Raw genomic sequence first — 72,089 nt, 5'->3', positions numbered from 1 at the left:
AAGCTCTAGTGTATCGATGTTGAAGCCGATTATTTATCATCAAAACTTTAGCAATACTAGCCGCGTTTACTGTACTCTTTCGCATTTACGCTATTTTGATAGCGCACAGCAAGTTCCACTGAAACTATAAATAGCGTATCTACATCCCACACACTAATCACTTCGCCAAAATGCGCCCTCTTTTCCATTGCTCCATACGGCATTCACACGTGTATGTAAATCCAGAGAAATGTTCATTGTATATTGTAGCTTGATGAAAGTTATGTGTTATTACTATGTCAACATGGAAGAGTTAGTTATTTTATCTTTTCGGTGGGGATGATTGAATGTGAATGTAGAGTTGTATTAGGCAGAATAAACGTCTGTAAAATGAATGCTCCTCTCTCTTCGCTTCCCGGTACTGACGCCATATTGAATGCATGGTTCTTTGTGGAAGGGCATCGCGTGTGTGTGTGCTATGCTGGCTGCATGCTGGAACTGGCATAGGTTCTATACGTTGTACAGTGTCGGTGGTCTGGCGGCCATCCGCATCCTATGTAACATGCAGGCAATCAAAACGACGGTAGTCGTATGTAAATCGAAGCGTGCCACGGTAGAGGTCTGCTAGGAATTACGTGAGAGACCGAGTAAATTTCTACTGTCTTTGAATAGGATTTCAGTAACAATCTTGACTTGTTTGAATAGAACTTACTGTTAGACTGTTAGTTTTACTGTTAGTGTTACTCTGCTAAAGACAAGTGTTAGCAGTTAGAATCTATTTGTATGGAAATCCAGGAGAGGGGTAAGGCAATGATGGCCAACCCAATGTGGTTATGGTGGTAATGAGATATCTAACATTTGTCCAAATTACCATTGTCATTGACCACCCTTCTTCAACAGTTTGACCTTTGTTCTGTATATTGCATCTGGTTAGTCAGACCTGTAACAGGGGGAGGCTCTGCAGTGGAAAAAAAAAAACAAAAAAACTCAAAGATATAAAGAGAAAAAAAAAAAAGAATTGCCCCCCCCCCCCCCCCCCCCAATTTTCTAGCAGCATCCCACTCATTCCCAGTTTAGTTTGGAAAGAGCTGCTTCAGGGATTACCTCGTCAAGAAAAGAAAAAAAAAATTATAAAAGGGCGCCACCCTTAATTTTTGTTCAAGAAACCAAGAAACCATCTGTGTGAGGTGATTGTAGTGGTAATCACAGTGAAAATTTTTTTTTTTTTTTTTTTGCTTGTCAGCCAATGAATCCTGGAAGTAGCAAGCCTTTTGGAACATAAACTTAAACTAAGAGGTTCACTTTTTCTAATTCTGAACCCACCCATAAAGATTCTGAGTTATGGGCCTGGTAGTGGAAGTGGTGAGATATAAATAAAAAAGAAAAAGGACTTCTTTTTTTTTTCATGTGTAAACACTTTATCAAATTGAAAGATTGATGTTTTCACCACAAAATTTCAATGCTCTCTCCTGCTAAAACCCCTGAAGAGGAGATATGGTGTTATCTGTTTTCAGGAGATGACGTTGTGTATTCCCCCCCCCCAAAAAAAAAAAAAAAAAAACCAACAAACAACAAACAAACAAACAAACAAACAAACAAGCAAACAAACAAACCACTCACAGACAGTTTTCATCATCTTGTATATTCTTCACAAATGTTGTCATATCACAGCTATCTATTTATGGTTTGTGGAATTTTTAGGTTGATCACCATCGCTTCCTAGATCAGCAGCAACATGTCCGGAGGTTTGGATGTTCTCGCCTTGAAGGAGGAAGATGTGACCAAGTTGCTGGCCAGTAGCACCCACATTGGCTCAAGCAATTTGGACTACCAGATGACCCAGTATGTCTTCAAGCGCAAACCAGATGGTAAGTTGGAGAATAATGAAAGGAAGTTTCTTTTTCCTTTTTTTTTTTTTTTTTTTTTTTTTTGTTTCTTGTGCATGATCTTAGATTAGCTGATAGTTCTGAAAGAAAGCACAGACAACTATCAGAAGATTTTGTCATTTGTTCATAATTGAGATAAGGAAGATTCACAGTCAGGGTGAGTCCTGATGTGTTGTTGGACGTTTTTAGCTTTGTCATTCAGCTAAATTACGTAAGAACTCAATATTTCTGTAATGTGGTTTTGTTCTCATCTTACAATGTAGCTGTATTCTTTATGATTGTGTAGACTTAAACTATTGCCAACAATTCAAGGGGTCAAGTGTAGATATTCCTGAAAATGTCTTTGTTGAGAGAGCAGGATTCTGGAGTTAAATTTTCTGTTAAGCGATCACACATTTTATGGATAATCAAGTGTTCAGAACTAATGTTGGCTCTGCAGATACTTGGTGTGCATTGCCAAATGCTTCTGAGGAAATTTTGATAATGTGTGAAGTAAACTTGACAATCGTAACTAAAAGCTCTGTGTACATCTGAATAAGCCAGTTCGGAGTTCTACTCTGCGCATGAGCAGAAAAAAGGTCATTCGGACCAACAGGCACGTTTGTTTTTAAAGTCACTGGGATAAGCGTCTGTGATGTATTATTATGTATAATGATTATTCATGTAATCCTTATAAATGCTGCTTGCCAGCACATCCACCTGACAGCAAAAGTGGTATTTGGCAATACCGATAGAAAGAGGTGGTTCTTACATTCAATGTAAGATAATGAAATGGATGCTTTCCCAAGTGTTAATTGACGGATCATTCTGGCCATCTGGTCTATGCGAGTTCATTCTTTGTTTAAGCAGGATTGATGAATACCATAAATCGTTGCGTAAAGCTTATGCATTATGTCGCTCTGAAAACGAGTGAAGAGCCCCTTAACCGACTGAGAAAAAAGAAAGGTCATTCGGACCAATGTGCCCATGAGCTAACTCCGAACTGGCTTATAGCATGATGTCATGTCTGTGGAGTGTGATGGGGTTTATCTCACACTCGTGTGATTCCATGTATCTCCCGTTTTCCAGGGAGTTACATCATCAATCTGAGAAAGACTTGGGAGAAGCTGCTGCTTGCAGCTCGCATCATCGTTGCCGTGGAGAATCCAGCCGATGTTTGCGTCATCTCCTCAAGGCCCTACGGCCAGGTTAGAAAAATTATTTTGTCATGTCTTTCTGAGGTGCTTTGTCTGTGGAAGTGATTATTCTGTCCTGGAAATTAATTCATGAAATTCATCAGTAAGACCTCCAAAGATGTACTCTATGAGCCAATGTGGATTATATAAAGGGGGAAATAAAAGTTGTGATTGAAAGAAATTATGTTTTCCATCAGTTATCATATTTGTATGATATTTTTGCTTACGTGCATTTTATTACTTTATGTTTTCTTTGCTTGATAAATTCAGTGTACACAAATTATTCATGTGTGAGCCATGTTGTAGGTTTGTACACTGTTGCATGGTTCATTTGCTCTTACTTTTTTTTCAATATTTGTGTGTGCATACTGTCAGCATGCTGTAATTTCTAGTTGACACAGTCATTTGGGGGAAATTTCACTGTTACAAATATAGCAGCATATAGTAATACTTGCTATGTTACCCTACAATGACGTTTAGCAATTCCTGTGCAGTATATTGGAAGATAAAAGTTTGCTGGAAGTTTTCATTATTATTGTCATATCCTTCTGCCAGTTTAAGCAATCTATGACACACCAAGCATTTAGACAAAAACTCTTGCTCCTAATTCTGCACTTTGCCTTCATGCTTTCACTGAAAGCTCTCCACAAAGCTGGGGTTTTATACAGTATCAATTGTGCAGACGGATGACCCAGTTTTTTACTTTCTTCCTCCCCCAGCGTGCCGTCCTGAAGTTTGCCAGCCACACAGGTGCCACAGCCATCGCCGGCCGCTTCACCCCCGGTACTTTCACCAACCAGATCCAGGCTGCCTTCCGTGAGCCCCGCATTCTGATTGTGACTGACCCCCGCACTGACCACCAGCCAGTGACCGAGGCCTCGTATGTCAACATCCCGGTCATTGCCCTCTGCAACACAGACTCCCCTCTCCGCCACGTCGATGTCGCCATCCCATGCAACAACAAGGTTTGTGAAATATTGATGCAGTTCAAAAGCCAAGGCCATGTCGTGATATTTTACCAATTTTTGCTTCAACTCCAGAAATATTTGACAATATTTTTATGCCTCCGCCACGAAGTGGTGCCGGAGGCATTATGTTTTCGGGTTGTCCGTCCGTCCGTACGTCTGTACGTCCGTACGTACGTCCGTCCGCTTTCGTTTACGCGATAACTTGAGTAATATTTACTGGAATTTTACCAAACTTGGTCCAAGTATGAAGTATGATGGGGCAATGATTTGATAAGATTTTGGGTGAAATCGGCTAAAGGTCAAAGGTCAAGGTCAAATCATGAAATTGTATCCGTTTACGCGATAACTCAAGACTGGATGGAGCAAATTTCACCAAACTTTGTTGGAGGATAATGTATGATGGGACAATTACTTGATTAGTTTTTCAGTGAAATTGGACAGAGATCAAAGGTCAAAGATCAAGGTCAAATCCTAAAATTTATCTGTTTACGTGATAACTCAAAACTGGATGAAGCAGCTTTCACCAAACTTGGTCCAAGGATGATGTATGATGGGACAATTAGTTGAGTAGATTTTAGTGATATTGGCAAGAAGTCAAAGGTCAAAAGGTCAAGGTCAAATGCTAAAAATGTTGCTATTTCCCCATATATCTATGCAATGCCCGCAGTTATTTTCTTGAAACTTAGTGTAGACATGTACTACTGCGTAAAGATTCTCCAGAGAGAGTTTCATGTCATATGGTCAATGGTCAAAAGGTCAAAGGTTAGGTGAAAAATGTTGCAATATCACTTTTCTCGCAAATGGTTCAATGTATCTTCATGGAACTTGGTACATATGCATGTACTGACTGGCAGGGATTATCTAGGGAATTTAGGGGTCATTGGTCAATAGTCAGGGGGTCAAAGGTCAAGGTCAACTCCTCAAAATGTTACTATTTCCCTCATATACTAGTATATGCAATGATTGCATTATTAGTTTTAGAATTTAATGTATGTACATGTATTACTTAATGGAGATTCTCGTGGAAATTTCCAGCCAGAAGGTCAAAGGTCAAAGGTTAAGGGTCAAAGGTCAGGTTTAAATGAAAAAAAAAGATATATTTTGTACTGTAATTACACTCTTTCTTCATACCTTGAAAATTATACTCAATGCATAAACTTATAATAAGGTCGGTCAGAAGTCAAGTAAAAATTTTCAATTCCCCAAATATGTGTACCTGCACTCTTTAATAGACAATTATAGCAAACCCAGTTTGTGGAAAGTGAACATTCAAGATATTTCTGACAAACCTGTTATTTCGATATTTTGCCAGTTATGTGAAACTGTCATCACACATTGTGAAGACATTGTGCTATACACCTATTGGGAGAATCATGCATTATGGCGGAGGCATCAGTCGCCATAGCGACATTTCTAGTTTTATTTTTTTTTAAAGGGTAGCTCGAGGCAGCCCCAAGAATAATTTGTATGAAAAGTTTCCATAAGACATGATGGGTGTGTGTTATATACAGTTATATGTGTGCCTGGTGATCCTTTATGGAAAGTTTCATGAAGTATTTCTCTTATACAGCCCTTGTGGTCTCCAGTATCTGCCTGAATCCAACATATCTAAATGTATGTGACAATGAAAGATATTATGATATACTGCCAACAGCAATTTTAACAATGATATAGTGATAACAGTAACAAACAGAAAATGGTTAGTCAGTGTTTGCTATCTCTATGTAATTGTGTTTGGAGGCCCAATATTCACCCTAGGTGCTGTTTTTGGAGATCTAAAACATCAAAACTTCGTACATAGAATGATATATAGAATGGTGCTAGGTCTACATTGTTTTCCTCATGGTGTAGCAGTTGCTTTGATTAATTATCTAAGTCTTTTTCCTCTCCATGTAGAGTATCCACTCTATCGGTCTGATGTGGTGGATGCTTGCCCGGGAAGTTCTGCGTCTGCGTGGAGCCATCAGCCGTGACGTCTCGTGGGAAATAATGTGTGATCTCTACTTCTACAGGGATCCAGAGGAGGTATTTATATTTGTTGCCTCATAGAAATGCAAACCGCCATGATTTGACAATGCCATAATTACAGAAGAGTGAAGGTTCCTGCTGCAAGGGACCCAGTGTTTTTAGGACCAGGCACAAATGAACACTTTGGTATATTGTAGAAGTGCAGATGTAGATTGAAGTATAATGTTGCTGAAACTAACACACATTTATGATTAAACCCCCCCCCCCCCCAAAAAAAAAAAAAAAAAAAAGAAAAAGAAAAAAAAAAGGTGCCTATGGCATACAGAGTGTTTTGTAGAATCATGAAGTACACGCTTTTTCCAAAAGCCCTACCACCAAATGTGTAGAACTAGAAACTAGAACTAGAAAATTATAGAGGAACAGTGTATATTCTGACTTCTCATCAATTCGAGAAAGTTGCTTGTGACTTTCATATCATGTTCCACTTTGCATTCCCTCCTCCCCCCACCTATCTAGGCTGAGAAGGAAGAGCAGGAGGCCCGCGACCGGGCTGCTGTGGTGAAGGAGGAGCAGGCCCAGCCGTACGTGGACCAGTGGGGTTCCGAACCCGTAGCCCCAGCACAAGGTGTCGTGCCTGACGTCATGGACGTAAGTCTTGAAGCGATATGTGTTTTCATTCATGTATCCTTCTGGATGGCTACTCATTTCCTCTTCACCTCCTCTTGGGTACCATGCTCTGCCATATCTGTATACTGCCACAGTGCTGCCATTTGGGTCTACTCAAATTGTGTTGCCTTCTTGAGAGTTTCTTCTTTCTTTGTTTTTATGCAAGTTGATCCACCGAACTAGTAGTTTTACCACTACCAGCCCCTTTTGCAGTCACTTTCTGTGGCTCTATGTTAAGTTTGGTCTGGGTGATGCAATACAGCACATTGGTACAAAAGTTGCTTTGTAGGTCCTGGTGGCATCCTAAAATCACGTTGATTAATACCACGGTACTTTGAAAATATTCAGCACTATCACTATTATTTGATAGAATGTCCTGGGAATGTGCAGGGAATAATTTTCCTTCTCGAAATTGAATAGCAACTTTTGTCAAGGGACATACATTTTCAACAAAATGGTATACAAGTCTATGTAATGAAACTGCAATGCAAATTACATTTTGTATAGCAGTCATACCAAAATGCATAGCAAATTGCTATGCGATACCAGGAAAATTATTCCCTGTAGTGCCCCAAAAGGAAAGGATCTCAAAGCAGAAAGTATTGGGAATATCCACCAAAGTTCATTATTAGTAAACCACCAAATAGTGACACTACATGTGAGATGTATTTAATGTATTACCAAGATTAAAGGGGAATTCCAGACGATTTTCATAATATCACATCCTGTGGTACATTAATCGACCGCTCAATGTATAGATTTGTGGGATTTATTGTGGTCCCAGATCAGAGAAACCAATACTCTGAAAAACCCAAAATAAATTACACTGAACAAGGATGATGGATGATATAGAGGCTCGTGTATTTCAGAAATGTGCCAATGTAATTCCATTACAATACAGTTTGCTGAACAAGTTCACCTGTGTAGAATTCATGTATGCTTTCTTCTTTTGTTCTGCTTCTTTGAGCCCCATGCATGCATGCCTATGGTGAGGCTACGGTGTCATCCTTTTTCAATGTGATTTGTTATAAATTTTGAAAACATTCTTATTCCTCATCACAATCACTATAAGTTCTGAAGCTCTGTACCCAGTATAACCAATTTATAGTTATTGAAATGTAAAAGTCTGAAAAACATTTGGAGGTTTCCTTTAACTGTATTTGAATGAATTCAGCATGTCTACAATTTCCACACGTGGAAAGATATAAACGAATGTGTCATCACCGTGTTGTTTAATTTCTTCCGTACAGTGGGGAGCAGATGCCACCAAGGTTCCCACCCCTGCTGCCCCAGGGATGGCCATGCCAGCGGCCACCACCGCTGGTTTCGGCACTCCATCAGAGGACTGGGCCCCAGAGGCCGCAGCCCCTGCACCAGGAGGCGCCCCTCCGGCACCTCAGGCACCTGCCCAGGACTGGTCCACCGACGACTGGGGCGGTGCCACGGCCACCAACGACTGGGCCGTCTCCTCATAAAGGAACATATCCCAGTGTTGCCCCCTAGAGTGTTAACTCTCCATCCATCACAGTGGATGCCCAGGGAGGCATAACATAGATGGGTGTACAAGAACTGGAAATGGAATATATTACTTTATCACCAACGCAAACTCCAAATGAACATGTTCTCTGTTCTTAGAACAATGAAAGCATTCAAAAGCTTCTCCAGAAAGCCATGGCTTTGAAAGATAAAGAGACTACTAACTTTTATTCACATGATACACATTCCTTCATCACACAAGAGAGAGAGAGAACAAAAGGTGATAATTATGTTCTATTTCCCATGTTTCATCTGGTGTCCCAATCTGCTTGAAACTTGTACACATCTTCATAAATTGTTGGAGAGATCCAAATTGCAAGGTGACATGACAGCAAAATAAAAGCAAGCTTTGGTCTTGGCCAATGAAACTTCAGTGCTGACTACTGTTTTTTCCTTCTTTCTTTTTCTTTTTGTACATCAGTAGAATGGTTGTATGCTGTTGGTGAGGTATAACCTTAAAATGAGTGGCTGGAAAGGCTGTTTCTGCTTGCTATACTGATACACGGGGCATGATGGCTTTGATTGATATACATCTGTGTGTCTCATACCTGCCAAATGTTCAATTTTAATCTGAATATTCAGATTTGTCACTGAAAGAAAACATTAATTTTAGTGTGTTCTGATTTTTGTTAAAATATCTATTAGTAGTAAAGTATATGAAATTTATGAAAGTTCAGATTTTTAAATATTTTTTCTTTGTTTGTTCAGATTTATTAAGTCTCAGGGCTGGCAGGTATGGTGTCTGTGTGTGTGTGGGTGTGTATAGTAATATCACATTACCAAGGTAACATTTGTGTGCTATATTGCATTGAGATTGCTTTCTGAAATTCTGTATTACTACAGTTTGTATGTAAAACCATCGTTGTCAATGTCAAAATACACAATTTCATTAACATCAAAGGGTCAAGACCCCACAATCACCTTTTTCCTTACGCTGACATTGATAACTATAATTGAATGATTCTAGTCAAATGTGGTACATATAAAAAGAAATATAAAAAGAAATATATATATAGATTTCATCTGTTCAGTATATGACAGACCTAAAAGTACATCACTACGACCGACTGGACTGTAACCAAAGCAGTATGTCATTGATGAGGCAATGGTCGGAGAGAAATTGTTGAAAAAGATTGTCGCTTCACCAAGGTACTTTTTTGCAGGATTGACTTGCATTATAGCTCAAATGTGATGCTTGTGTGTGTGTGTGTGTGTGTGTGTGTGTGTGTGTGTGTGCTTGCGATCACATAGTTGTTTGTACAATGTCATTAATAATGATAATAATAATAATAGACTCTTATAAAGTGCTCATTTCCATCTAAAAAAGATACTCAAGGCGCTATTGAACAGAATACATATTGTGTCACGTTACAACAGTATCACAGAAAATAAGACAATAAACTAACAAACAATAGGCCTATATAATTATACGTACACATACTATACGTACAGGTATACAATATTGTCAATTTAAATTGAAAATATAGGTCTTGAGATTCTTTTTGAAACTATCGATGGAAGATGATTCTCTAAGAGATTTTGCCATTCCATAGTTTTGGGCCCATATATGAAAAAGCCCGATCCCTCCAATTATGCTTGATTCGAGGTACCTGTAATTTTAACGAGTTTGATGAACGGAGATTACGTGGTGGTAGGTGAAGATGAAGAGTATTTTGAAAGTAGACAGGGGCAAATTTGTGCAATGTACGGTTAACAAGAAGAAGAATCTTGAAGTTAATACGTTTTTCTACAGGAAGCCAGTGTAGGGACCGAAGTATTGGGGTAGTATGCAGGGGCGGATCCAGGAATTTCGTAAAGAGGGGGCGTGTTTACAAAAATAAAGGGGGGGGGGGGCGCACGCACCCCTCCCCCTTTTTTTCTTTTTATTTCTTTTGTTTCAACAAAAAATAAAGGGGGGGGGGCGTGCGCCGGTTGTGGTCCTCCCTGGATCCGCCCCTGGTATGTACAGTTTTCTTCGTGAAAGTAAGTAATCTAGCGGCACAATTCTGAAGACGTTGCAGTTTACTGAGTTCTTTTTGTGGAAGGCTGCAAAACAGAGAAACATTAAACATTTCTATGCTGAAAAAAATAGAAATGCTTACACCATTTTTTTTTTTTCACATAAACACTGACTGCTCTGTAAGAACAGGGAGGTGCCCTCCCTGGTAAGAATAAATAGTACAGTGTAAAGAGCTGCTGGGCCCACTCTCAAAACACGCACAGGACTTCAAACATGTGAGAGAGTAGCCAGTCTTGTGTTAAAAAAAAAAATGTTTCAAACACCTTGAGCTTGTTTACCATACTATAGGTCCTACTAGTACATTGTATATCACAAGCTGTAACTCTCGATACAGGTGTGGATGAAGAAAACAAATGGCACATTACTTCTATTTCCAGATATATAAGTGATTCTTGCATCGAGATATTTCTGTTGAAGCTAGTTGACAAATTACCCTTCGACTTCAGTAATATAAGTCATGAGTATACATGCTCGGGTGTGAAGTATTTTATGGTTATGTACAGTTGTGCTTTATTTGTTTGTTTGTTTGTTTGTTTGTTTTGGGGGGATGTCTTTTTTTTATCATGAAGATTACTCACTGAAAAGCCAGGCGACATTCGTTTACATCGATGAAGGGCAATTTGTAGTCTATTTGTCAATCAGTTGAAAAAAAACCAAAACAAATATTAATTTTCAATGTAGGTCTTTAAAAACAATGCAGCGCTATCAAGTTCCCGTCAACTAAAATTTGGTATTAGATCAGTGCAGTTCCCTTACCTTACGAAGAAATTTATTGGAAAACAAAAAGAATTGCCGTACATACAACTGTCCACACACAACACATATACGCACCCTATTACACGCATGCACACATATACAGACACATGCACATGCAACGACAGAATAAATTGAAAGATGCTTTATTTTTCACTCTTTCCCTTAATTTCTCCCCATCCTATTTATCGTTCTCTCATTCTCTCTCCCCTCTGTCTGTCTCCCACCCCCTCCCGCTTCACTTGCTATTGCATAGTAACAACCTCCTCCCATTTCCCAGCGATAACAAAGGTCTCTGACCGGCTGTGCAAGGCGGTAAGACGACAACGACGAATCACTAGTCTTCATTACCGCCGAAGTCAGAATTTACTGGTTCGTTTTAAAGCAACAAGCGATGATTACAGGTTGCTTTACTTTGGGCTGATCATGACATTTTACTTGTAAAACAACCCCCCGAAATTATGCACATTGAAATGATAATGTTGCTGTTAATCAGAGCCTAATGATGCCCCTGATGGTGATTATTGACACTGAGAGGTCAAAAACGACTGCTCAATTGTGTCGTCACCAGTATACAATGCCCGTGGAGTATGCAGCCGCGTACGTGCTACTCCGCAACATCGTAGACCTTGAAGAAAACTTAAAGTGATACCGATTATATCCCGGACTGATATAGAATTATCAACCCAATCGACTCCATTTGTTGTACTGATTGACATTTGGTATCTGTTTACATGTGACACGCCATCATATCTATGTGAAATGATTAAACATCAGTCACGGAGATGAAAAAAAAAAAAACTGCGATAGGGTACATGCAGTATCAAGTTGATATATATGTAACGTGAAAAATTTAATTCATCATACGAAGAACTGAGAAGAATTAATGTGGATCAGTGACTTCATTAAGGAAAAAAAATATGAGAATCTATAGATCATAATTCAGATTTTATACTGCACTAAAAGTTTTTGTTCATCATTTTTCTTTTTTTTTTTTCAGGAAAAATAGTTTGTCCTTAGAAAACACCGCCAGCCCGCATTTGTTGGGCTATAAATTCATGAGGTGCCTTTAAGATGGCGGACACTCAATACCAACTGACATTGATACAGCCATTCATTACTAGGCTTGTCTATCAATCTGGGACTAGACATAGTTTGCAAGTCATATCACCATCTATTTCATAAACATTGGGCGGTGCGATGCTTACTAACACACCGGGCGTGCTTGTGTAGTCTATTGGCTTCGTGCAAACCGCTAAGACATCAATGACATCATCCCTCTCAATACCGCTGTAGTTTTTATTCTCTTTTTCTTTTTCATTTTTCATCTGTTTTTTTCCGTCACTTCTCATCTTCCAGTTTCATCTTTATTCTTTTTTCTTCTTCGGTGCGTCTTTATCCCGTTCGTGTTTTCGTAATTTCATTCTTTTTCATCTTCTTTTTTCTTTCCTCTCTTCTTCCGCTCCCCTCCTCTTCCTCTTCCTCCTCCTGCCTTCTAGTCTCCGTTTGGTCCAGATGCAAGAGCTTCAGAAGAAGACAGTTTTATATACAAAAATCCCGCCACAGTAGAGGAAAAGATCAGACAGATCGTGGCAGATGGACCGGACAAATTGCAGGTTAGACAGGTTTAAACTCTTTTTTTCGAGATATAACGGATAAAATTATAATGCTCTTGTTGTAACTTCGTTGTTGCTATATTACTCGATTCTATGGTTTGAATGCTAGAGTTGTGAAAGAGAGATGATTATGATCAGTGACATTATGACGCTCAGTAAAAAATGAAATTCTGTGTCGCACGTGGGACTGTTTGTATTCATATTGGCAAGGACTCTATACATTCTATACATATATTTTCTTCATGTTTTTCTTGTTTTTAAAAAGACTACATCCAATCGATGTACCACCTTTAAAGGGATATTACAGTTTCGGTTGAGAAGAAGCTTCAGGTTTCCAACTTAAAGAAATTAAAAGTTTAATTGATGAAAATTGGTTTTTGAAATGGTTAAGATATCAAAAAACAAAGCCGCCGTCCTAATAAAACGGTGGGACCCACCTTTTTATTAGGATTGCTTTGTTTTTGATTTGTTTTTTGGATATCTCAGCCATTTTCAAAAACCAACTTTTTATCAAATAAACTTTTAATTCCTCTTATAACTGTATGCTCTGTAGCATGTCATTGAGTGGTTTTCTAAGTATTTCACAAAACGTTAAAAAGCTGAATTTTTTCACCTCAACCAATACCATACCATCTCTTTAATGTATGTCACATCTCCACCATGTTTCCATGTCAGGATCAAGAATTACCTCATTTTCATTATGTTTAAATCTTCACATTCTCACTTCTTCGCATTGCCATATTGTATAGCCTGGACATAACATAAGATTGGGTGTTGTATATATTATCATTATCATCAAATATCATTGATTAGTTTTGACCGCAGGACACTCTTATCACTCTCCTTTTTCTGGCTCTTTTCACAGGTTATAGCTGACTTCGACAGGACATTAACACGTTTTTGAGTGCAACGGCAGAACGATTCTGACCAGCCATGGTAAACAGTGTAGAATATCCACTTAGCTTGTTAGGATAGGCAGTGGGGCGTAAGTTCGAGACCTATAGGTCTCATTCTGTTAAATGTCAGAGATCATCATTTTTAAATGTCAAGCCAGAAGTTATCCAGCAGCTTTCATAGTCTTAATGTGTTAACCAAGGAGGAAATCGACTAGACGTGTCGCAAAATCTAATATGTTTACAATAATGAGACGCATTTGAGTGCACGTGAGTCATTATCATGTCAACACCCTGACATTTATAATGACCAAAAAAAAGTGTGGTGTATCTGTTGTTGCTATCTCAGGATCTAAATGCCAGTGGTTATATCCCCGATGATCATGTGTATTATGCTCACACAAACCATCTTGACTGTCCTATTGTAAAGGAGACACACTTTAGCAGGACCTTGTATTACCAACACATCCAAAAACCTACTTGTACTTTCAAACCATAAGTTTCGCCATGAAGTAATGGGCAATATACAGTATTAATGAATGATTATTGTCGTAACAATGATGATGTCAATGACTATACTGATAATAAAATTTAGTGAGGGGAATGCTATCATAGATATGGACTGCTTTTCGGGACACTGTTGACATTATTGCCCTGGCCGACGGATCTCCTGCACTCCTTATATTATTGGCTATGTCCCGCCTGGAGCTTGCTCCGAACGTCATTTAACGTGAAGTTTGAGATCGCAAGGGTCAATAATTATATAATATTGACTGGCCTTGAGGGAGGTACCAGAAAATATTGCCCAAACTGAAAGCATATTGCCCGAGTCGAAGACGAGGGCAATATGTTTTCAATATGTAGTTGTAACAATATGTAGTTGTAACAGGCAAACTTCAAGCATTTGAACGCTCTTACACTTTATTTTTACTTCTCTGTTTAAAGTTGGAGAGTTGTAAAACTAATGGTCACTGTGCAATTACTGAGCACAAATGGACTAGTCATTGTTTGACGCCTAGTGCTGCTGTAAGTGGTCGACCTTGTATGAGTTGATTTATCAGCGTTCTTCTGCGGTGCGTGTAACTGACACCCTGGACGTCCTGGAATGTTTTCTTTTTGTGGTCGATCGGAATGTTTAAGCAGGGAGGTGGGGAGAGAGATTCCACTCTTTCTCTTCCCACCTCCCTGTTTTACAGTGCACTCCTATTATAACGACCACGGTTATAACAAAATTCTGGTTATAACGAAGTAAAAATTTGAGCTGCAATGTCATCAACTATATGTATTTCTATTATTTATTTGTTCAGTTATAACATTCCGATCTAACGAAAGAAAACTACCGGTCCCGAGGATTTCGTTATAACAGGAGTCCACTGTATATGTAAAACCCCCGGATGCTCGTGATATGCTCTAATGTCGCCTGCTGAACTCCCGACCCTGCAAAATACCAACTGTAATTGCCTCGCAAAACTACCTCGTATAGGTCATAATCATCAATATCTCGTTATAGCAGTAGACTTACTAAAGAGGGCAGTAATATCGGGTGGTTTAGCACTATGGGGCAGATTAGTACTAGGAGGCTGAATCTATGCCCCCGATATCAATTAATCAATTAGAATAGAAGATTCATCAAATGAAGTATAACAAACGTTATCATAACATCGCCGAAAAAGACTAATATTGATAAGGCAATGATTTAGACCCTATATAACGTTTACAATGATGGTAACGATAACAGTTATGATATTTTCATGATAGTTTAGTGTTGTAATGGCCCGCCAACATCATAGCTATGACTTTGAGTGTCTGTGCGTGTCCTTACGTCATGCCTGTCTCGCTGGGTTCTTATGCGTTTTTAACGTTTTGTTTGTTTGTTTGTTTATTTGTTTTTTGGTGTTTTCACATCCAAAGAGTTAGGTTTTAGAAGATAATGGCATTATCATCACTACTTGGGGGCGGGATTAAATGATTAAAATGTGCATGTTCATTATACATATATGAAAGCACATGTGAGAAACCAACATCGTGCAATTTGTTTTAATCCATCATCTAAGACTTTGTTACCAAAACCATCTCAACCCAGGTATCCTTTGCCACAGCACGTTACTTCCGGCGTCTTTCCGAGAGGCCGCCCGCAAACTGAAGGACAGGTACTTCCCTCTCGAAACTTCGAATGATATCAGCGCAGAGGAGAGATACAAGTATATGGTAGAATGGTGAGCCAAAATAATACATTGTATATCAAATTAAGTTATGATTCCAAGGAGAAATGGCAGAAGTGGAACGTCTCAAAGAAATACTAAAAGTATCGTTGACACTGTGTTGTTGAAACGATATGGTTTGCTATAGTGCCTCACACAGTGGCAGCTTGTTGATTCTGTAAAAGGAAGTGTTATTCCGAAATAAACCCTTACAGGATCATACTGCACGCACTTTAATCATAACAGACGGGCTATACTTACGTGCGAGTCAGTTTATAAAAGAAAAAAGAAAAAGAAAAAAGAAATACAACGGCTCGATCATATTAATATGGAAATCGTCTCTTAAAACAGAGGTGCACTTATCGGAGTTGTTCCCACCTCCACCAGTATGTATATCTATATCTATCTATCTATCTATCTATATAATATGATGATATATATATATATATATATATATATATATATATATATATATATATAATGATAATAATAATAATAATAACGATAATAATAATAATAATAATAATAACAATAACAATAATCATCATCTTCATGCACGCTCAATATTATCTTCTGTTTCGTGCATGTGATTACAGGTGGAGCGGTACGAACAGCCTCCTCGTTGACTGCCGTGTCTACCGAGGAGACATCAAGCGAATGGTAGCAGACTCGGGGGTGATGTTGCGAGAGGGAGTCTCGCAAACTTTCCGTCGTTGCCATGACGCTGGAGTACCTTTCCTCATCTTTTCAGGAGGTATGGGTGACATTCTCACCGAGGTCATCCACCAGTTCGCACAACTTCTTCCCAACATGCACGTCGTATCCAACTTTATGGTCTTCGACAAGGAGGTATATATTCGACTTCAGCTTTTCCCGTTCTTAGGTTCCGTCTTCTATCACTTATGTACTTCTCTTCTGTATTATGTTTTGTTGTTGTCTGCTTGCGGTTGGGTTTTCCGATGACTCATTAATGATATTGATGCGGGATGACATCATTAAATTCTGAACCAATTTGCGTTTCAAATGTGTTTTATAATTTGCTTCTTGGAGCTATCACTTGCCGTACATATAAATTTAAAGGTGGCTATCCAATGCAATGACCTTCTATTACGCACAAAACGGCCCCCTGCTCTCGTTATTAAAACAACAACTTGGTCATGATTAGAAAGTATTTCCAAGGAATTTTACTGTGTATTCTATCAAATAGACCTGTAAAAAGCATATTCCATGTTTGACTAAATGTTAATTGTATTCATCTTCACTGTCTGGTAGGAGAAACTAATCGGGTTCAAAGGCGATATTATCCACACGTGCAACAAGCACGAGGTAGCGCGACACCACCCGGACTACTTCGCTAACAACAAGTCCAGGACCAATGTTATCCTACTCGGGGACATGCTGGGAGATCTCAGGATGGCGGAAGGATTTCCCGGGGCAAAGAACATCCTCACTGTCGGATATCTGAACGATAACGTAAGATTTTGCTTCTCATCGGAATATAACGTCACTGGCTTTCTGCGATATTATTGATGCTTGTTATTCTTCTTCTTCTTGGTATTATGATGATGATGATGATGATCGATGATGATGATGGTGGTGTTGTTGATGATGATGATGATGATGATTATTATTATTATCATTATTATTATTATCATCATCATCATTATTATCATTATCACTTTGATAATTTATCATCACATGAGAGCTTGAACACACCACAGGATGGAGTTTTTCGCCGATAACTCGACGAGTATTTCGCGTGTCATGCCAACTAACCTTAAACTATCAAATCATAAATCATAAAAACTATTGAGGGACAAAGTAAATTGGGCTCGCATCGCTATGAACATTTAAAGTATAATGATAACGTGGAGAGCTCGTGCGATTTCAGAACATCAGCTGATAAAAGAGTCGATAAGATCACTGCAGATCCGTGTACTGTATAAAAGTGTCATCATGATGTCGATGACTATATTCTTGTTTGTGAAACTACAACTGTAATATCAATGTTACGTTTGATTTCCGTTCAGAAAAATAGAGTTGTGCCTTCCTTCATGAACAACGTGGAGATGTGTCTCGGTTACGCGAGCCGAGTGTGACAGCAATCATTGTAGTACATGTATATAGTGCATGATTGATAAGGAATTTGATAACTGTACACCGAACAGAAGTACGCGCAGTTCACATCTAGTATTCCAAAAGTGCATGGATTGTATTTTCATCTGGGTTTTGGCGCAAGAAATGGTCGTCGAAAGTAAAAGAGACCAAGGAGGTTTAGTAGGGTCCGATTGTCTCTTGCTCTCAATCCTTCTATCGTTACTCTCCCGCAGATCGAAGCCAGCTTGGAATCCTACATGGCCAATTTTGACATCGTTTTAGTGTCAGACGAGACATTCGATGTGGTCAACGCCCTCCTCCAGAAGATACACTGAGAGGTCTTCGTCGACGTACATGGGCGTTCATCAATTGAAGCTCTCTACGGTTAAAGTTAAATGTTTATTTCAGTCAATGCACAATTTGCACAGATTGCCATAAACGGTCAGACTCGAATGTACCACAATTTCCACAAAAATAAATTTCATTATGTCTCTTTCTCTCTTTTTTTTCTTTAAACAGCACCCGTTCATAATGCGTATAACTGATTTTAGCATGGAGAATGCTGAATTTTTCCGTTGTGACCGGATTTTTTTTTTCTAGTGTGGGTGCACACTTGTGTACACGATATGTATTACACTAGTTTGAAAATATACCATATTTTTGCTTCTAGACTTATTTCATTTTATCATGTTCGAAGAAATCTCTTTTTTCTTTTTTCTTTTCTTTCTTTTTTTTTTTTTGGGGGGGGGGGGGGTGGGGGGTTGGTTGGTCACTTGAAGTCATCCATGGGGGGGGGGGGGGGAAATTTCATGAAGAGTTTTGTCGGACAAATTTGCTCTCAGCCGATCACATGCAAGGATTTCAGTGGCTTAATAACAATTTGTCGGAAACAAAAAAAAAAATATGACAAAACGCTTCATGAAAATGCCCCCTTGGTAGTCGAGAAGTATTGTAAGGAAGCAAGAGTTTGCCTTACCGTACAGGTTTCCTTTCTGTATAAACTTTATCTTAGCAGTGAAAGATATCATGCTGTGTGATAAACTATGTTGAATACCTCAGATCCGTGCAATATGATCGCTCTTGATTGAAAAGTTGTGTGTCGGACCAGAGTTTTTTAATCGAGGCGTTAATTGCACAACAGAGACAGTAACACGTACAGCTGGCAGTGTTTGTATAGCTTCCACGGATAGGGGCTTATCTTGGTTATGTCAGCTTAAAATTATTGGTTTTGTAGAAAATATAAAACTGCACTAAATCCATATTTAGGTGACATTTTCACAAGAAAGAAAACCGACCTCATCGAAAAACTTTACAGATGTCTTTTTTTTTCAGTAGTCGTCTTTCCATCATCTGTTTTGCATCTTTTGTGGCTCTTTTGTCAAAACCTCAATCCAATCTAATGTCCACATACAAATTGTTGTCGAGTATAAATCTACTTGCTGGTTGCATTTGAAATGGTTGTTATATTATTTGTGTGTCTTTTTGGCCGTCAGATTTTGCATATGACACATTTAAGAAACTCCCTTGTTACACAAACGGGTAGCGTTGCATAATCCATCAAAATTCCCGAAATTGACTCATGACAAATATACTACGGCGTCATGAAGAGAGACATAATAGCTACTCATCATGAAATGTCTTCATAGTTATTAAACTTATCTACAATTAAGCTTGTATTTGCTAACATCACTGTCAAAGGTATTATCAGCATACTTCACAGAATGCTTAACATTCAGCATTGTGTGACAGAAATGTCATAACTTCCGTGCAATGCGTAAAAGGCTGAACTTAAACTGACACATTATTTAGTAGTCATCTCTTACTAACAATATTTGAAAATGCGAATGATTTCCATTGCTGCCGTCTTCTGATTGCATATACCCATGAGTGTTTTGTGGGAATTTCCTCGTGTAAAGTGAGAAGTATGTGACAGTAAATAAAATTGCGCAACTACAAATTCCTTTTTGCCAAATGTGCCATCAATTCATATCTTGGTGTTGGATCATCATACTTGGCTTACGTACAGGACAATGCCAGTCCCTATATTTGAGTCGACTCCAATTGACAGAATGATACTACATGTACACTCATATTAACAGAATGGTAAAAGTAGTATAAAAATCTGACAGTACTCAATTAGATTGTGAAGTTTGGAGTTTTACGTCTTCACGGAACGTATAAGTTGCATCCTACTATTGTGCAAATAAGACGTGGTGATACCATCACCTAACAAAGCTCCCGCTTAATTTGTAAAAAAGTTATATTTTTGGTCGATAATTTTGCACTTAAGGTCCCCTGAAATACAAATGCACGTTGATTTGTGTTGATTTATGATACCCTCAACATCACTTCTGCTATTAATATTGTGATATGAATGTGACTAACAAAAGACATGGCAAGGGAACATGCAAGTCATGCTGAGTCGAGGGGAAGGTGCATTCCAATGGTCTCTTGTTAAACATATCAGTACTTTAGCAATGATTGACAGATGAGGTCACAACAAGAATATTGGTTTGGAAGGATTTTTTTTTTTTTTTTTGTGGGCGTATCCAACTAATCTGAAGAAAAATGGAAGAAAATTAGTTAAAAATATATGTAATGTTTCTAGATATTTGTTTCACCGCAAAGGTGATGTTGAGGGTATCATAAATCAACACAAATCAACATGCATATGTATATCAGGGAACCTTTAAAATCCCTACCACTGAGAGTCATCATTCTAACATCACTACATTACAACAATCATCATTTGATGAGGACAAAAGTCCTTCTCTTTGGTTATATATAGTTATATACATATATATATATATATATATATATATATATATATATATATATATATATATATATATAACCCTTTAACTATGCAAGTTAAGATTTTGTGCATGTCAGATTACTGTATATAACTTGAGAGGCTGTGACATCATCACACCTAATCTGCATACATGTGATTGTGACTAAAATCACTGTTCTGTGAAAACATGAACACTAGTCCCATAAGTTCTTTTTTTCGTGTGTCAGAGTTTTTCACAAAATCTCTACCACCCAATTTGAATGATTCTACTTTAATTTGTTAAAGCCAAACTAAGTATCAATTTGGAATGCACTTTCAGGATTTCAGTATACCATAAAAGTTGGATAAAAGCACTGAAGAAACAGTTCAATCTTTTTAAAGTTGATACTGATTCATGAAGGTGATGATGTACATTAGAAAACTTGTTGCACGTGGCTGACTTATTGCTTTACCTGTAAGTCCAGATGACCAGACTTTACTCATTTTCTAACAACAAGAGTAAAAAAATCCAACTAGCATCTCAGTCAGTCATAGTCTTTGGACAGCAAAAAGCAAAATATGGAAGATGGTTCATATCAATGTAAATCATGCTGCACCTACAACAGTAATTCTATGTCACACATCTTGACTAATGATATAATTCAACTTGATACAAATAAAACTAGAAATATCACTGAAGGTGATTAATACCCCCGCCCCGTGACGACAGTCTTACCCAAGGAATGATCTTTCCTTGATCTTCTGCCATTTAAATGCCGTTACCATGGCAACGCAGCTTCCGACACGTCCGAAAAATATGTCTTGCACATCTTCCCACCAAGACTATTGTGTGTGCCACATTTCATAAGCTTTTGTCAAAAACTGAGGAAGTAGTTCAATCCACAAGATCTTTCCTTGATCTTCCGCCATTATTATGCCGTTATCATGGCAACGCAGCTTCCGACACGTCCAAAAAATATGTCTTGCACATCTTCCCACCAAGACCAATGTGTGTGCCACATTTCATGAGCTTCAGTCGAATACAGAGGAAGTAGTTCAATCCGCAAGATCTTTCCTTGATCTTCTGCCATTTATATGCCGTTACCATGGCAACGCAGCTTCCGACACGTCCGAAAAATATGTCTTCCACATCTTCCCACCAAGATCAAGGTGTGTGCCACATTTCATAAGCTTTGGTCAAAAAACTGAGGAAGTAGTTAAATCCGCAAGATCTTTCCTTGATCTTCTGCCATTAATATGCCATTACCATGGCAACGTACTTTCGGGTACTGTCAAAAAATGCGTCTTGCACATCTACAACCAAAGGCACACATCTGTACCAAGTTTCATGGAAATTGGGCAAAAACTGAGGAAGTAGTTTGCAACACAAAATTTTCCATCATTTTGGCTCATAATATGTAAGCTGTTACCATGGCAACATACTTTTTGTCACTGTCAAGAAATGTGTCATGCTGACCTATATCCTAAGACAAACATTCAATATGAATTCCATGAGAATTGGAAGAACACTGATGAAGCAGTTTTGCCATGAAGCATTTTGCCCTATATTTTACCAATAACATGCCGTTACCATGGCAACGCACTTTTTGCCACTACGGAAATATGTGTCTTGCACATTAACATATTCAGATGAACATCTGTACCTAATTTCATAAAAATTGATCAAAAACTGTGGGAGGAGTTCGCGACGCAAGATTTGTACCCATTTTTGCCCATAATATGCCGTTACCATGGCAACATAATTTTGGGTACTGTCAAAAAATATGTCTTGCACATCTACAACCCAAGGCACACATCTGTGCCAAGTTTTATGGGAATCGGTTGAAAACTGAGGAAGTAGTTCGCGACGCAAGATTTGCAACGGACCGACCGCCTGACCGCCCGACCGCCCGACCGCCCGACCGTCCGCTGATTCCTATATACCCCCTTCAAACTTCATTTGGCGGGGGTATATTCGTTTGGCGGGGGTATAATAAAGTGCACACACTATCACAACCACACATACTAATTAATTGTCAAGACTGTTGAGTTACAAGTAGATAGACAATTATTTATTAATGATCCCATAAGTAAATCTCATTCTTAAATTTTGTATGCAGACAGAGAATGTTACAAAATATAAATAATTATTGATCTACACATGAAATGTGTTGCAAGAAACATCTATGAATCTGAATACACAAGAAGAAATGTGTTCCAAAGCAAAATGAAACATATTGCTCGCAAACTGTGCACGCCATCACAGAACGTGGCATCTTGTCACAAATCACTAACATGTCATTGTACAAATCTTTCATTGGCAATCAAATACTTGCATCTTTTTCCAGTACACTGTGCTGCCCCTATCAGAAATTCCAATCGGAGAGTGAAACAACTCTTCAGATAAAATTTCATCATATCAGCGATGCCAAAATCAATCTTCTAGACTGATGAAATGAACTGTTAATATCAAGATGCTTCTTAATCCATGTTCCTGCACAATCTAAGTCATGAGAACTGTTACTGTTCTAATACTACCATGGTGTAAACCTCCAATAATACATCCCTTAATGCAGGCCGGACAAATTGTGAGGTATCGCACCTTTACAAAGACCAGTGTGTAAATCTTTCAAAAACTATTCTGTCAATGAACAAATTCTAAATTTCTATACTGTATTAATAGTATGGCTGTGTGTTTAAAAGTCTTCAGATTGACAAAAGTTATGAAACACATTCTAAGAAAAGTATTTATTGCAAAGAACTCATAAAAAAAAGAAAACGATCAAATACGAGTGATAAGGATGGAATATTAGCTTTTTGTTTTTAAGGCTGCAGTCAAGCCCTACATATCATCAGCTTTTGACATTTCAAGCACAGATTTGTGACATAAATTGCCTATACATCATAGGGAATATAGTTTATTTAAATAGCACTTTAAACCCTCTAGAAATGGAAGATGCTCTTACGAGTATTCTGGGTGACATTGATTATCAAAAATCGTCCTAATTAAGACAACATTTCAGGTGGGGAAGAATTTGTCACCAAGTAGCTGTATTTTAAAGTAATTGACCCATTTGACAGTCATTAAATTTTGCCAAGGCATGAAACCTCTTGAAACTGCACTCGGTCACATAATGTCATATTTCATACAGATAGCAGTTAAGATTATGGGCCATTTGTACATTGTATGGAAATTCTGTGAAAGTGGTAATTGACATCATTCCTTTCATTTATTAATGGGTTGGTCCCCTTAACCAGGGAACACATAAAGGGAATAAGTTTTCCCAAAGTGTTCATGTACACTGGTGAGAATGATAGAAAAACATACAAACTCACCCTAAATCAGATACACATTTTTAATAGCATCATGACTCGATTTTAATAAAATATAGTAATAAAATATAGTGGGAATACAGTCCTCTTGCAAACAAAACAGTTAAAGAATTCATTTCATCATTACTTTATCATCTCTTATGTCAACAGGATCTTCAGTGATATCACCTGTTTTCAACTACAGACCGAGTAAGCATAACTGAAACCCAAAGCTTAACAATGCAGCCAGGTGTTTTTATACAAAACGTAATGTAAATAATGTCATTTAGTCATGTGATTAAAATCATGTGACCAATCATATACAACAAGATGGATGATAGTCACTACTGACTAGAAACTACATCAGGAGATCAAAACAAAAGGTCCAGGCAGAAGATAGTGTACAAACAATGCTCTTTCTGAATAAAGACGGAATGTGTGAAGTGGAACTGAACATGAAAAATTTATTTACTGAACATGAAAAATAGTTGAAATCAATATGACAAATCTAATAGATCATCTTCACTACAGCTTCAAAAGCTTGCTTGAGAAAAGTATGTACATACAAACAAAGGAGTATGACAAGTATGAAAATAACTTAAAAAACAAAAAAGGAGTAAAGTGTATGGAATTTTTAATATCTGTATTTCTTCTAATAATACATTTGTACAAATATTTCTTGCTATGTATCATGACCTAATTCAAGATTGAGCCAGGAGAGTATTTTTGCTACAAGAGCAACCACTTTTTCTGCAAAGCTGCAGGGTGTCCTGTAATTCCATTCTTTTCAACCCATCCCTCACAAAAACTGGGCGTGCCAAGCAATATTCCTGAGAGGAACTATAAAATCTTGGAAATGATGGGTTCATACACTTTTCTCTCTTTCTCAAGACATCCTTAATGCAGCTGGTCATGATACGTTACATGAAAACTTGATGTCAAAATTCATCACAACTTTCTGAAAAGGAGCATGAATGCTGCATGACAGAAATCATACTGGAAAGTCATGACATACTGTATAAGCTGTTATTTTCGTGAGGGTTTAATTTTCGTGAATTTCGCGAATCACAGGTGGACTGCGAATTTAACAACATGTGAAAATGTCACCATACACTAATTCAGTTAGTATGTAGTGCGCTTATGAAGGCCTCTGTGTCAATTCGCGAAAACAACATCTTGTGAAAATGTCCGTGACCTCCTCACTCGTGAAAATATCGTACGCGAAAATAACAGCGTATACAGTAATGCAAATAAGCCTATGTTGATAAAGGGAAACCATCAACTGTACTAAAAAGAATAATAATAAAAGAACTAAGTAGTGTTGTTCATGTCATCAGATATTCCACTTTTCTTTCAAAAAAAAAATACATTGATCTTACAGTGGGAGAAGATATCCTACAGTGGGAGAAGGTATCCTTTGAGGGGTTTCCATAGCAACCAGGGACAGAGAAGGGAGCAGCTCCTCAGAGCAAACACACACAATCCTCACTCAAGTTTGTCAGCAGAGGAAATAAGCAATGTCATATTTTTCACCAAACTGCCTTCAGGTTTTCCTATGAATGACAAAAAAGAAACCACCAGTTTTTGCAATTCTGCACCTTAGCTTTGAATGTCTACAATATTTTTCAGCTCCATTTCAAGCTTCACCGCATGATTAAAGCACTGATTCAACTGTCTGTTACATTATAATCATGACTATAATACTGCAATTAGTCAAACATGCAAGCCCTAAGTCTCAACTTACAATGAATGTATTGCCCTTTCAAGTCCCCCACCATAATTCATAGATTACGGGCTTATCCCTAACTTCTTTTCCTCCTTTTATTTCATTACTATATCCCATGTTCAGTTAGTTTATTTATACATGAAAAGGAGGAGAACATGTTTAAGTTTTCTTTCCAAATGAAGTTAGGTTACTGGAAACAAAGATTTGTTTCTAAATAAAGGAATTCCCCATCCTGGTATCAGCACAAAGTCTCATCAGGCCAAAAGTGAAAAGAAACCAAGTCTGTTCAAAACAATATATGTTGTATTACAGAAAATGAACAAGAATGAAAAAGTATCATATGAATGCCATCTCATGCATGGCTGCAAAGACAATAGAAAGATGTCTACAGAAAATGCTTGAATCTTATTTGTGGGTTTGTTTTGTTTTGTCTTCTTACTCAACACATGGAAGCCGTTGAAGTGTACTAAGATCAGTGACAATGCATGTTACAACTTCCTGGCTCCCACATCTGTTTGACTTTCTGTTGATCACTTCATGTCCTCCCCTTCCAGCTCGGTGGAAAGGTCCTTGACATCACTGGGGTTCACTTCCTGGAAGCTGCTTCCACTGCGAAAATAGGGGGGAAACAAAGAGGGGGAAAAAAGAGATAAAGCATTTTTAGTCCCTCCCGAGTCATGGTCATTATTGGATTTGACCCCTACACCCTTTGAAGACCAGCACAGTGCTTTAACAATGGCTCCAATACAAAGTCCCATGAGATCAAGCGAAATATCTTAATGCAATAAGCTCATCTGTGAGAGAAGTCATTCACCACGAGTTTGTCTACAGAAGAAAAGGTTTCATTAATGGGCAATGCATTCATTAGAAATATTCAAATACCAGATTTGAAGTGGTTATACAAGTCATACAAATTCCCTCATTCCCCCATAAAAAACAGATTGACAATTCTTTCATTGCTTTGGACCGAGATGGCCAAAGTAAAGGTATTCATGTGTGATTTCCAAATCGTCGTCTATTCTATGATCATCTGCATTGCTCATCTCATGGGGAGAGAAAGGGAATAATGTTGACGAATAGACACTGGATAATGCTAACACTAATTAGGTCTCAACGTTTTCAAAGGTGTAAAGACTGAAAGCTTTTGTTGAAATCATGTTATCTTACAAAATGAACTCTGCCATATCAATCTTCTTTCATCAGTACATTATCTTAGCGCAACAAAGTATACGTGAAGGGCTGAGGTCAATTCCAAACATTTGGTCAGGAGTGTATTTTCAATATCTCAATAGCTTGGTTGATAAAGGCATAGTCTCCAAGCTGCTCACACTTTATTTCTAATTCATTTTAATACTTATTATAGCAAACATATTGTAGCAAGTTAGACATAAAGGGACCTTGTTTTTCTATCATGCAAAGTTCCCACAGAAGCTTTGTCATACAACATCATCTCTGCAGGAATTACAATTAAAGGTGGGATCACACAGATCATCTTCTCTCAAGACATCACAAACAATTTTAATTTGCATCAGCAAGTCACACACAGTGCATAACTGCAAACAACAAGGATCTGTGCAATCACAGTATGTACTCTCATTAATATCCTGCTACATTGATTGACAGCAACAGATTCATAGCAGAATCTCTTTACTAGTAGATATTCTCAATTTCATCTAGAAAACAAAACACAAGCAAACATCTGCAAGGGATTCTGAAAAGACAGATGCTAATCTTATCTAATTAAATGGCTAACATGTGGTGGACAAAGCACAATCTTAAACCCAAGGACAGAACTATTTCTCTAATGGTATTCCAGCATTTCTAAAATGACAAGAAACTTATACATTCCACACACAGAAAGGGGAAGTTAAATTTTTCCATTTTCCACTGCTTAAGTGATGGATAGTTAGGATTGAAATCATGTCTACAACATTCTGACACAAGTGTGTATTTTCAGTTGAAACTGGGTGGAAATCGGCACAGCTTGCAGAAACAGGGCTTCCAGCTATAGACAATAGATATAGACAATATAGTTTATTACTCATCAATTTTTTGTACTGGTGTAATTTTAGTTGGTCAAGACAAACATATCCGTTCTCCATGTAAAATTATATGCCTATGAACTCGGGAACCTACAGTTTTACAAGCTTTAAAGCTTCTATGTAGGCCCCATCATATTTCTTATACTTACTAGTGACATTTTCACACGATATGACCATGTACATTTGTGTCAAGTATATTTTCTTTTTCTTTTTCTTCTACAATCAAAAGACATGATTGTATATATATTTTGTATTCTTGTTTTGTTGTCAATAATTTTGTAATCTCATCATTGAGAAAATGGAAATATGAAATAAATTTGAACTTGAACTTGAACTAGACAAAGCATTTTGAAAACAGAAGCTGCTCTACCCATACAAGGAAAATGAATGAGAAATCACAGGAGTACTTTGCTTTCCTATGACTAAAACATGATAGCAGTCAAGGATCTATGTTGACACAGACTATCCAGATACACAAAGTCATCTCTAGGACACAAACAGACAACAGGAGGGCTTACCACACAGAAGAGTACTACAAATCGCGAGAAACTTCCATCTTCAATACTGATGCTGGTGGGAGGAGACTAATTCTTGACCTTCATCAACATTCCTGGGAGATCATATGTACTGACATGACTGTTACACTGCCTGTACTAACACTCATGAATGATAGAACATGCAATGCAGCTGTCACTGCCTTGATTGATGCCTCATTGTGTGGGATAGATGGAAACATCTTAGTCTTAATACCAGGCCCCAATCATTTCCCATTAGCAAAGTTTGGTTTTTGTTGTCTCACATCTTTGGATAGCATGTCCCATGAGCTTAAAGATGCAATTTGACACTTTTTTTTTCTCATTCATATCAACATCAAGTAGTCATCCAGCATTTACTCAATCTTATCACCTTCATGCAGTAAAAAATCTTGTTCAAAACTTATGTTAGGATAGGGATCAGCCTTCTGAAAGGAATTGAAACAAGCTGTGACCAAACTTGATTCAAGAGAATAATATCCTCTACTGTTTCCCACTAGTACTCGATGGACATAACCGTGATCCGAGTACACAATGCCATGCTTTGAACATTGAAACTTGAAGTGATAATCCCTCTCAGCAGCTTCTTGGAACTATCCTGGGATAGTTCATCATTTGTCCATCATTAGTGTCTGCAACAATTCTTGGCTATGTCATACCCAATATCTTGTGCAATGCAATCAATGTAGTTCAGAGGTCTTCTTCGTCTGTATGGGCAGGGTATAGTCTCAAGGAAATTACATCAGATATGATTTGTTCCTTGGCACAGAAACAATGACCACAAATCATGTTCTGCGACCAGCCATTTAGCAGAGACTCCAACCCCAAGCACCTTCTGATCTGGAGATTCTCCCACCCGAAACCCCTAGCAAACGGGAGACCTCAAGTTGATGTGTGCGAAGTGCGAAGTTCCTAGGGTTCTAGATGTTCTCTGGTGCTATCTAAGGCTTCTTTTTTTTTTCGACATACGATAGCAATAAGTAAGAAATCCTTTCCACTGGGAGACACAGAGCCAGGGTGGGAGAAATCAAATCTCAAGCGGGAGAACGGGAGATTCTGCAAAAATGGGCTTTCGGCGAGAGATCTCCCATCGAAAACGGGAGAGTTGGAGTCTCTGTGATAGAAGAAATGGGTAGAATATTTCCATATTTCTCCTTTTTCCATTCTGTGCTCTCTCCAACCAATATTTTGAACTCTCGTTAAAGCTGGGTGTACAAGACATCAAGCCAGTCCTGTAGGGTGTCTTTCAATGTCCATGTCTTGGATCCTTATAGGAGTATGATTTCAACACGAGCTCTAAGGAAAAGGAAATTGCAAGTTTTGTAGCCCTTGAAACAGTTTTGATTTCCAATTTGACTTCCAACCCTACGGCAAACTTGTAAAACTCTACGGCCTCTGCATTCATTCAATAATGTAACAATCAAGCTATGCCCACCATGTACCTAGGCACTCATACTAGCTGTAACTTTCGGGGCTATTTCATCAGCATTCACATGATTCCTCAACTTGACCTAATAGTAAGATTACTGAGGCACATTGTTACGCCTACTTGGGTGGAACAATGTGCCTCAGTCCAACAGGAAGGCCACGGTAACACAACAGGGAATAAGTAACTCTCTATCTATTGATGATTAGTTCCCAGACATCAGTGCCAACTGCGGAAGAAAGTGATCCAGACAAGGTGCCGATCGACAAGAATGCAAAAGGGGAGATAAGTCTGGACAGGACAGAGGGGAAACAACCAGGCTACCATTTGCAACATCCTAACATATCAATTGCAGCAAGCATATATTCACTGCATATGTAAAATTACAATTTACTCATGGGTGAAATACCCTGAAGTAAGGGTCACCTCAAAATCAAGACGGCTCTCTTCCAATGTTCTCGTTTTCAGTCTTTCATGGTGACTTTCTACACCAGCTGTCTTTCGTATGCTGTACACACACTTTGAGTAGACACATACCATGTCAGCATAATGCACTCATTGGCAACATTATCTAAACTCAAACTGAGTGCCACAGAGAGATCATTCATCTGAATGGTGTTATCACACTCTGGGGTCAGCAGGTCACCAAGGCATCACTGAACTCTGAGTGAGTCGCAAGTGTCACAAAGAAATTTGCACTGTCAAACACAAGACATGCTCTCCATGAAACTCCCTCTAAGACGTCGTCACTGCAGCTGGAAACTTCTCCACCATTAGAGTGAACAACCAAAAGCAAACATACAAAAAACATGCAAATAAATAACAAAACTACATGAAATGAAATACAAAAACAGAAGCCAAACAAAACTGTAGAAAGGTGGTGTTAAAAACAGACTCACTACTCCTCAGTACCATAATTTTTTTTTTAATTTAGTCATTTTCATTTTTTTGTAGCCTTTTGCGTCAAGGACTGAAGGCCTCAGTTCACTCAAATGATATTTAAAACGACAGCAAACAAACAAAGAAACCAAATTAACAACAATATGTGAAGGATCATTCTGAGACACACAAGAAAATGAATGGGTCAGTAAGCAAACTTTATATTATCAATAGTAAACCAACACAAATGTCAAGCACAGCAAAACAACACTGGCATTGAAAGAAAATACAGAAGTAAAACAAAATGATCATAGCAAAGCCTTCAGAGTAGAACAGTAACGCAAAAGTGCAGTACAACTGAAGCCAGAACAAAGAGCCATCTTTTGAAGCACACACAGGGGTTCACTAATGGGAATTCTCTGTAAAAAGAGGTTGGGGGATCAGCTTCCTGGTGCAAGACTGACACGGATTCACATAGGTTTACCTCATTTCTCATTCGCGGGGGAATGTTTACAAAAATCTTTCCATTCCCTTCAATTGGTGAAGACACTATCGTCGCTGTCATAGTCGTTATCAGCCACACCACCCATGGAAGACACAAGGAAGGAATGGTCAGGATTGACCCTGCCAAACGCCTTGGTCTGGGCGGGCACCGCTACCCGTGTCACTTTGGGTCCATTCTGAAGTCTATGGGGGAAGGGACAGAAGCATTCTCACATCACCATGTCTTTGCTAACTTTGTGATATACTGGCTGTAGGTCCAATAAACCTACGAACATTCATCAGAAGTACTCTGCTGGCAATCTCCCGCCGTGAACCTACACAGCCATGGTGTGTCTTTCCCAAACCTTCATATCGCCACCAATTTCAACAGAAGATGCCATTGTCAAATGAACAAGAGCAAGTTTGGGTGTACTGTCCTGTACATAAGACTAGAAGGGTGTGCATAAGCTACTAGAGTGTTTACAGACTACCTCCTTGGCTATTGTTTCCCTCAAGAATTACTCAGAATAGGGGAAAGACCTTTAGCTTAATTCTAGTGTGTGTTCTTTTTTTTTAAAGACTGCTCCATATATGTCACAATGACAATGCCTTCGACACTGTATTATACATGTAGTTACTGTATTCTGCCAACATCATTCATTGTGTACAGGACATCAAGGAACAATATGAAAATCAGATATGCATGGCAAACTAAATCCAAAACTACAATCCTGATAAAGCACTTTTTTGGTCTTGTTTTACATTGACATAAAAAAGAAATACACTAAGTTTTAAAAAAAAAAAGTTCAGTGACGTGTACCGTATATTGATGAGATAAAAGGCATGTCTTTGCGAATACCTGTAAAAACTTGAACTTCTCACCCCTCCACCCCCCCCCCCATTTTTCATTCCCCTGTCCTACCTGGTTGCATTTCCATCACTGCTGGCGCCCTCACTCGCATTGCTATTTGAAGCACTCTCCACCTTCTCAGGCGTCCCCTGGGCCCCATCCGCTGGAGACTCTGTGGGTTGAGGACCGCCCTCTAGGTCGCGCTTCTGGATGGGCTTCTCAGCCGAAGGTGGCGGGCTGGGTTGTTTGGGGGTGGGGCGTCTCTTAATTGGAGAGGTGGAGTCTTCTTGCACCTGCATGTGAAGCTCGTATGTCTTCTCCGTGCTCTCAATGGCTCCTGATTGGCCAGAGCAAATCATATAACAGCATGTCATTTCCACAAGGCACTCTCGACTTATTGCATGATTATTACAATGGCACTGGAGGGTAAAATTGATGGTATATTTGTTGAAGCATTATGCATGACTTGTGAGTCTTTTCACTTTATTTCTATCTATTTTTCCCTCTTTTTTTTTTTTTTTTTTTGGGGGGGGGGGGGGGGTCCTCTAATGTCAAAAGAAAAGCCCATGATGTTAGAGATATTCTTCAGATTTGCTCTCAAGAAAGTCAGTAAGTATTTCCCAAATGAATCATAACTGATTCTGTCAACTATTGTCCGTTGCAATGCCATCATAATATCTTGGAAGTTTACGAGCCAGGAGTAACAAATATCCATATGTTTCTCAGTGACACAAGAGGGGAGTTCAATTGATACAACACATACTCCCTGAAATGACCCCCCCCCCCCCCAAAAAAAAAAAAAAAAAAAAAAAAAAAAAAAAAAAAAAAAGGAGAGAAAGAAACTTCAAAAGTATGATTCTCTTGTACATCCATTCTTTCTCTTCTACCTCACTATGAAATCTTTAGGGCAAGTCAATCAGTCCGGGGCATACTGTGAACAGATGTATTTTCCGAACTGGATATATATCACAACAGAGTAGCCTATATCTGAACAATCAAAAAAGTGTTGATTAATTTCTTCCCTCAGTTCTCCTATAACTGCTTGTCATGCTTTTTGCTCTTTTTCCAAATTTGCATATTCAAGACAATCAGGAGTGATATTAATATGTATGACAGGTTTCAGCAGTATTGTCTGCATAAAAATCTTTGAGGGGAAAAGAAAGGAAGTTTCTAAGATTGAAAGGCCAATTGAATATCAACATCAAGAGCAAACATCCCAGAGTCACAAAGAAGTGCCTGAGATTTTACTTACCAGATGTCAGGTTCAGAGTCCTCCCCTTGACGACAGCCTCCTTAGGGGGTGGGGACCACCAATTGAGGAAAGAGCCAACCAGGGGCACCTGGCGCAACACACCCTGGTGGACAAAGTGAGACAAAGTTTGGTTACTGGGAGGGAGATAGTTAGATCCTTTCTTTATTGACAAGCTGAACTGAAATCAATGTCAAAGAGACCTCCAGTTACATAACTTTGTGGGGGTGGGGTCTTGAACATAACTAGGCTGATTGCAACATAACATTAGACGTGTAACAAACAAATTCAAACATTTGATCGCAGTGTATCACTTCATATTGTTTCTCAAAATGGCTCGAGTATTCAGATAATCGGCAGTACATTGAAAAAAAAAGAAGACATTTGAGGCATGCTCATCATCTATCTAACACAACATTGAATTTTCTGTTTGGTGTGTGAAAGTAAACTATGTTCATTTTAGGGTACAGATGAGATTTGAAATGACAATTGCCGAGGATCTTGTACAAATAAAAGTTTAGCTTGTGCCACTGTGGAAGCATATGTCTCACCTCTTCCATAAGCTTGTTCTCATTTTCTTTCTCTAGAGCTTTCTCTGCCTCCTGGATTCCCTTCAATACCAGCTCAGACATCGTCTCAAGGAACTGTAACAGCAACATGGCAAGACAAACAACAAATTGCTATGGAGATAAATACCAATGACAATGGTACTTCATAGCATCTGTTAACATCAATCTGGCGAACAAATATACGAAAAACAAACAAACAACAACCCATATCTCATGAGATTAAGCGTGCCATTACAAAAGGGAAACATGTGACTCATACAAGCAGCTTGTAAAACATTATCAACCAATGAGCTTTCCAATGTTCATCTACAGGGGATTAAAATATAGAAGAAATAAATGTGATCGGCTATGGCCAAGCTGTTTTGTAAGTGGTTGTCATCGGTCACAATTAGTCACAATTTTAACTCTTTTTTCAACACCAAACATGGTTGTCTTTGATATGAGATGAATCAGTCACAGGTGGTGTCAACAGCCACTCCCGTCAACTAAGGATAACTTTTGCGTATCACTGCATTTGATTCACACAATACCACCACATTGAACTACAAAGTTGCAATTTTCGGAGATGCAGAAATGACTTATTCAACTAAGGCAAATTCAATGATTATGTAAATTCTTATCGGCAAACTTCTTCCCCTTTCATTTTAGCTGAGTCTACACCTAACTATTCCCACCAACAGACAGCAGATAACAGCAATTTATAGACAATTTTTTTTTTTTTTTACTTGGGAAATGGAGTCCCACCCCTCATAGTGTAATTGTTTCAGAACAAGTCTACACCATTCTTAGAGATCACAAATATCTTAAAATCTACTGTATGCATTAGCAAACAAACCTGCGAGGAGTCCTCCAGCTCTCGGCCAATGTCGCAGATCGCATCAAGGATTTCTTCCAGGTTGGCATCACCGTCGACCACGCCCACCGCCACGGCAACCGTCTCCTCTGATGTGACAGCCTCCTGGTATAGCCCCCTCTGGGCGGGATCTGCTCCTGCCTGCAGCCGCTGGACCAGCTCTGTGTTGAGCTTGCTGATCTCCCGCTTGGTCTGCTCAGCCTCTGGGTCTTGGTTGGCCAGGTAATCAGGAATAAATCTGTTCAGGGAAGGAGTAGAGACAGGGGCAAAAAACTTGAAGGAATTATCATATGTCTGTATATTAATTCAGGCTTTGGTCTTTTGGTTTGGTACTAACAAACAGAGGGATCCTTTTAATGGTTATCTTTGTATTTTGTCTCTGGTTACCTTTAAATGTTCATTACACTTTTTTTTCCATGCATGTGGGCTGAACATATTTGTCTATCTACAGTGTAAACATGTTGATTTTTGGCTTTGAATCAAACTTATCACACAATAACGGCATTGACATTCACTTTTGAATAGAATGAGTGTATTTGTCTTTATGGGATACCAAATAATCAGTCCTGGACCAGTTTACATTATTTACATGTTCCCCCCCCCCCCCCCAAAAAAAAAAGTATATAATAACGACATATATGTCCATATAAACAGTAGGCATCATGTCTTCTGTTGCCACAGTCACACATACATGTTGTCCTCCACCAAACCTCTGGATTCTAAAAGCATACAGCACTATTCCTGAGAACTCATATCTGCTAGCTTACTGCACAATGCCAAGTCCTGCGTGTCTCTCACTGTCCACCACACTCAAGTTCTCCTTTCCAGCAGCCAGCTCCAGGAATGGTCTTCGCTGCTCTATTGTCAGGTTCAGCTTTGCCTAAGAGATGGAAACATACAAGCCAGCAAAATTATATCACCCTACTCTGGAAATTACTTAATCACAATTTGGTAAACTCTATTCTATACACATTAAAGAAATACAAATTTGTTAAGAAAAGGAAAGCTATTGGATCTGTCAACAAAGCACAATTTGGGTTTCTCTCTGTATTTATGCTAAACTTCACATTGTTTCAGCCATAAGTCAATTCAACCTACAACTTTTACTGATTAATGTACTACTACCTTCATTGGTCGTATGATGAGCATAGATCCAACACTGTGCATGACAATTCCCACAGGCAGCGAAACAGTATTTTGCAAAGTCTGAATACACTTTGATCATATTGAACATTGCATCATGTCAACTGTACTTCTAATCCATTGTCTATAACATGAACGAATGCCAAGCAGCCATTATTACATAAAAACCCGACTCCCCGCCAAAAGGATTAATCTTAACAGTTTTTGTAAATGCTATATATTGGACATAGATCAAAAGGAAATTTTGAAATCCTGAAAATGCAGAAATATATTCAGAAACAAAAGGAGGGGGAGGGTACAGGGAAAGAAGGTTCATACATATTTATCTACATGCTTAAAGGGGTAACACTGTAGTAATAATTTAAAGTAAAGATAATTGTGACCTTCATAGTAAATGTCGTCAAGATGATTATGATGAGATTACATAATCATACTCACAATGAGAGTCTTCATGGTTTCCATGAAGCTGTCAATGTTTTCTGCCTTGGTTCCTCGATCTGAAAACACACAAGCAGACAGGAGAGATGGGTAATGAGATTAGAATAACACACTACATTACAGAGTTTGCCTCTTCAATGCGCATTAGTAACAAGAAAGTAAGTTCTACTTGACTTTCAGATGCCATGCACTCATAAATAATAATCATAAAATTCTGGTACACATGTGTATTCTTTCTTTTTCTCCTCTCATGTAAATGATAGTATAAAACTGTTCATGTCAAAAACACTCAGCTACACTGATTTCACCAAGACTGTAATGATTGCTTTCTTACCAAAGCATGTAAATGATCATACACTCAAATTTACATAGGGGCCTAATCTGTTGTTACTTTTTAAATCTTTAGACTATGGGTGCGTTTGAGCGCTCAACTAGAGCGAACTGTACCGTACCGTACCTGCGCCAGAGGAGCGTTCGAACGCTCCTAAAGTGTACCGTACCGTACTGAGCCAAAAGTGGACCACTTCCCCGTGTGCTCCAAAAGCGTACCAAAGCGTACCAAAAGTTTGTTGTAAAGCATGCGCGTATCATGCGCATACGTCACAATGCAAAAACATCATTCTCTTTGTTCTGGACAGCTGTAAGTAGTTCAAGCGCCAGGGGTGAATGACATTCTTGCTACAAACAAGCGTGACCTTTCTAAAAATAACTTGTGAGTACGCTTTCTCCACAGAGCGCTCAAACGCTCCAAAATTGGCATGGTACGGTACGGTACGCTTTAGTTCAGTTCGCTTTGGTTCGCTTTAGAGCGCTCGAACGCACCCTATGTCTGGCATACATTATTGAAGAACAAAAATTCCCAAATGCCACGTTTTGCTGAAATGTTTATTTGACACATGTGGACTTTGTGTCCCACTCCATTTAATCTGCCATCAAATTACTTACATGGAGCACTTGTAAGGGGACTGAATCTCAGGCAGACACCTTCTTGGTCACCTTCCACAACGTCCAGACCAATCTTTGTCTCCAGGTAGGCCAGTTCTTGACCAAGCTTCAAAAGGGAAAACAACATGAGGAAATTCCATTAAAAAAACAGAGAATCTGCATTCTCATTTATGCACTGCACAGGGATGGCCAGGATATAGGACATTATAGGAAACAGCACTTGTTTGAAAAAGATTTGATATTTTCTGATTTGATTTTTTTTAAGTACCCTGCAAGGTTCGGCAGCCCCTAATGTGGAAATCTTGTCACTCCTACAGCAGCTTACCCATTCATTGAATGCATCCAGCGTTGGCTTGGGCAGAGTATTTGGCTGCTTCCCCTCGCTCTTCTCCTCCTGTCCTGCGGCATACTGAGCGTACGGTCTACCGGGAGCTTCCATGCCATCATCATACTTAAAAACTACCACTGGTGACACCACGTCCACTTGAGACTGTACATTGTCAATGAAAACAAAAATGATAAAACATAACAACTATTCACTCATTGAAATAAAATTAACACTTTGTTGGTGACTGTACCCTTTCTTTTTTTATGTGTATTATATTCAGATCCAGATTCTTTAATGATCCGTGTTGTGGAAATCAAGCTTCTGTTGGCTTCACTGTGCAATGAAATACAGCTCAATGAATATGATGAAAGACAAACTCTACTGAATATGAAGCCCCAAGATACAAATTGTCAAACATAAGTCTTAGATGAATTTTGTGGTGTGACGAAGCATAGCGTTGTGAAGTATTCATTGTGTATGCATGAAACTCTGTGCATGACTTTGCGACAATATCTAGCCTGAATAGCACATCATTACCTGTCATTTCACAGTCAGCAAAGGAGGAATTAGATAATGCAGCTATTTTGTCAAAGATTGCTCAATGACCAATACATGTAACCATACACATAAACATTATTGTCTGTAGGCTAAAAAACAGACAAACAATATAACTCAGACTATACTGTCTGACTACTCACTCTTATGTACATACATCTGTAAAGAGCACTACAATAACACCATAGGACTTGCAATGGAATGTCTGTGTACACTACAGTCACAACACTCACATACACGACAATAATTACACTGTTCAGATTGTACTTACAAAGACTTGTATCGCCTTGCTGATGATTTCAGTTAGAGAACCTTCCAATGTTATCTCTTTGCTTGGCTTTGATTTCTTCTCCTAAATAAAAGACAAATTTTGCACCATTTAAACACAACATAACTTATAGCCCTTGGTTATTATTCATATTGACACAATTCACAAATTTTGCAATGCACCCAACTATACCAGTCTTATATTTCTATTTTTGAAATGTACACTTCAAATACAACGGAACAAAACTGAGTTAGCCTATAAATGACTTTATAATAGATCCCTCATTAATTCTTCATGAATACTAGTAATCATGGTTTCATCCATACACTAATTATAACTGGAAAACATAGGCTTCAAAAATGTATCTACAATGTGTACCCCTATTGAATATCCTGTACATCATTCCTTTGCAGAGACCTGCTAAAAGAGATAGAATCACACAAGGCATATGGAAAGTAATTCATTCGTTACCAAAGCTTGATTATTCATGTAACGAGTTCCTTCTAATACTAATTTGGCAAACAACAAAAGGCTGAGGATCAGATGATCCCTTGATTCTTCTAAACTCAAATCATAACAATCAGGTAGGTAGCAAAGTATAGAAGAACTTACAGCTAAGTTGATAGCACCTAATGAATTCAGTCTTTGTGACATCTGTTGACTCTGTGAGGACAAAGAGAACAAGGACAATGCATTTAACACATGAGAATAAATGGAGTTGGTTCTTGGTGAATACAGGAAATATGATTATCTGGATATCTATATGTAATGCCCTACCGAAGAGCAAGATACTGAGAAGATAGAAGCATATTTATGCCATTTCAAATAGTCTCCAGAACATTCTAGACTGAGAGAAGACTTCTGAAATCTACAGAATGCTGACAACTATTGATTCGTTTTGTAGTAGAATCTGTGGAATTAAGCCTTTGAGATATCTTGAGATACTTCAAGATTAGACAAGCCTGCATATGTTCATAAAGCAATTTTAATGCTAACTGGTGATGGCTCAGGCCAGAAATTGTAAAAATTTAGCTTAACCCTAACTAGGCCGGGGGAGGGGGGGGGGGGGGGGGGGGTTGGACTTCTCTCTGGGGGCGATCCCATCCCCTCTGATCCATAGAAAAGTCACGTAGTGGGCATCCAACAGTTGCACCTGATCGCCGCTAAGTTGCATCTGCACGGGTGGTGTCGGTAGCAGTTGCTGGGTTTTCGACATGTTAAAAAAATTCGGCACCCTCCGTCTTCTGTCAGCCACAGTCGCACACAGAATCACATAGTGAGCACACCCAGATCGGCCTTGATCGCATAGATTGGGCCAATTCACAGGCACAAATTGCACAGTGGGCATTCAGCTTTAGTGAATGACCTTAGACAGCAAAAGTGGATGACTTACCAGCTCTGCTGCATGTTGCAGCTTGGAGACAATGCCGTTGTGTCCCATGCACTGCAGGCCAAGCCAGAGGGGCAGGGCACACAACCTCTCCTGGGGCTGGGAGGAACATAACCCAGCTGCTAAACTCTGTCACAAGATGATAACAGATAATACAATAATTTCTAGTACATGATACATTATCTATGCAACTACCAGTGATTCATGAGCAAATCAAATAATCTTTTAAGAATTGCTGTAAAGATTGACATTATTGCTACTAGTTTTGGACAACTCACAATTTGTCTTGACTTTCAGAGATTGATGTCAAAAAAAAAAAACAACACACACACACACACACACAAATCAACATATTGAGCAAAGTATTTTTACAATGCCCAGTGTGAGACTTTCAGGTTGGTACTTACTAGTGCTGGATCTGCAGTTTTGTACAATGTCTGGCATTGGTGAAGAGTCAAGATAAATACACACACAGATAGAAATGAATGAGGTTAACAGAACTTCCTACATCATATTTTGTCAGTCTCTAGTTGTGTCTGCATGTTCCTTCACGTAAAGTTCTACAATAAGAATTATCTCTGTGTTGAAGAAAAGAAATGTCAGGATGTACATTCCTTTAATATCAAAGTGACATAACTAAAAAATGAAAGCAAAATTATGAAATAATTTGTCAGCAGGCTTCTTACAAACAACAGCCCAGGCATACTAAAAGCATGCCTCCACATGTAAGCATGAGCGAAAGACTAGAAGTAAACTTTGTGACTACCCATATTGATGAAAGCATTCTGGAACGGAACTTGTTATGACACTCAGCTTTATTTACACGATGAAGCACTTGATCACACACACTGTCATGGTCCCTCCATGAAAACATAAACATTAACATACAGATGAGATAAAAGCACAAACTTCTGATGCATAGCAGCCATAGAGAAAGTCTGGATAAATGTTTCATCCTTTTTTAACATCTGCTTGTCAACATGGAGAGTTGAAAAGGATACAACAGATGGAGTCCCTGGAAGACCCAGCCAGACTCCTGGCTGTATAGTCATACTGTTTACTCTTTTGGCAGCCTAGGGAAAAGGAAAAAGACAAAGAAAAAAAAAGACATAAGAAAGGAGTTGTTCTTGACTTGACTTGTTCTTTGACATCTTCAACCAACTCCATTTAACTGCTTTCTTTTCCTTTCTCACTACTGTGCCTTTAAACCATTCATATCAATTTTCGTTTTACAGTCACTCACTTTGTCTGAGGGGACTTAAAAATCCTCAGTCTTGTGGTAGCTTGCTTTGAAGCATTCATTGTTTCCCCAGCAGCCATATAAAACATGTCATGATACACACCATTTTGGCATAACATTTTGGCATACATTAGCTACATCTGATGTTCTAATCAGTTCTAGTGTACGGAGAATGAAACATTATTCACTATACCTGATCATTTGATCTACTCAGTGATTAAATGTTTCGACTAGATCACTCCAGGCACAAAGAATGATGGGCATACACACACACAGTCATCAAACTTTCATGGTATCAATTTGTAGCTGTTAGTATTAGAGACAAATTGCCACAAGCCTTCTTTGAATGACTTTTGCACCAATATAATCAAAGATATCATTGATTCAGTTTTGTGTTTAGACACTATCAGACTTAAACTCACCAGAATTGAGGAAGGCACGGTGCTCAGTGCTAGCGTTGCTAGATTGTGGCTGTACAAGTGAAAGAATGAAAAGAATGACATGGAAGATGCATTAGGGAGAGCTTTACACAGATGATAACAAAGTTCTGTTTCCCATTATCAGTTTCGGTCATTTTTCTTTTTAAAATGTTCTCATCACTTTCCTGCATCCACTTGACTCCTTTATCTCTTAATTTGATCATAAAAACTGGACTCTCATGACTCCTATTTTTTCAATACTTATCAAGACAGATTCTCCCCATCCCCTGAAATCAAATGCAAGACACAAATGTGACAAAGAGTTCAAATTTGTAAGAAAGAAACAGCATGAATACATAGTGTACAATGACGGTGGAAGATCACAGAATCACATGGCAGGAGTGTAAGAAAAGTCACACCTAGCACACAAGTGTTGCAATTTCTCCCATACTCATGTAAAAAGAAGAAAACAAAACAAAACAAAACAAAAAAAAACAAAACAAAACCAAAAACAAAAAACAACTAGAAATGTCGCTATGGCGACTGGTATGCCTCCGCCATAATGCATGATTCTCCTAATAGGTCTAGATAGTACATGTGGACAATGTGTGATTACATTTTCACAAAATTGGCAAAATATTAAAATGACAAGTTTGTCACAAATGTGTTGAATGTTCACCTTCCTTGACCTAGGTTTAATTGGATGAATAGGAGAGCATGTATTTGGGATTTAAGGACTTTAACTGGACTTTGACCCATTCATACGTTTAATATGCATTGAGTATTAAATGTTCAAGGTATGGAGAAAAAGTGTAATTTCTGTATTGAATACTAAATTGTTACCATTTTCATCTGGCCTTTGACCCTAAAATTCATAAGATACTGTATACGCTATAATTTTCGCGTACATAAATTTTCGCGAATTGCCGCTGTCACACATTTTCGCGAGTGGTTAAATTCGCGATTGGGGAACCAGAAAAAATATGAAGTGGCAAAGAAAGTGTGAGTTTTCAACTTACTAGCAAATAAGAATGATACCAGTTATACACTGCATGAAAAAGACTTGCCAAACTCTGCGAACTAGTAAGTTAGAATTCAACATTTTTGAAGTGGTTAAGTCCATCGCGCTAGATTTCTGACGAGTGGTCCCCTTGCGATAATGGATTGGCTCTCTACAGTATTCGTAAGTAGACGTGGACGTGCATAAACAAGCTTAGCCAGTATGGTCTGTTCGGTAAGCCGTGACATGGTATACTAGTACTGAAATGTTCGTATCATCAAGGCAAGGAATTCATTTTGGAAGGTAATATTTTCGCGTGTTGTTAATTTCGCGAATAGCTCCCTTCTCGCGAAATTCGCGAAAATAAAACCCCCGCGAAATATATAGCGTATACAGTAATCACTGTCAGGCAGAACATGCATAAATATGTAGTACGTTTCAAGATAACTCGAGCCACTTTCGAGATATGGAGCAAAAACTTAGTTCAGCACTTTCACTTGATCTTTGACCTTTTGACCTTTGAGGCAAAAACAAAAGAAAAAAAAAACTTTCCAGAGAATCTCTATTAGGTTATACATGCATACACCAAGTGTAAAAAAAAAAACAATCATGCTGGCATTGTATAACCATGACAGAAATAGTAAAATTTTGGAGTGTTGCCCTTAACCTTTGACCCCTGACCTTTGACCCCATGAACCAAAAATTCTCTAGATAATCACTGCCAGTCAGTACATGTATATATACTATGTTCCATCAAGATACCTTGAACAATTTCCAAGGTACAGAGAAAAAAGGTGAAGTTTTAATATTTTTACATGACCTTTTGACCTTTGACCTCATGACCCAAACTTTCACCAGAGAATCTTAATTGGGTAATACATGTATACACTAAGTTTCAAGAAAATATCTTCAGGCATTGCATAGATATGGTGGAAATAGTGAAATTTGATGTATTTGACCGTGACCTTTTGACCTTTGACCTTGAGCATGTGCACCCAAAAGTTGATAGGCTCAACTTCACCCCCTAATACACATACATGCCAAGTTTCATGAGGATACCTCAAAAGGTTTTGATAGTTACCCTGTCCACAAAATTCATTACGGACGGACGGAAGGACGGACGGACGGACGGACAACCCGAAAACATAATGCCTCTGGCACCACTTCGTGGCGGAGGCATAAAAACTTCACTCTGTACAGTCAGGTGATCCCAACACTGCAAGCCCTTGAGGCTTTTATGGGACACTTTTTTTTTTCACTTTACTACTACCATCTATAGCTGTCAAAGTACTATTCCCTTTAACCCTTTGAACCCGAAAGGCCGGAAAACCGGCCGCGCGCAGAACGTGCAAATACCCTAAAGGCCGGTATACCGGCCAAAAATCATGTGACTTTGATAACTTGAGTTTTAACTGTCAGGTGACCCCCTAAATATGACGCCATCTCACGACAACGATGTGGAGAGATTCTTCGGTCTATACTTTCGTTGATTACGGTTTGGATTTGCAAGTTTTGAGCTATAAAAAGTGGCAAAAAGATGCTATTCTGCAGAGGAGGCTCGTGCGATAATCTTAGGTGAATCATCTGGTGATTATGAGGAAGCTATTGACAAGTCATATTATAGTCAAAGCAGTGATTTTGAAGATGAAACGGACACAGATGATGAGCTAGATGCTGCACAAGGTGATGTACAATCTTAGCCGGGTACCAGCGGGGAAAATAGCAGCTGAGATGCCGTTAGAGCTGGAGCTGGAGGTGATCATGTTGGTGATCATCGAAGTCAAGGGGGCGTGGCACAGTCAGGGAGTGAGGTTATTGTTTTTATAGCTAACATAATTATTGTTGATTATCATTATGATTATAATCATTATTGTCATACTGAGCTACAACTGTATTATTGCAGCTCAAATAAAATTTGAGTAATCATAACCACACTTTACAGACCTGTGGTTATTTGTTTTTGTAGTATTTTTTGTATGTATTACCAATGTATTCAGTCATTTAGCAAAATATGCTCAATATGTGCAAATAATGCAGGGTGAGGGTCACGACCATCTCAAATAATTCAGGGTTCAAAGGGTTAAGTTGTATTCAAAGGCAATCATGTTTCATCCTCAATCAATCCACTTTGACTCTGATTTCACTCCTCACCCCTCTACATGTAGCCAGAGGCTATGTTCGTCACAGATGGTGCGCAGCCGGTTGAGGTTGTCAGTGTGGCCTGCCATGGGGGTGCCAGCATTTGCTACCACCATGAGAGGGGTCTTGGAAGAGGATGCGTCATCCTTGATCAGTCGCTCCAGTGTGGCAATATCCTGCAGGTGTAAGGAAAAAATGACGAATATCTTGTAGAATGTTTACTATTTGCCTTCTATACACTCTCCCTACATCGCTTCCTTCCTCCACTCTCCTCTTTCTAGGGTCTTCTTTCACCAAACAACAGCTCCTTCAAGGACTATATACATTAACATATGGTGTTATCGCAAACCTCTCTTCCTTGTTATTTAGGAGCTTTCTCACATTTTACATAACTAGGTAGTAGTACATGCCTTCACTGACAAAGCCACTAGAGGGTCTAATATCTAATAATGCATATGGCAGCCTGGAGTTAAGACTAACTTTACTCATATACCACAGCATGACTGATATAACAATTTCACTACTACAATCCTCAGATGACTCGGAAACACATAAAGATTTGCATATTATGCTGTTCTAACAATTCATTTCAATGTAGTTTTGTTTTGTTTTTTTCCTTCTGAGGATTTTGTAAAAGGACTGACAATAACAAAATAGTCATTATACTAAAAACTTGCTACATTGACACAATGCAATGTATATAATACAACAAAGGTGCAAGACCCCTAACTTTGTTTCTTAAAAATGAATGATAACTAATTTCTCACTCTGTCACAGTGATTCTGTATAACAAATTTAACTCTCAAGCTCTCAAAATTGTCTTGCAAGTCAACATTCACAAAATGTCATTGTCACAAATTCTTTTCTTGATCCCGAAGCTGGAGACCCTTTGATCTGAAACTTTTCACCAATCATCACCTGACAAAGATTTTGTTACAGTGGCACCATTCAAAATATAATATATTTAACTAATGATTTCCTATTCCTGTGGATTGACAATAACATTTGAGGGTCATCATAGGTTACATTTTATTTTGAAATTGAAGGACAATACACACTACCAACAATCAGCAACTGTATGTAATTTCTTTGGGATTGAGCTTTTTTTTTTTTTGAGGATGACAGAATGCACAGTGATCAAATGGTATCACTGCTATGTCTCACAGTACCGGTAATCATGATTGGAAGTTTGTACATGTGTGCACACAATGCTACAACACACACAAACACATGCACCACCATGCAAATCATTAACTCCATGTTCTAAAATAATTTCGTTGTGCATTCCATACTCAGACTTCATTTCATTGATAATCAAAAGGGCACAAATTATTTAATGAATTCTGATGAAATTGTGCCATTGCAATGACAGGATATCTATGAGAACCTCAATGTATAACAGCAAAGTTCCTTCACAAGAATTGAAAGTAAAACATATCAAAAGAATGCATTCATATCCCTTCAATAACAAATGTCATTTTGTGGCAAAGAGTAATGAAAAATTGCCATAATGTCTTATGTGCATTTAAGTGACATTAAAACGGTGAGTTAACAGGGACAAGCTGCTCTGTAACTGCCATCGGCACATATTAAGTTAATGCCTCACTAATCACCATTGTCTGTACGGCAGGCTGTACATGCAATCAATCATTCTTGTTTGTGGAAGGCTAACAAAGCATGAAACTGCTCATACGTCTATGTCATTGGGGCAGGGAGCAAATTGGATTGTTTGTAATGTCTTTACTGTGAAAAAAGCAAGCATGCATTAATTGGCTGAAGGACACATACATGTAGCCAGGGCTGCACACTAACGCATTGGTATTTCCATTTTTTACTGGTCCATTCCTGAAAAAGTTACTAGTTTGACAGTGATTTTTACCGGTCTGGACTGTCGGACCAGTGCCAGTATGCTGCATTAACATAGCCTTTCTCACGCTTTTAACAACATTAAAGTATTAGCACAATACAAAGTCATTCTTGATAAATGTGATGATGAATATACAATTAATGATACTTCACTCAATTTCATGACATTCTCCTGACAAGAATTTCAAAAGCTGTTTAAAACTGCTAAAAACAAATGACGAATTAAACAATGCACCAAAGCTTTACTTATTTTCCTGGAATGGCATGTTGTTACATTCTCATATTTTTCATCAATAGGAAAACATGCAGTGCCAGAATATTTGAAAATTGGCTGGTCTTCAACTCGGTCCATTTTGTTTTTCTTTCAGCAGAACGATCACCTCTGCTTGAAATATTAAAACCAAAGTTTGAAACTAAGTAAATTAATGATTGCAAACTCCAATTTACAAAATTGATTGCATGAAACAAATTCAGTCGCTGAGGTAGGTATCATGTCAAGCTAGCCTTTTTAACCAAATTCTGCTGAATGCTAAGACATTTAGCCTGTGTTCCCTTTCTGCACACTATCAAATTTCCATAGCAATTTGGGTAACTACGTCCTTATCAAAGAGTGTCTCAGCAAAATCCCAACGACTGCCCAACTTACCATGGTGTGTTGTGATCCAAACACTGTGTTGCAGGGAACTGTACATAAACTGGACTGAGGAAGACCAAGCTGTGATTACAAAGGAACAGACAAGGAGACACCCATATGAATGATGACACATTTTAGAGGCCGATGTTTATTGCAATACCACTTGTTTTTGTTACTCCCAATCCATGTTAAACTAAAGCAGACAAGCAATCATAATTTTGAGCTGATAGCAAAGTGTATGCATATGCACCACAATTTGCATGGTCTTCAACTTCATCCAATGATAAATGACTTCAAATATATGTACAATGTATTGTTCAGAATCATTAAGTCCAAGCAAAGTATAAGTATTCAAAATCCACTAAAAAACCCTAATTTAGTAAATTACACAGAGATCTTCTACAATATACTAACCTAAATAAAAACCCCAGTTACACATAAGCTGAATGATACAAATTTCATATTGTGAAATGTTTTGTTTTTTCATATCTAGGCCACAATCAGATTCAAACAAATCAATGATTTGATACAGAAGTGACATAGTTGTATATATACAGTATTCTTTCATCTAAATCATTTATCACACACAAATATTTAGCTCAAACAGAAAGGGAATATCAAATCAGGGCACAGATATGATATATAAAATAAAATCTTTGAGTTCCCTTTAGATATCAGAAACACAAATAAAATACTGCATGGGAGATGAATGATGCATTTAGGCTACAAACAAAATTTACAGGAAACAGTATTTGTAAGACAAACAAAAATTGTAAATATTTAGAATGATTAGAAAGACTTATACCATTCTCTTTCTCTTTGCCTTGCACAGTAATGTTCAAGTGTTACACTACAGAGGATACACTACTGAATACCAGCGAATATCAAAAACACAAAGATGGGGTAAAAAAGAGTCATACAATGAAACACCCGAATAAAATGCATGCAACACATTATATCACAGTATCATGCCTGCAATACATTTACATTATTTTATCAAGTACAATGTAGTAGACAAACAAACCTGTGAGCAGACGTATTGTCCAATGCCAGGCCTGGATGCAGCACTAATGTAAATGATTGGTGGTTTGGTGTACAAGCAGTTGAAGCCTTCCGTGCCAAACTTCTCGTATTTGTTGTTGAGGACCAACCGGCAGACCCTCGCGAGTCCCTCCCGATCGTCCACATGGTAATATGCCGAGGAGTCATCAAACCTTTTAGAGTTAGAGATTGGATATTTACTTTGACTGTATAGAAGTGACATGATATCACAACAGATTCTAAATTTGCTTATCATTACAGGAGAATACTAATAAGTTGTTCATGCAATTTCAATATATTACGCTTCATTAACATCTACTTGGTGAAAAGGTTTACTTTGGTAATTTGTGTACTTTTGAACGATTATGTGACAATGCTTAAAAATATACGTTAAAAAATGTTCTTGCCAAGATGGATGGGTGTTCCATAAATTCCTTTGATAAATGCAGCTGCCAAGACACACATTGATTGCATTAACATTGATGATGAATGACAACAATGGAAACACCATCTGCCAAGCAATTATTCAGTATGCAAGATAACAGGTACACTGTAGTTAGAATTCAAACAGTCACTTTACACAATGTACAAATCTATTGTTTGGCGAGGGATCTACCTGTCCAGCAAAATAGGTTTATACATATTTATTATATCTGAGAGATGCCGTTTGTGCCAAGTATGCTTGCATGCATACATATTTACATAACTGTCAAGTTTGAAAGATGACCAACCTATGTACCAAGCACTGTTCAATTGCAGTTATGAACAAGTACAATATGTACTATCTGTGAAGTGCAAACATCCTAATTAATCATAATTACACACAAACAGAGGGGGTTACTTTTGGCACAAACATCTTTGAATGAGCCACCAGCAAACAACCCACAAAACATAGAGAATTCCTCCACGGCCAAAGTGGTTTTATTTGTTTTCAGACCAACATCATCAATGGCGAACACACGTGTACAATGACTACTTTCTAACTCAAAACAAGTCAAATAGGCTGTTGAGGTGAATCCATTACCATCAGTTTCACACCTTTTTTATGACTCGCTTTATGGACTCAGACTGTGAACAGCACAGCACAGTAAACTCCAGGCACAGACATATCACACAGCACATCTTTAAAATTACACAGGCAGCCCTGACACAAATCCTCATCTTACATAGACAATTCTCTTTAAAAAACAAACAAAACAAAAACAAAAAATAGATAAGAAATCTGAGAAGACCATATTGTGCCACTACCTTGTAAATCTGGACATAAAAGTTCTTCAACTTTGTAGATACATATGTAAGACAGACCTCTGACTAAACTGTTTCAAGCTCAGAGTTGAATAAGCACCACTGCCTATGGTGCAGTACTGGATCATAAAAAGAATACTGTAGGACTGTAGTAGCTCTTTTTATACCGACCTGAATATCCTTGAGAGCCAGAGGGTGGTGTCAGAGACTATCCGTGTGGCCAGTCTGCGAAGATGGTTGAGTTCAAAGGTCGAGATGTAGGCCATCAGGCTCTGACCGACAAGGGCTATATGAGCCGCCTTGTCCAACACACTGGGCACTGTAATTCTGTGAAACAGAGATGCGAGGCATGGCAAGTCAAATCCTATTGAGTTGAATTTATAATGATCACTGAAACATCGGTGCTTGAAATACCCACCGGCCTCAGCAATTTGCTGCCATGCCCCTCTCACTGACCAGAATGTCCCTTTCAAAATCAAACTGTTCATGGCCTCAACACTTTATTATTCACTTGTGCCCCTTTGGGTAGATATGTGCCCCCCCCCCCCCCAAAAAAAAAAAAAAAAAAATGTGGCCTTGTCCCAAATTTCATGAAATTTGAGGCCTGAAACATCATACAACTATATCATGATATGACAAAAGTACGTGTAATCTTACAATAAGTAAAATACTACCACCTAAATCAAATGCTTTGATGATCTACTTGATCATGATGATTTATAATTTTACTCCTCAATGAAGTTCACTTCTGTTGTTAAAGGCAGCCGATCATCATCCCTAATGGTACGTAAACTCCGAACGACCGAAGTTTGTGCATGCAATTGCGCAATGCCAGACTCGGTGCTATACCCATAAACGTGTGGGACAATGCTGCCACTGAGACAAGTGTGTGTGTGTGCATGTGTGTGTACGCATCATACACAAACATTGTCACCGCGAGCTGCGGTGATTGGAGGAGAGAGGCCAGAAGACGCGTGTTTGTGCGTGTGTGTGTACGCATCATACACGAATATTGTCACCGCGAGCTGCGGTGATTGAAGGAGAGAGGCCAGAAGACGCGTGGCTCTTTTGGCCTCTCTTCATGCGCATGCGCACTGAGAGTGTGCGTCCATTCGGAAGCTCTCGTGGCTCCCTCGGACAGCCATTTTGGGTTAGGAGATTAGCACAGAGAGCTCTCTTGTATCCTAGCGTTTTGTTCGTTGACCCATTGAGCCAGCGCTATTCTCATTCCGGGTCACTACATTTGATACAGTATGGGGGAGGCAGCGTGTTGCGTTCGTGTCCGTGTCGCACAAACCACTCGCCACGATTGAGTGCCTATAAAGAAGCCAACAATCTATCCTTAAATAAACACTGATGCCCTTTGATGTTCTTTTAAAGTTTCTCCTGAATCACTATATAAGTGTTCTTTTTTTATTGAAGTCTTACGGGGCAAATGGTTCAAGTTGAAATCTGATCCAAACAGGTAAGTCAGATAGAGAGAACTGAACCTATTTCTTTAATTTTTATTGGCTTTCAACAGATATCTTACAGTGAGAGGAACAGGAAGGGAGAGAAGAGGAAGGGAAAAAAGGGGGAGAAGAGGGAGAGAGGGAAGGGGAGGGGGGGGGGGAGGGGAGGGAGATGGGGAGCGTGAAAGGCTACCAAAAGTCGAGCTGGACAAAGAACCAAGACACAGCGTGATGCCAAGTGCCGCTCCACCTGCATACATGGTGGTGCTGTTTCAGTCAGGGCATCAGCCCTTCTTGGTGGAAATACATGAAAGAGGTCCCTGGGTCCTTGACTACTATCAGTCTACTAACCTTGGACTGCCAGGTCCATTGTGGTCTGATGTGATGATTCTTTGCAGCTGCTCCATGATTGCATCTAACTTCTGTCCACTGCAGGAAATGAGTTAAGAGATACCCTTGCATGCTTTACAATACATACATTATATAATCATTACATGTAATGATTCAGCACAGACAAACACCGTAAGGGGAGGCTGCACAGCACAAAGCTATTATTTGAAAGAGGAGAATACTACACAGAAGTTAGATTGCAAGTACAAGTTAATAGTGGCATTGCTCTATTTGACTTCTTGATCTCACACACAAGTCATGCTATTCATGATTTCTATTTCATTCTCACTAAATGTATTCTAAATCATACTGATTATGTATGACTGAACAGCCTGTAGCATCTAGAGAATTTAAATATCATTAAATCGGAAAATCCATGATGACTTAACCAGGCTCATGTAATGGCTCACATGTTATGTCTACTGAAATGGGGGCAATGTGTACATGATCTACAATGAAACGAGTTCAACAAAACATGAGAACTGGGGCAAGAACACAGATGAAATTCCATGAAATTACATCAAAATATGGTAGCTATAGAATGTAAAAAAAAAAAATGAATGTGATATACACAGATTCTACTGTGATTTTTCAGTCACCTTGTACACAGCAATGTTATTTTCTGCTTTGATAATTTAATTCAAAGACAAGTCAATGTTGAGATATGATCAGCTTTTACTGATGTGGATACGAGATTTACTTGGTTTGAGAGGTGTGAGCAAAGCATTTTGCATCTTGTACGCCGTGATATGAATAAAGAATCACAATCAATAATCAAAACTGCAAGGGAGTTTTTTCATTTAACTTAAGGGGCACAAAGCAGAGATAAATTATGTAAAATACTTTTGTATGTGACATATTACCTTCAAATAGATGGGGGGGGGGGGGCTATATTGGATAAAACAGAAAGTCACTTCTGTTAATAACATACTGTGGGCGGGGGATTATTATTCTTGTTAGTTTCTTTTTTTTTTTCTTTGGCAGTTCATGAAATTTGCTGGACTGCATTGCTTTCATGAGAGAAAAAATTTAGCTACCAGAATTTACACGTGTAATACCAATAATGCTTCCATTATCAAACAAATTACTTGATAAACACTACATGGTGTCTATAGATGTATGAGATTGTTGCTCATACATACAACTGTATAATGTAGAAATTATGTGTACTTGTATAGCCCTTTGTAAGAAAGAACTTTTTTTTGTGGGGGGGGGGGGGGTGTCTGTTCTTTACTTATTGGTTAAAAAAAAGGGCCTGTGCTGAGATTGTTAGTACATTTTTGTACTTCCATGCTAAAATAAATCACAGATTGATGCATCATTAAAAAGTATCATGATAAAAGTGTTGAACATCTCAAGGAAATGTTAGATCATGCATGATGTTTGTGAAGCATGTGATGGGTCCTGCACACAATGCACACAATTTTTTTAATACCTGTCCGCTATTGGTTCTGGCAGTTTTCTCCCCGATTTTTTCACAAATGCTCTGAATCTCTCCTCCCTCTCTCTGTCAAGCTGCCTGTGGATTCATTCACAAGGGTGTGACCCAGATAATTGACCCTGACAATGTGATAGATTCACAACTACACACATTGCTAGCAGCGTGCCAAAATAGGATACAGTTCAAACGGATTATAATGGTCATATTATAGATATGAAATGTTTTGTCATGCTTTTGTCATGAATACAAACTTGCTGCATATAGAGGGATGAAACAATCAATGCAAACTATATTACATGACTGATATGTTTGCTTACTCAAATTCCTCACATACAAATTGTACATGTACACTGTATGTATAGTATTATACTAGCAAATACTTGCATCTACTCTAGGAACTTTGGGGGGAAAATAGTTGCAATTTATTCATCACATCACTGACAAGTCCAGGTTCAACCCTATCATTTTGTGGTGTAATGTTGTGTTTGTTTGTTTTTCTAAATCTTTCCCCCTACTGTACCTACATGTATTATCACCCTGGCGAATATAAAGTGCATGCATAGAGATACACATTGTACGCATGGGTGGGATAAGATGAACACACAATGAATTAAAATTTCTCGAGGATGCAATGACAAATCTTTCAATGTCCTTTTTTTCTGCTTATCTCATGATAAAATTAGACAGAAACTATGCAAATCATGCCATATCACTCTAAGATTCAAGATACAGTAATACTGTGAGTAGCAGACATCTTGACAAAGCAGACATTCCGATATAAAGTACATCCATGTCAGATTCAATTGGAAAATCTCATCTTTATACCTCTCTAGGAAACTCACTGAATCAACCAAATTCATGATGAGACGTACAGGTTTTTCTTGAAAACAATTCAAATATCACATATCGTTTCACTGAAAAAGCCAACACAGGGATGACAAGAATGTCTGTGCTACTCCATGCATGTACTTTCCAATACAGCCATTTATAACGCTTTGATGTACCTAACACAGGTCATGCCAGAATATATGCATGACAGCATTTATGTGAAATATAGAATTAGCTTTCTTTTTTTTTCTTTCATGCTATTGATTTACAGATCAGTTGAATATCCTCTATTTTTCCTCATTAAAAAAAAAAAATTGACAGTTGGATTAATTGTTGCATTGATAACTTGTAGCTATGTTGGGCAAGCCTCAAGGCAAATTGTCTGGTTGCAAGTCATAAACAACCTTTGTCATGAAAGCAGGGTTCTCGCCAGGAATTTGTTCACGCTTGTCGGCATTTATGCACGCTGTTCTGGGGGTGGGTACGGGAGGGGGGTTCCCCCTCCCGCGCAAAGCGTGGAAGCCTTCGCTAATGCTCAATACAACACAGATAAATCGCCGCTAAAATGCCACTAAATGCGACATTTTCACGGAGATGTAATGAACGTTGTGAGGGACATATTCTCACAGAAACAATGCAGAAACTCCATACCTTTTGTTAGCGGCAGTTCCTAAATAATAAATGAAAGAGAAGTAGGTGCCGATGGTGGAGGTTCCGATTTCTTTTAGGCCTTTCCTGTTTCACTGTTGCAATAATTAGCCGCCTCTGCATCGCAACAACGCGCGCCGTGTTGCTTTCTCGCCGTCTGCTCGACCACGTGGTAGGCCTATTGCATGCAGATGCGCGAGAAGCGATCGAGAACTTTAGGGACATCATTACACTTTCCTTTCTGGGTATACTGCGGTAGTTTGGCCGTGACATCAAAGAGATATCATACAAAAATGTAATGATGGCAGTTCATTATTCCGAAGGTTTGTTTAATCATAAAATGAAACGATTCATTACTGAGTACTTCAAAGGTTTTTAATCGAAAACAACAACAACACCAAAGGTCGGTACTACAGATGAATGTTCAAAATAAAACTGATTTCGTTCGAAGATTAACAAGCATTTTTTCTTTTTTATTTTCCGATCAACGAACCTTCAGAAAGGAATCTATCATCTATCATCGTGATTGCTTCAGAATAACAAACCTTCAGAATAAGAAAACACCCTTTTGGGGCCGTTGTTGTATTCCGAAATTATACTGGCAGAAGATTCAAAATAACAAAACTGATTTCGTTTGGATATAAACGAATATTTTCTCCTTTATAATTTTTCTATTAACGATCATTCAGAATTAAGAATGTAGAGTATTATTTTGCCATTATTCTTTCGGAGTAACGAACCCCGAGGGTAAGAAAACTGTACACGTTTTCATTTCTTCTTTATCGTTTTCCGATTAACGATCGTTCAGAATTAAGAATCTAAAGTATTATATCGTTATTCTTTCGCAGTAACGAACCTTCAGAGTAAAAGAAAACTGTAACCGTTTTGGGGCCGTCGTTTTATTCTGAAATTTCACTGACGGAAACGTTCGAAATAACAAAACTGATTTCGTTGTGAAATGAACGGACATTTTTTAAAATCATTTTTGGATTAACGAACCTTCAGAATAAGGAATATAGCATTATTTTTTCATTAATCTGTCGGAGTAACGAACCCTAAGAGTAAGAAAAGTGCAACTGTTTTTTGGGCAGTTTTATTCCAAATTTCACTAGCAAAACGTTCGAAATGACGCACTGATTTCGTTTTGAAATTTGCGGACATTTTTCTTTATTCAATTTTCGGTTAACGAACCTTCAGAATAAAGAATCTATTATTATTTCATCATTACTACTTCTGTCGGAATAACAGACCCATATATAGAGTACGAAAACACGCTGTTTTGTGCCGTTGTTTTATTCAGAAATTTCACTGACAGAAACGTTCGAAATAACAAAATCGTTGTGAAATGAACGGACATTTTTTCTTAATCATTTTTTGAATTAACGAACCTTCAGAATAGGGAATCTAGCATTATTTTATCATTAATCTGTCGGAGTAACGAACCCTCAGAGTAAGAAAACTACAACTGTTTTGGGGCAGTCGTTTTATTCCAAAATTTCACTGGCAAAACGTTTGAAATGACGCACTGATTTCGTTTTGAAATTTACGGACATTTTTCTTCATTCAATTTTCGCTTAACGAACCTTCAAAATAAAGCATCTACAATTTATTATTTCATCATTACTACTTCTGTCGGAATAACAGACCCTTAGAGTACGAAAACACGCTGTTTTGTGCCGTCGTTTTATTCCGAAATTTCACTGGCAGAACGTTCGAAATAACAAAACTGATTTCGTCGTGAAATGAACGGACATTTTTTCTTAATCATTTTTGGATTAACGAACCTTCAGAATAAAGAATCTAGCATCATTTTATCATTAATCTGTCGGAGTAACGAAAAAAAAATTAATCTTGGTGGCGATAACTGATGCTGGTGTAGAGAAAAACAAAGACAGCTCGCTCAAAAGATGCTTCCTTCTTTCAGTTTTTTTCTCCCCAGTCATTCCTATCGTTCTCCTCCCATGAACCCCTGCCATGCAGGGACGATGAACAAAACAAAATGTTACCGATGCTGCAATGATTAAAAAAAGAAGAAAGAAACACGTCCTCAAAGCAAATTATCTACACTTTTCAAGTTGAACAAATTGATGTTCGTAATGAAGAATAAAAAAAAGCACGACCTCAAGCAGTGGGGAAACTTGATATCATGGCTTGTGGAAATTTCCACGAAATTTCCACGAAAGCCAGGTGTCAGATAAAGAATGTCGCGCGTACTGCCACCTTGCTTCAGTGGTCGTAAACAACGTGTACATAGCATGTAAACCAACTGGGAACATTGATGAATGATCATCATTTATTTTCTGCCCGTGAAGGCCCCCTAACCCACCTTTTAACAAACCAAGCCAGAAGCACGTGGAGCATTACGTATACGTTGAACTTGAAAGACCATCATGACAGAATTACTATAAATTTCGGCCCGGAGAAGGAAAATGGAATATTCACGAATGACGTTTACAAATCCATAGAAATTGAAAAGGCTAAAATGGAACGCATGGCTTTTTAGATTAAAAAAATAATAACCCACTGAAACTACCAAAACCTAAATAACAATTTGCAATTGCTTACTCCATCGCACGTTCTTTTTTCTTTCTTTTTTTTAACGAAAAAATGGAGTTAATTTTCTCTCTGCGGCAATGCTTTGAACGCATCTAATTTTGCGTCATTGCCGATGACCAGCTTCCTAAAGAATTGATACGAATCCTTTCAAATATACGAAACAAAGTCTAAAGATCCTGGATCCTGGCGGTGAATTTCGGTGGTATTATAAATCCTGCTCACTATCAAAATTTAATCATCTGTTCCTTGCGCCATTTTACCAACCAACTGTTCCTGAAAATTTCATCCTAATCTGTTCCCAAATTTTGACTTATTTTGCGAATAGAGAGACAGACAGGCAGACAAACTAACAAACAAACCAAAGAAGCAAAAAAAAAAAAATACAATGTACAACCTTTGGCGGAGGGGGGCATGCATTTCATATCGTTTGTTTTTGCGTAACCCGACAACAAGCTGACAACAAGCGAGCACGTGTCAGCCTTCCTCAGCCTCCTTCGGCCTCTTTCCGTCCTCTCTCTCCCTCTCACAATACAGTGTACCGTTGTACACGCACGCAGGCGGCTGTAAGTGGCCGGCTGGGTGCTTGTGCATGTGTGTGTGGATCCCAAATCAGAGCGCATGTGAGTGAGCAAGTGTGTGTGATGATGTGGTGTGTATCAGCAGGGAGGTGAGACCTCCCTGGTATCAGCTAGTACGTCACTCAGTTGAGCCGCGTTGTTGTGATCGGTGCGGTGACTGCGTGGGTAAATTTTTGCGCTTGTATAAGTATGTAAACTGCTGCTGCTTTCAACATCTAGCTTCTTTTCCAGCCAGATAATAAAGACTGAAAAAGGCGAGAAATTAGTCCGAACTTAGCTCGTCAAGCAAGTTACCCTTGTCGGCAAGTTCACGCGTGGTGTTACCCTTGTCGGCAAGTTTTACCCTTGTCGGCAATTGCTTTTTCAAACCGCACGCTTGTCGGGGCCGACAAGGGTGATATACGCTGGCGAGATCCCTGGAAAGTATGCATAAACTTTGAGCATGTTAATTAGTAAACCAGGCCATTACATGCAGCTGAAATTAGCTGATCATTACAACTTGCAAGCAGATGATGAAATGCACTGACCCAAGATTCCATACAAAGCACCTTTTAAATCCCTATGATAATTTAAAACACTTGATAATTTACAGCAGGCACTTAACTTTGACTTTATGATGCATAACTTGCTGATTTCCCCCCCAAAAAAAAAAAAAAAAAATCAAAAAAAATCAAAAAAAAAATCATGCAAATGGATATCCATGTCAATAGAAAAGGATATGAAGGGGTATGAATTATAGGCTGATTTCAACAAAGATTTAATCTTTCTTTTTTTTTCAGAATGTTGAAATTGCTTCCCATTCAGTACTTAGTCATTGAATTGAAATATCAAAATGAAATCTTAAGTGCAGCAAAACAGTTTCTAAATCTAATGAATGATACTGCCTGGCACCAAATTTTATCTGTGTTTCGGCCAGAAGGAAAAAGAAAAAAAAAGAGGAGAATGAGCCACAAGATTTCTCCAAGATATATTTAGACATGTATGAGTGGAATGCGTTGCTATGGTCTCAGTCATACACTTGATGTGTGATTACAAGACTATAATAACAGCATGCAACAGATAAATCCTGTTCATATTTTTTTAGTTAGTATCATAGACCGAGAGTAAACAAATCCTGCATTCATTTCACATTATTGGTATTAACTAAACATACTGTACACTACCCTTAAGATTGCAACTTCTAGGTATGCAGGGACAAAAATCATCTTACTTGCTAAATGATTCCAGTTGGTCCATAACATCCTTTAATTCCTTGGACATTTCCCTCAGGCTAGGCTCGATCAACAGCTGCCGGGCAAAACAAAAACAAAACAGAACAAAGCTATCAAAACAAAGGATATAATTTTGTCGATACCATACTATTCAAAGACATTTTCACCATGAAATCAAACCCTCTCTATTCATACAATGATTCAATATTTCTATAATTGCAGCTACTCATTGCATCACCTATATACACCGTACCAGACAGTTGCAGGACCTTAGTTTGTTAAAGCTGCTAATTTGTTGCCACCAAGCTACAACTGCCATTCTTCTAGCAATTATTGTTACTGTTTACAATTGTTGTAGAGTACAGTAGAGATCTCTATGCTGTACATGTCCACATGTATCTTTTACTTACTTTACTTTTACTTTTCCGGAACGATGTTGTAGGACAGAGCCTGTTCATCGATCAGGTAGAGTTATCTCTTGATGCTCTCTTTCCAATCAAGCAATTGTCCAGCGCTGTTATACCCTTCTAATACAATTAACAGCTCAACTTCTATTGCGTATTTGTGTTATTACCAAAAATGGCCTATGGCAGGAGTTGACAGCTACTGGAGACCAAGAGCATGTATTATGTACCAATACACATACATGTAATGACTATAATCAGTCATAATCAAACACAACACCTTTCCAGTGCTTGTCTAGCCTATTCTTAAAGGCATTTATGGAACAAGCAGAGACCACTTCTTCTGGGAGAGAGTTCCACATATCAACAACTCTGTTAGCAAAGAAATACTTTCTGACATCTAACCTTGCAAACCGTTTTCCCAGTTTCATGGAATGACCACGTGTTCGTCCATTACTATTATGACAGAACATGTCAAACTTTGTTCATGCCAAATAATAATTTAGAGAATACTTATGAATATTTTATTCATTACTTTGTACTGCAAAGTAACATTTTTACATCAGTTGAAAACTGGTTGAAAATCATTACATGTTGGAACATGTACATGTATCAGTAAATTTACATATTCATAGCCTAGAGTTGGTAAAAATCAATGTGCAATGATTGTTTACAGTAATTGTAGCAAGCTGAAAGAAGTCAGTTATTGAGAAATGTATAATGTGTGAGTGTGTGTCTGTGTGTGATCTTGTGCAATGTTCTCATCCGTCTTTGTACTCACCTTGCCAAATTATTCCAACATTTATTTTTTGCTCCCAGTAACTTGAAAGATTTGTTGCATATAGATAGCTACAAATGTAAGTTCAGTTTCAAATAGTGCAGGCAGCGTACAACGTGATTACTCAAGAAGAGTGAATAATTTGAGCGACAACATGAAAGTCGTTAGCGTCTACAGTACATTGTCATTAGCATCAACTTGGGTTAGGGTGTTCAACAAGGAACTTTGCCAGAGAAACCAGTCCATACTACCATTGAACACACCCAAGTCCTTGCTTGGCTTGGCAGGTCTCAAGGCGATCGAGGCCAAAGTGTTTACTGTAAAAACTAGACAGCTACAAACATACAGTACCAGTAGGTAGCACTCGTAGGACCTAAAAAAATCCAGTAACAGTGGTTAGGTTCATCAGCTGTTCATGTAACTATGCACAGCCCAGTCGCTGTATAAGCGACAGGAGGGTGTGCTTCGCACAGCGTCTGGTTGGGCTACTATTGAATGTAGCCTGACCAGACGCCATGCGAAGCACTTGTGTACAGCGACAGGGCTGTGAGCCTGTGTATAAATTTATAGACTTCCCTGACTAAGATAAGTTAAGTATCCTACTGTTCAGGCCGCTAGCACTTTGCTGTATTCTACAATCGTGAAATACGGAGATCTGGTTTTGAGTAAATTTAAATTACCACTGCACTGCCACTGCACTGGCATTTTTTTTTTACTTGGATAGGTATGGAATCAGGGGATCGTGGAGGTGGAGGTCAGCACATTCAAGCTTGTGACCTGCCTCACCATCGCATCACTCATCAGTACCACAGGTCATCTTAATAAAGTTAAGTTTCTTAACCCCCCAAATTAAGGGCCCAATTCTGACTGTGCTGAGATCTGAAAGTTTTCAACCTCTAGTTCTACAATTATTTGTAAACTTTACCACCCTAACAGTTAACGTGTAAACAGTTACATCCACCCTATTATTATAAACGTGTACGTGTAGACTGTCACTTGGCAGTGCAGTGTCACTGCGCTGGCTAGCTCCCTTAGCTACACCCTCGCCTCAGAGTCAGAGATGATTGATACTGGTGCTGTTTCTTCATTCCAAATGACTGTTAATTACGAGTTTTCACCTTATTTTGCACTCGATCTTGCGTCTGTCGTCTGTTATCCATCGCCGCGTTGCTTGTTGAGCCTTTGGTTTGCGTGCCCGAAGAAGAAGTGGTAGCTCCTTCGCCCACGGTTACGGACGCCGCCATAGTTCCTCGGAGAAAACTCGCCGGTATCGACAGACTACAGTGTACATGTACCTGTACCTGCCTGGTAGATGCCTGCCTTCGCCAAGCTGTAGGGTTGTAGCACTGATGGTCAACGGATCCACGCTGGCACTTCACGGTGAGCGAATGAATCACGGTGCCGCAGGACAGCGCGTTACACGTACACACACAGAGAAAGCGGTGCAAACAACATGCTGGAGTCAACTGAAATCAGCGCTCAGGTATCGGGCGTGACTGCTCCCCGAGATGATAGATAATGCGGAGCATGTGCAGTGTGAACGCGTTACACGCGAACGAAAGGGGACATACTCATGGGGATACTATTAAAGTATACAGTATCTCTAGCTCTACGGAACAAAGTCATTTTCGAAGATAGTATACAGATACATTTTGATCGTTTTCTCATTATTCTTAATAGAAGTAATTGAAATAGATTATCGTAAAAGAGAAGACAATTAGGATGGATTTTGCTTGTTTGAAGACTGGGATAAAAGAGCGTTTTCTCCCCGGCCCCCCTGGCTATATGTTCGTTTTTTAGTCCCACTTCCCGAAAAGAAAGAATTAACGAACTTGCTGAATAAAAATCCAGTTGAATTGACACAATCCATCTCATCTCATTCACAAATGTTAATACATTTATCTCTGAAAGTGAAATGTGTCCATCACACCTGTCAACATTTTGGTATTCAAGCCCGTTCTTGGCCCAAAGCATAAGGTGGCTATTATGATTTAATATGTATAGTAACTGTCGTAAATACAATAGAATGCAAAATACTTAAAAGGGTCCCCACTTAAACGGCCTATATTTATATGTAATGTTTATTTATTTATTTATTTGTTTATTTATTTATTTATTTATTTACCTATTTATGTATGTTGTATTTATATCTAAGATATTTTTGATAGCGCCTAATACTATTAAAAGTGAAACATCAGACATCCAGGGACAGTCGTGAGGAAGAATATCGAGTGAGAGCAAGGGTATAGGCCTACATACGAAAAGTAATGTGGGGAGGGGGAAACAACAGGGTAGTTGACTCAGCGTCAAAAAAAAAGTTGTGGCAGAGAAAGGAAAGTCCTGAAAGGGACATTATTACTATTGACCATGCGTGATATTAGATTTGCCCGAAAATATGGATAGCGGTACATACGCACATCGGTATGGAGATGTGAATCACCCTTAGCAGACGGAAAGATAGATTGATAAACGGACAGATTAGCTAAATGATTATTGATGTATAGGTAGGTATTTTTGTTTGTTTGTTTGTTTGTTTGTTTGTTTTTTCCAGTTAGAAGGATCAAGCAATGAGGCATGTTTCCATTGCCACCGGAGAGGAAAGTGACTATCGATTACAGAAGTCTCACAGTCTTTGTAGCGCTTGCTTCAGCGCACCTGATTCGTGGCAAGTATTTAAATCGACATGTTAGTTTTTATAGATTGATATTTTGAGTTATGTGTGTGATAATTTATTCTATTGAAATAACTGATAATATTTATATAATAATTTTTAATATTAATTTGTGAGCAACATAAGATTAATGAGTGAAAAATTTGGTATTGAATTCCTAGAAATCAACAAATAAATAAGAGCCTGAAATATTCCGGGTATCTCAAAATAAGCACAATTTAGATCCCGAAAATGTCGTCTTCTCTGGTACGAAAAGGACTAGAATTGTTCTCAGATGATGCAGGTGAATGTAGCCTTTTGTCTGTTTTCTATATCGTTTGTGAATGAGGAATAACAGACGATTTAACGTGTATTGACGCAGCGCAGGTTCACCACCACTAATGCGAGGCCACTTTCTTAGTCCCACGCTTTACAAAACGTGTGACAATGTGTGCCGTCTTTATTGTGTGTGTTAACTTGTAGTTTTCTATCACAGCTAGAAACTAGACCTAACGTTAGGCCTACTATCAATTATGTTGTATGAGTGTAATGTTAGAGCGGGAGGGTTGGATCGTTGAAAAGCATGTCATGGGTCTGATTCTTCCAAGTTTAGCACTTGGTAGACAGAAAAATCCGTCTGTCGGGAGAAGTTTTTTTTAAAAATAATTTCTTTCCTTTGCTTTATGGCAATTTAATACGCCAATACCATGAATACAGGTCTGGATTCTGTGAAGCCAACTGCAGTCTCCGCGGAGTATATTCCTGACAAGATACAGACCGATCAGTTTCACGTAGACGTACAGTCAAAGCACTTGGATGCTTTTGAAACTACATAACTGTATTCATTTGTGTGAAAACAATGGACAGAACCTGGAGGGAAGAGATTCCTGACATGACATGCTCTACAAAAGTCCTCATTTCTCTTTGACACCAGTTGAGATGAGAGTACTGTGAGAGAGTACTGTGATCACAGAATTTATTTGATATCTTAAATATTAAAAAGGATCTTGGAATTGTATGTCAATTATTGTTATGATCATGTTCAATGTCTATTTTAACATTGTGCAAAATATTTTTATTTGTTTTCTTGTTTTCTCTTCTGACAGTATTCAATTGTTCAGGGGGAAGCACAGGCTCCAAGAAGAACAAAAAGAAGGGAGGACCATCATCAGTGAGAAGAGAAGATTTAATGAAATGCATCAGTACAAACAAAAAGGGAGTCAAAAAACAACTGAAAAGACTGACACACAAGCAAATTCAAGGCCCCACAGCGAAAGAGGGCAAGATGAAATCTTCAGTAGGTAAGACAAGCACTGAAGAATGCGCTTTGACTCAAGTGAAACTTGACTCATAAAATTTTTTTTTCCTTGATTTGTTCATGCTAAATATGTACAGTGTACATTGTATAAGTATGTGTATCGAAATGGATGTTTAGGCGTATCTCTGTTGCATGTTGCTGTTGAACAAACTGATATTGTCTATTACATTGTATACATTTTCATGTGAGTTTAAATGATTGGACATTCAATGGAAATACACTGCACTAATGTAATACCGCACTAATGTAATACAAAACAATGAAATAAATGAAATGAATCCATGCTATGATAGGTCTGTGTTGACTTGTGTGTCATCATATTCTGATTTTGGATTATTTCTGTTTTGCTAGCCATTGTTCAGTTTAGAGAGGGGAGCCTTACGGTACACAACAAGCTAGTACTCATAATCCAGCTGCAATCACTGGACTGACTGCAGCCATCTAAACTGTGTTGCTTTCATGAATCAAGACTTTTGGAGGCTTGGAATGAGGCAATTTTCATCTTATATAGCTTTGACTTGTGTGGAGTGTACTGTAATTTGTTCACTCATGATATAAAACTGGAACTCTAAAATGAAAAACTTTTTAGGCATAGAGAAAGAATATTTGCCTGTTCATGAATATGTCCTGCACAAGGCAGAGTTGATGTGCTGAACTTAAAACATTTCTCTTTAATGGAATTTGCAGTGTTGTAGTTAAATGTTTTTGAACACATCTGATAATGTGTTGTAAGATTCTTATACAGTATTATCTTTAAATCTCTATTTTTTTCATTTAAATGTTTTGATGTTGTGATCAATGTACATTCACTGTAATGGATGTGTATTTCTGGATATGTTTCATATTCTAAGATGCTTTCCTGAAGTCAAAGCCAGCGGACAGTACAGAAACAAATGTTCAACTGCTGCTAAGTCTCAGCAAAGGGCATTCATCAACATCCAAGAGTTATACCAAGGTCTGTATGCGACATTCTTGTCAGACAAATTGTACTTTCAGACAAATTTGTAAAGAAATGAAGGAGAAAATTGAGGTGATTTGAGAAGGTTGGGGCCCAATAAGTTTCCTCATTGTTCATAATACCTTATTTTAGTGGTGCAGAGAAATGGCATATATGGACATTAGATGATTATACACATGGACTATAAGTGTTGTGGAGTGATGGTAAAGTTTTGCCCTCCCCCCCTTTTTTTTTTGGAGGGGGAGGTATGATACATGTAAGCTTCAATTAAATGTCATAATACATATACTTCTGTATGTACATGTAATATCTTATTCAACAATGAGAAACAAAGTTTGAATTGATAACATGCATTTGAAACATATAAGGGCATAACGGGGGATATTTTTGTATGTCTATACGTGTATTTGGGGTTTGCAAATGTCGTCAACTAATTCAGAGAAAATATAATCAAAATGTGAAACAGCCAGTGCTATTGTCTGTGTCCTATTGTCACATAGTTAATTAGTAAAAATTGTGGTAAAGCACCCAAAATTCAGTACTGAGTAGCTTCAATTAGATTGAATACTTACTAGATGAAACGCCTAGTACGTACTGAAACAAACAAACTGAAAAAAAAAAGATAGTGGAGAGCTGTTCTTGGCCAACACTTCAATACTATTTTTCATTTTCTACTTCTAGTCTCTTCATATTAGCAGATTGCGTAGCACTGGTGAGATTCCATGTATTTTATGTCCATTGCAGATTCTGGAACATTCAAGAAGGAAATCGGGCAGACAGGACCAGACTGAGGAGTCAGCTAAGGAGAGCGGTTTTACAGAGGAGGACTTTGCACTCTTTGAGAAGGAATATGTACCAAAAAAGAGTAATTCCATTTTATGACACCCCCAGGGATGACACCCAAGTGGTGAAAAACTTTACAATGGGACTCTTCTAGACACTGTTGATGATCTGTACCACAACCAAGGGCCTTTGCACAGTGCTGCAGTGACGTCTGGATCCTTTCATATTTTTAAAAAATATTTGTTTTATTTAGAATGCAATTCTATTTCAAGTGCAAAGCAGCTGTAGCTGAGTTTTATCGAAATTGGACCCAAATTTAAGTCATAGGACATTAAAATTTCTCATGTTTTCATGAAAGAGTGATATGGGTAGCAACCAGGAACATATAAATATCATGTAAGGTATTTGTACTGTATACGCCATATTATTTAGCAAGTCTAATTTCTTGCAAATTGGGACTACATGTACTTCCAAACCATTTTGTGAGTGGTTGAATTCGTGATCGTGGAGTACAGGAATGGACTGAGAATTTTAAACGGCACATCACGTTCATGTCAGGATCAGAGTTGATGTTTTTGCATGTTTTAGAATTCATGAATAGCATCTCATTTGTGAAGTTTGCGACAATAAAAACTGCGAAATATACATGTATGGCGTATACAGTAATTGGTGTATGTGGTCTATGACCACACAAGTCTTCCATTTATCTCCATGCATATATTTCCATAATATTCCCTTTGCTCAACATGAAATTAAAAAAAATACTTGTATCTGTCACGTCAAATTTTTTTTTATGTTGCTGACAACCGAGCTCTTTAAAGGGAAAAGGATGGGAGTTGCTGCATCTTGATTACCACCCAAAACCAGGTTTTAAGGGTGTTTTTTTTTTTTTTCACACAAATCAATGGGAATGGAGAATTGTGTGTTGACAATATTCAACTAGCTCACAACTGCTATGGCAGTTAAGGACTGAGGTAGCAAATCCTATGGTAAAAGAGTTACTTGTCAGCCTTAAGACAGCAAATTCACTCATGAAAACTACAAATAATGATGGGGGGGGGGGAATTGCAAAAATTTGCCGCATTTCTTATTTTTGGGCTGTACGCGTGTCATGTAAAATGTTCAAAACTTTCTACTTGAAAATTTCTGCTTTTACAGTACTGTATCATGAATGTGAAACCTAAACTTCCATGACTGTCTCATTTTATGTCCAATTTTGAGGACTTTGTTGAGGAACTGCAGTTTAAATATAATGTCCTAGTAATTGTACCAATTGGCAGTCCTGAAAACAAGTGTGTGGCAGGGTGAAAAGTTGATTTTCCAAATTTGATATGACGTACAATCAATTCTTCGTTTATTAAATGTGCTGGGCATAGAGAAAAAGACTTCAACTTTGGCTAAAATTTTGCTTGTATGATGTACTTAAGACACTATACAATGTATGTGTATATGGCTCTTAACTTGTTTTTGACTCATGCAGAGTTTACTATATATTCTCTTGTTTTATTCAGAGTCACACATGCAGCCAGGTATTTGGAAAATGAGCATCATGTTACATGAGAGGATACTCTTGTCTTTGTGGAATTCTTATTTTGCACTACATAAAGTTCGAATGTACTTCATATTTATGAATTAAAAAAAAAAAAACATCCAGTTTGTACATGTCACTGCATGTGGTGGAGTAATGTAAGTACACTGTACATGTACATTGTGCATGTATTTCCTGTTGTTTTAAGAAAGTCATATTTTCACACAGAAACCGGGAAAATATAATGTAGGATTTCATGTTGATTACGAAGTACTGTAAAGATAGATATTTTCGTGCAAGTAATTTTTCGCGCTTTGCCTGGCAAGATGAATTCCACATGTTTTTAATTCCGTGGACACAGGATATAACTACTGGAACATATGGCATGCAAATATATTTGCATGCTTTTATTTTCGCTTTACTTTCTGGTTGCGTGAAAATTTCCACACCAAGAAAATTTCCATTATTATATCACTTGTTGAAATTATGTCATTTATGCTCAAAAGGTGGAAAGAAGATTATGGTAAAGACCCTTTCCCCTGTCAATCAAATACCGCTACAGTGTACACTCTTATACTGTATCTTCTTTATGTTTTGTGTGTTTTTGATGTGTGTGCATGTGTCTGTCTGTCTGTCAATCTGTGTCTGTGTCTGTGTGTGTGTGTGTGTACATTCATAGCCTCATTTTAGATTTCAGGAATAGAGTGTATACCACACTGTTTTGCAGGAGTAAAGTTCATGTGAATCAGTTTATACACAAAAACATTTTCCATCAAATATGCTTACTATCTACTTGAATAAGCTTGTAAAATTCTCACTTCATGTAGTTTTTCTATTTTTCCAATAACAAATTAATTGTACCTCTGACCCTTTCATTTTCTACCCACTACCTCCCTCTCTCTCTCTCTCTCTCTCTCTCTCTCTCTGTATATCTTTTTTTTTTTTTAATAACTGCTCTTCATATTTTCAGTGCCAGTTAGAATTATGACCAGAAATGTTCCAATAGCTAAAAAGCCATGCAGACTAGGTACCTATATATTGTGTATGTGCTCTTTTCACAATCAAATGGGAATAATGAATCCAAAGAGTTTCAATAAAATTGTTGCACAAGGTGAACAGTGATAAGCATTTGTCAACACTTAGGTAAAGATATTCACACAACTGTAGGCCTGTATTAATGATTCAAGAGAAAACATGACATGTCTTGTACTTTATTCAATCATAGGTCTTAAATGCAAAGTTCTGATCAGAGAGTGCTGCCTTCACTAATGCACCACTTTTCAGTGGAAAATTGTCGTTCTGGTGTCAAATTTATGGTTCCATCACTGAACTTACAAACAGGCTCACTGCTAAGAGTTGCCTTCAAACTTGCACACACACAAGTGTTTCTGTGACATAACCATACATTAAAAAAAAAAACCAAATGCAAGCCTTCTCTTTATTTTGATTAGTACACTTTGTACAATTTTGATAGTTCTTACACTGTGGATCACTTCAAAGTATTATTTGATGGAAATCACAATATGTAATATTTGTGTGAAATGTAAATATGGGTGACAAAGCAAGCTGTCTAAAATGTACCACATACAGTATGTGATATTATATCTCAATTCACATGATAACAGAGAAGAAAATTTGCCACCTGGTATCACTGGGCATCTGAACAAGACACAGTGGGCCTAGCATTCAACCGAGTATTGCAAGTTCACCTTGCATGCATTCTTGCAAATTTTTACCAAAGAAGAACATAGCAAACATAGGGGGGGGGGGCGCTTTGAGAGCTGGGGGGATGGTGTCCATTTGTGTATTCTATCATACTTGCAATAATACCTGCAAAGTTTGGGGAAATTTGACTGTGTTTTAAAGGAGATATAAATGTGAAATTTGCCCCAAGCTACCCCCCGACCCCCCCCCCCCCCCCGACCCCAAGGGGCACCCCTAGATCGACCATGGACAAACTAGTCACAAATGTACTAACTCATAGCACTAACTTTGCTCCATCACATCTAGTTTTAGAGAAGATTTTTAAAGATTCCTCAACTTCTTGAGGACAGGCTGAGTTTGCCACAACACGCATCTCCCATAGACACCTGTCCGAGTATACTTGGGACACTCGTCTTCAACATGTCAATTTTAGAGGGTTTGCCCCCTTCCCCCTCCCCTTGGGGGCATGGTGCCCATTTGAACAAATTGAGATCCTCGAGGGGGTCTCAAGACAAAACTGAAAATGTAAGAATTAACACACAATGAATGCTACATGAGGACGACACACGACAAACGGCAGATAATAAATCATCGCTATAGCTCACTTGAGCCTTGAGAGCCAACAATGTAATACTGGATATGCAGAATATTTTGGGAGGTTTTTATTTTTGTGAATTTTGTGAGTTAGGTGCTATTCTTGAATTTACAGACTTGCAAAAATATGTACTCTGATTCCGATATGAATGTGACGTGCACACATACATTTCTCCATTCGGTACTGCACCCCAAGATTGCCAAATTTGACCACTCACAAAATAATAGGAAAGTCTAATTCATGAAAAACTAGAAAAGCACTCTGAGAGCGCAGACCTCCGCCAAGCAGTTACTTTCCACTGATGAGCTTGAAACGGGCCCCATAGAGATCAGTGATTTCCACTCACTGAAAAATCACCCGATTTCCCAATATAGAAGCCTTTGTTATGTCATAAACCCTCAGATGCGCGGCACACCTCGCCCCAGCAGAAACTAGAGCACGCACTTTAGTGCGCGCATGAAAACTTTAAAAATGTGCTGCTTGAACTCCCAAGTTCATTGACCCTATGTGGCAAAATATCAAAAATCCTTCCTAAAAACCCATAATAATTTCCAGATCACTACAGAAATTTAATCATCGCTTCCATGTGTCATTTTCAAGTTTCATCCAAATCCGTGCACAACTTTTTGAGTTATTTTGCACATGGACAAACAAACAAACTAACAAACAAACCAACGGTAACGAAAAACATAACCTCCTCCCTTGACGAAGGTAACTAGAGCATTCGCACAGGAGACCCCCGTTCGAGCACATGTATCCACCAAACTCATCTCCCATACCCCATCTGGATTACTTTTTAGGCCAGAATGTTGTATAATTTGGCAACTGTCAGGATACAATAAAATTTGATGAACAATGAGGCTGGTATATAGCACATACAAGGAATACGACATGTCATCCTATAAAAGTTTGAACAAAGAGAGCGCTGGCAATGAAAACTTAATCTTTACCTAGAATACCTCCCCGTAAGCCTCACTAGCAAGTTCGAATAAAATCAGACAAGAAATGTGGCTGATAGAGCATGCACAAGAAATGTGACTGGCATCCAAGTTGTAGCACTGAGAGCACCACCACCACAAACTGTTGTATCCTACATGTACATGTAGAAGGACCATCCGTTCACAGATCCTTAGCAATTACAAGTCTGAATAAAATCCCATGAGAAATGAGGTTACATGTAGTATAGCACATACAGAAATATGACATGGCATCCTTAAAAGTCGGAACAATGAGGGCACTGTCAATGGAAACTTTTTGTTACCGGTACCTAGAATAACCCCCTACAAACCTCCATAGCATGCTTGAATAAAATTCGACAAGAAATGTGGCTTATAGAGGATATAGACTGATTCGGGTTCGTTGAGGGCAGCAGACAATTTGTGGCACTGGGCACAGCCATTAGCTCAATTTGCGGTGTCCCAGCCTACCCCCCCTCCTCTCCCCCACCCCCCGGGCAACATGTTTATCGCCCACTTGTAACAAAGGTTCACGCAGCAAGCATTCGCGCACTCAGTACGAGACGCCTATTGGCTAAAGCAACCATGCATCAGTTTTTCATTCCGTGCACGTGCTAATGTAGGGAGAGGGGTGGGGAAGTGGGAGGGGGGGTCGGCTGAGACACAGCAGTCATGGCGCTGCCCATGCTGATAATACACAAAGCGCATCACAGAATCGGTCAATACAAGAAATGTGACATGGCCTCCAAGTCCGAACACTGAGGGCGCCGTCACCACAAACTGTTGTGTCCTTCATGTAGAATGACCACCCATACACCTCCTTAGCAAGTCTGAGTAAAATCGAGTAACAGTAACACAGCCAGGATCGTACACACAAGCAGACCCTGAAATATTTACCGCTTCGTGTATAAAGACGGAACAAGTGAGGGCGCCACCACCAAAAACAATAGGCATCTTCAATTCACTATAATGCACCTTTTTGCCAAATTTGAAGAAAATCTAATAAGAAATGTGGCTGATACAACACACACAAGAAATGTGACATGGCATCCAAATCGGAACACTGAGGGTGCCGTCACCACAAACTGTTGTGTCTTTCACGTAGAATGAGCACCCATACACCTCCTAAGCAAGTCTGAATAAAATCCCTTGAGTAACAATCAAGTTATTGCATAAATAAGCACTTTTACAAATTTTGATATGATCAGGGTGACCTTTGACCCTTTAAAAGGTGGAACGGTGAGGGCAGCATTATCAATAGGTATAGGTGTATAGATTTGACTATGATGCATTTACAAACTAAATTTGGAAAAAATCGGTCAAGAAACAAGGCCAGCGTCGCACACACAAGCAGACCCAGTTAAATTTACCTTTTCATGTATAAAGACGGAACAAACGAGGGCGCCATCACCAAAAACAATCTGCGTCTTCGTTTTACCATAATGCACCTTCACGCCAAATATGAAGATAATCTAAGAAGAACTGCAGCCAGTACAGCACTCACAAGAAAATCTCTGCGGCGGATGCGGCGGCGCGACAAGGCCAAATCCATAGTATCCTCCGAACTCTGTTCGGGGGACACAATAGGTATTAGGGTGTGTTCGAGCGCTCTCCTAAAGCCAACTGTACCATACCATACCCACGCCAGAGGAGCGCTCGAACACTCCTAAAGTTTACCGTACCGTACTGTACCGAGCCAAAAGTGGACCACTTTCCGATGTGCTCTAAAAGCGTACCAAAAGCGTACCAAAAGTTCGCTGTAAAGCATGCGCGTATCATGCGCATATGTCACATGCAAAAACATCATTCTCTTTGTTCGGGACAGCGCCAGGTGGATGACATTCTTGCAACTAAAATGTGTGACCTTTTCTACAAATAACTCGAGAGGTACACTTTCTCGACAGAGCGCTCAAACGCTACAAATCTGGCACAGTTCGGTACGGTACACTTAGGTTCAGTTCGCTTTGGTTCGCTTTAGAGCGCTCGAACGCACCCTTAGACTTGCTAAATACATGGCATACACAGAATGCAATTTCAGGGAAGAACATTTGCTACCACAAGTATACTGCCTGGCTGGAATGACACAGCATTAAAGGGACTGTACAGTACTGGTTGAGGTGAGGATTCAGAGTGTAACGTTTTGCAAGATATTTAGAAACCACTCTATGAAATGTTAAAGTGCATACAATTCTAAGGGGAATCAAAAGT

The 72,089-nt window shown here is 38.5% G+C and overlaps 4 protein-coding genes across 4 annotated transcripts; 3 read left to right on the top strand and 1 right to left on the bottom strand.

Moving 5' to 3' along the window:
• The first annotated feature begins 174 nt into the window (after positions 1–174).
• On the top strand, positions 175–8,551 carry LOC139742261 (small ribosomal subunit protein uS2-like). Its single transcript, XM_071652840.1, has 7 exons — positions 175–211; positions 1,681–1,847; positions 2,934–3,052; positions 3,760–4,005; positions 5,905–6,033; positions 6,493–6,624; positions 7,893–8,551. The coding sequence occupies exons 2-7, from the start codon at positions 1,715–1,717 to the stop codon at positions 8,115–8,117; spliced, it is 984 nt and encodes a 327-aa protein (XP_071508941.1). The 5' UTR covers positions 175–211; positions 1,681–1,714; the 3' UTR covers positions 8,118–8,551.
• Positions 8,552–15,016: 6,465 nt separating this feature from the next.
• Positions 15,017–18,347, top strand: LOC139742263 (cytosolic 5'-nucleotidase 3-like). The gene is made up of 5 exons (XM_071652842.1): positions 15,017–15,029; positions 15,544–15,676; positions 16,258–16,510; positions 16,934–17,134; positions 17,992–18,347. The coding sequence occupies exons 1-5, from the start codon at positions 15,017–15,019 to the stop codon at positions 18,091–18,093; spliced, it is 702 nt and encodes a 233-aa protein (XP_071508943.1). The 3' UTR covers positions 18,094–18,347.
• A 4,273-nt stretch (positions 18,348–22,620) lies between these two features.
• On the bottom strand, positions 22,621–60,768 carry LOC139742254 (putative pyridoxal-dependent decarboxylase domain-containing protein 2). The gene is made up of 22 exons (XM_071652833.1): positions 60,508–60,768; positions 58,207–58,283; positions 50,907–50,984; positions 49,276–49,431; positions 47,843–48,032; positions 46,831–46,899; positions 44,331–44,494; positions 41,183–41,231; positions 40,522–40,593; positions 39,928–39,957; positions 39,524–39,649; positions 38,743–38,793; positions 38,134–38,214; positions 37,305–37,469; positions 36,980–37,085; positions 36,035–36,093; positions 35,221–35,333; positions 34,436–34,691; positions 33,583–33,675; positions 33,035–33,137; positions 31,855–32,119; positions 22,621–26,178 (listed from the first exon to the last, which is right to left on the bottom strand). Exons 1-22 carry the CDS (start codon positions 60,631–60,633, stop codon positions 26,100–26,102), a joined length of 2,508 nt encoding a protein of 835 aa, XP_071508934.1. The 5' UTR covers positions 60,634–60,768; the 3' UTR covers positions 22,621–26,099.
• Positions 60,769–62,243: 1,475 nt separating this feature from the next.
• On the top strand, positions 62,244–66,125 carry LOC139742260 (active regulator of SIRT1-like). The gene is made up of 4 exons (XM_071652838.1): positions 62,244–62,343; positions 63,146–63,340; positions 64,209–64,312; positions 65,060–66,125. Exons 1-4 carry the CDS (start codon positions 62,292–62,294, stop codon positions 65,195–65,197), a joined length of 489 nt encoding a protein of 162 aa, XP_071508939.1. The 5' UTR covers positions 62,244–62,291; the 3' UTR covers positions 65,198–66,125.
• The last annotated feature ends 5,964 nt before the right edge of the window (positions 66,126–72,089 follow it).

The sequence above is a fragment of the Diadema antillarum genome, unplaced genomic scaffold (assembly GCF_040938485.1).
Source record: "Diadema antillarum isolate AM-2024a unplaced genomic scaffold, OU_Dant_1.0 seq00000992_RagTag, whole genome shotgun sequence".
NCBI classification, from domain to species: domain Eukaryota; kingdom Metazoa; phylum Echinodermata; class Echinoidea; order Diadematoida; family Diadematidae; genus Diadema; species Diadema antillarum.
Note: the sequence above shows the minus strand (reverse complement) of the source record. Positions and strands in the feature narration are given on the sequence as shown.

Coding starts and splice junctions, on each gene's coding strand:
- LOC139742254 (XM_071652833.1), bottom strand. CDS start 60,633: ATGGCGGCGTCCGTAACCGTGGGCGAAGGAGCTACCACTTCTTCTTCG. Junction 50,985..58,206: donor CAACTGGAATCATTTAGCAA/GTAAGATGATTT, acceptor CATTTCCTGCAG/TGGACAGAAGTTAGATGCAA. Junction 36,094..36,979: donor TCCCCTTACAAGTGCTCCAT/GTAAGTAATTTG, acceptor GTGTGTTTTCAG/ATCGAGGAACCAAGGCAGAA.
- LOC139742260 (XM_071652838.1), top strand. CDS start 62,292: ATGTCGTCTTCTCTGGTACGAAAAGGACTAGAATTGTTCTCAGATGAT. Junction 62,344..63,145: donor ATTGTTCTCAGATGATGCAG/GTGAATGTAGCC, acceptor CTCTTCTGACAG/TATTCAATTGTTCAGGGGGA. Junction 64,313..65,059: donor CATCCAAGAGTTATACCAAG/GTCTGTATGCGA, acceptor TGTCCATTGCAG/ATTCTGGAACATTCAAGAAG.
- LOC139742261 (XM_071652840.1), top strand. CDS start 1,715: ATGTCCGGAGGTTTGGATGTTCTCGCCTTGAAGGAGGAAGATGTGACC. Junction 4,006..5,904: donor CCATCCCATGCAACAACAAG/GTTTGTGAAATA, acceptor CTCTCCATGTAG/AGTATCCACTCTATCGGTCT. Junction 6,034..6,492: donor TCTACAGGGATCCAGAGGAG/GTATTTATATTT, acceptor CCACCTATCTAG/GCTGAGAAGGAAGAGCAGGA.
- LOC139742263 (XM_071652842.1), top strand. Junction 15,677..16,257: donor TACAAGTATATGGTAGAATG/GTGAGCCAAAAT, acceptor ATGTGATTACAG/GTGGAGCGGTACGAACAGCC. Junction 17,135..17,991: donor TCGGATATCTGAACGATAAC/GTAAGATTTTGC, acceptor ACTCTCCCGCAG/ATCGAAGCCAGCTTGGAATC.